Source organism: Vulpes vulpes, chromosome 11 (genome assembly GCF_048418805.1).
Source record: "Vulpes vulpes isolate BD-2025 chromosome 11, VulVul3, whole genome shotgun sequence".
NCBI lineage: Eukaryota > Metazoa > Chordata > Mammalia > Carnivora > Canidae > Vulpes > Vulpes vulpes.
This window is the reverse complement of record NC_132790.1, coordinates 96,011,936-96,074,582: the sequence shown is the minus strand read 5'-3', so window position 1 is coordinate 96,074,582 and position 62,647 is coordinate 96,011,936. Positions and strand designations below refer to the sequence as shown.

The 62,647-nt window shown below is 45.8% G+C and overlaps 1 protein-coding gene across 1 annotated transcript; it reads left to right on the top strand.

Moving 5' to 3' along the window:
- Positions 1–2,157: 2,157 nt before the first annotated feature.
- Positions 2,158–41,085, top strand: MINDY4B (MINDY family member 4B). Its single transcript, XM_072725354.1, has 15 exons — positions 2,158–2,265; positions 3,230–3,289; positions 4,592–4,702; positions 5,813–5,925; positions 6,156–6,183; positions 7,896–8,063; positions 15,794–15,913; positions 16,660–16,751; positions 19,753–19,918; positions 20,485–20,550; positions 24,774–24,844; positions 26,483–26,555; positions 27,353–27,514; positions 38,340–38,520; positions 40,627–41,085. The coding sequence occupies exons 1-15, from the start codon at positions 2,158–2,160 to the stop codon at positions 40,767–40,769; spliced, it is 1,662 nt and encodes a 553-aa protein (XP_072581455.1). The 3' UTR covers positions 40,770–41,085.
- Positions 41,086–62,647: the final 21,562 nt, after the last annotated feature.

Genomic DNA, 62,647 nt, shown 5'->3' with positions numbered 1-62,647 from the left:
AAGTAAGGAGAAGAAAATAAATAATAAAGGATTAGAGCAATTGAAAACAGGAAATCAATAGGAAAAACGATCAATGAAACCAAAAGCTGGTGCTTTGAAAAGATCAATAAAAGCATCTGGGTGGCGCAGTCAGTGAAGCTGGTTGGACTTTTGGTTTTGGCTCAGGTCATGACCTCAGGGTCCTGAGATTGAGCTCCACCTCACCTGGCGCTCTGCGCTCAGCGTAGTCTGCTTAAGACTCTCCTCCATTCTCCCTCTGCCCCTACCCATCCCTTCTCTAAAATAAATAAATATAAATCTTTAAAAAACGAAAACAAAAACAAAAGCAAACCTAAACACCAAAAAAAAAAAAAAAAAAAAAAAAACAATAAGCCTCCAGCCAGGCTAAGAAAGAGAGAGGATTCAATGGCTAATATCCAAAATACAGGAGAGGACATTATCACAGATTCCACAGACATTAAAAGGATAAGAACACTACAAACAACTCTACACTCACAAATTTAATAACCTAGATGACATGGACCAATTCCTTGAAAGATACAACCTGCTAAAACTCACAACGAAAAAGAGACAATCTGACTTAGCCAACAGAATATGGCAAAGGACTATGGGATGTCGCTCCCACCATTATGTTACCTGATCCAGCAAAGGTGAAGCGCTTTTGCAGATGTGATTAATGCTTCTAATTAGTCTGGCCTTTGAGCTAATCAAAAGGGAGATTATTCTGGGTGGGTCTAGCCTAATTTAGTGAATTCTTTACTGGGATGCTAGGGTTTTCCTCCCTGGTCAGAGAGACTTAAAGCAGCAGAGACTCCTTTTGTCTACTGGTCCACTAGTTCTATAATCCCAAGGAGATGGATTCAGCCAACAATGACATGAGCTTAGAAGAGGACCCTCTACGTTGATGGGAACTGAAGACCTGGCTAACGCCTTGATTGCAGTTTTGTGAGACCCTGAGCAGAGCACCCACTTAAGTCACGGCGGGGCTCCTGATGCATAGAAACTATGAAATAATAAATGGGTGTTGTTTGAAGCGCCTAAATCTGTGCTAGGCTGTTAGTAATAGATAACTAACTAATACGGTAAAGGTGCGAGAGTGCCCACCCAAGCAGCCTGACTCCAGGATGTGTGCTTTAAATGCTAGTTGCCGAGTTGTTTTCTGACACAAGTGAGAAGTCCCCCATCCCCCCACCCCCGCCCCACCGACCCATTCTCCAGTTCTCTGAGTAGGTGAACTAGGTGTCCTACAATTAATTCAATGTCGGCACTAACTATCTAGAGTTAGAATCCATGGGCTTAAGAGCTCAGTTTCGCAAGAATGTTTTCACTTCAGACTCTGGTCGCAAGTATCAGATCATTCTGACCAATTGGTTAGAATAGGGGTTTCTCACAACTCCCTCATGAGGCCCAGTGATTTGCTAGAGGGGCTCACAGGAAGCACTTCACTTACAAGTTTATATACTAATTTATATGCTTTAACATCCAAGTGAAGAGGTACATGGCTGGGGGGGCCAGATGGGTCTCAATTGCAGGAATCTCTGCCCACAGTGGAGATGGAGTATGTCACCCTCCTGACACGTGGATGTTTAGGGGTTTTATGGAGGTCTCATTACACAGGCATGATTGATCATACATTGGCCGTTGGTGATCAACTCGGTCTGTGGCCCATATCCCCTTCCTAGAGGCTGGGGGCTAGGGCTGGAAGTCCCAGGCAGTCCTATGACCCTTTGTCACTCAGGAAATCCCAAGGATTTCTTAAGAGCTCTGTGCCAGTAACCAGGAACAATGACCAAATATATATTTCCCATTATACCACACTGGTCTTTAAGGTCTTTCGGATGAGGACTGGGACCCACACCAGTGACTGAGTGACCAACCAAATGCCACATGGAATGAGGGACTGGTTGGGACCAATGTCTGCATCTTCTCACTGTAGGACTTTGACTTCTAGCTCCATGATGCGACTCTCAAAATACGTAAAGCGGTGAAAAAAAAAATGTTTAAAGGAGAGTTTTTAACATACAGGAGGCAAGAAAACATTGGTTAAAGATTAGGAATTTTCACATAAGTCCTATTCTTTACGATTCTATGACTTAAGTCAGATGAGCCACAGCAAACGAAGCTCAGAGAGACTGACTTTTCCAAGGTTATGAAGTCATGGGGGAGGCCCTGGGGTTTGACACCCTCCTCATCACATCACCAAAGAACAAAAAGAGAAGATATCAGCCATCTTCTGGTTTCCATGGATTGGCAGAGTTCTTTTCGGTAAGGAATGTAATCAGGAAATTTCCATCTCCACAGAAAGGAGAACTAAAGAAAATGAATGATAATCAAAGCATAAAGGATTTAACTTAATCCTAAGGAAGAGCTTTCCAGGGGTAAGGTTAATTAAACACTAATGAGATTCTGTTTTAAAAAAAAAAAATTCAAAAGTTTCTAAATTTTACTTCCGGATTTCTGTTTATGAAGCATCATAAGAAAACAGCAAGAAGAAAGGTTGGGGATGATTTTGCAAGCTAGTCAAAATGCTTGCAAGCCCAACGTTTTTAAATTTGACTCTAAGGCAGATTGAGTAAATGATTGTAAAGATCAGTCATAGCTTTCTGGGAAACGATAGCAAATGTTAATAACGTTAAATTTTTACACAGTAATTTCCAAGTCTGGAATAGATACTAGCTTTTCTCATGAAATCACTGGTCTTACTTCAAAGTCATCCACAAGGAAAGCAAATGGATTCAGACACAGGTTTTTGCACTCATGTAGTGTACTTCCTTCACAGGTGAACGATTTCGGACCCTCTACCGTCACCCACTGCCCCGAAAACATGGCTGCAAAATCCTCCCCCTCCCCCACTATCCCTGCTTGTTCTTGTTCTTTCCTTTTGCTGCTGTGGGCCTACTGCTGCCCTAGACTCCACATGCAAAACCAATTCTTTGCCACAGCAGGGACGGTCTTGGAACAGGAGCTTTAGGTGACTTCACATGCCATGGGGTAGAAGCAAGGGTAGAAAAATGCAGAAATGGACAATCCCAGATTTCACATATTTCTGCACCCCTCCCTTCTTGCCCTGTCGTTCCAACCTGGCCCAGGATCTTCAATCCCATCTTTTCAGTCTACCCCATTTCTTACACCCAGGCCTCCTGCTCTAAGTCTTGATAAAACACTCAAGAGATGGGTGGTTTTCTCTGGATGTGGCTGAATGACATTCTTGACTCTTGGTGTCTTCCAGAGACCAGCCCTTTCCAGCAGTGGAGCCCTTATCAACATCCCATGGAAAAGTGAGCGAATGGTGAGGAAGTAAAGGCAGTAACTTCTTTATTGCAAAGAGCAGAACCATGAATTCCACCCTGAGAATGAAAGGAATTAGAGGGGCTGGGCAAGGGATGCTCACAAACAGTGATGAAAGTCGGACTATGCATCAAAAGTCTTTAAAATGACCATATACCATTTAATTCAGGCATTCCACTTCTGGGGTCAAACAATGGGAAGGTAAATACGGCCTAAATAAGTGAGTGACATACCATTTGGATAGATTAGGAGGCTTCATATGGTGAAGATATGAAAGCATCCCCACTTCACAGATGAATAAACTGAGGCATGGAGAGATTAAATAACTTGTCTGAAGCCATACAAGTAGCAAGAGGTGAAGCCATGATTCAAAACTAAGCAGTCTGGGCCCAGAGACCACGTCCTTACCCACTCTGCTCTCCTGCCTGCCTCCTGCGTACCTACTCACAGCCTGCGGAGCCTGGGTTCTCACAGTGTTTCCCTCTCTTGGTGTCTGTTTCCACCACTAGAGAGAGCAGGAACTTCATCTTATTCACCTTGACATTTCCAAGTGCCTGGCACATAGGAAATACTCAAAACATGTTTATGAAACCCAACAGGAAAGTTTATTTGTGAGTTGTCTATTCGCTGGGATTTATGCTTCTACCTTTACAGAATCTTCTGTAAAATAGGACAGAGACACAAACAAAAATATGCAGATTTAAGAATGACTCTTAAGAAAAAGGCTTTCTTAGCGACTCTCCTTTCTTGGGCTGGGATTGTTAAACAATTGAAATGGCAGACGCGGAATTTATTTTTTCTCATGACTTTCTAAATAGGGAAACCCAAGACAAGACATTTCTCATCATTATATTGTTCAAGAACAAGAATCACATAATTTCTCATTTTTTTTCTATACTGAGAGTGCCCAATAAATATTAAATACTAATGCCACTATTAGAAAGATAAAATTATGAAGAGTGGGACAGTAAGGGTTTTAAAAAAAGGATTTATGGTTTGAGAAGAAAAAAAAAAGAAAGGAATCATTTATGCCTCTTACGTTGACACTAAAAATGTGAAATCTGATGGAAGTTGATGGGACTTGTGAATACGAATTGGTTCTACGACCACCAAAAGTTCATCTCAGAAACTGGTGGTAGAGAAGTTCAAAGCAAAACCGTGGACGCCTAAATCCACCTGTGGTCTACTTAGTGACTTGCTGTGTCTCAAGGTCTCTGCCATGTTGCATATAACCAATCTCCTTAGCCCCGGCCATGCGAGTCATGATAGATCCAAAAAGCCTCTTTGCCTCTTCCCCTCTTAGGATTTTACCAAACTCGTCATCAGAAATGTTCAAAGAGAAAATGACCTCCTGAGGCTCAAATCTGATACTCCACCAAATCAGAAGAGACAAGAAAACTTCTATGGGTCGCCGGTATTTGTTTTTGATAAACACTTTTATATTACTCAGGGTCCTCCCGAAAGAGAGGGAGAGAGAGAGAGACCTTGACTGTAAGGAATTGGCTCACGTGACTGTGAAGGTTGACTAGTCTGGAACGTTCAGGGCACTTCTCTGGCTGGAGACTCAGGGAAGAGTTGATGCTTCACTCTTGAGTCTGAAGCCTATTGACAGGCAGATTCCTTCTTCCTCGGGAGATCTTCGTCTTTCTTAAGGCCTTCACCTGATTGGTTGAGATCCAACCACATTTTGGAGTATATCTATCTTACTCAAAACCTACCATTTAAATGTTAATCACATCTAAAAAAAAAATAACAAAAACAAAACAAAAAGAAAAACACCTCCACAGCAACATCTAGATGGGCATTTGACCCAAAACTGGGCTCTCTATGTAGCCTAACAAGATGACATAAAATTACCCATCACAACAGGAATATTCTTTATTATGCCAGTTATCGCAGCTACATTTCATTCAGCCAATAGGGCATGACATCATTTTAGACCTCTCCCTGAAACAAATCAAACCAGTCCTTCTTCAAAGTGTCCGCAAGATTTCTGTGTACTAAACTCGATGCCAAACATCTGTTGGCCAATTTCTTCCATGGCCTACATATAATCCAACAGTAGTCGATGCAGGTTTTAGATATCAACAGGATGGCTCTTAACCCCCTTTGCCTCTGTACCACAAACACTTCCTCAGAAGCATGATGGCATCAACTACTCTCACATTCCACCAGGATGGTATCCTTGGTCAATTAAATTATCCCAATTGTTTTGATGCTGAGAAGTAATTGCAATCCTTTTGTTTATAAATCTGGGTCTTGGATTAAACATTCATGGCGTCTATACAGGGAACAGCAATACACAAAGTATTCCACCTCCAATGAAAGTTTAATTGACATCCGAGAGCAGGGCCTTTCAGAGAGCCCAGAGCAGCTAGTGTGTTGGTGTGATCTCCTCGCTGGTCAAAAGTAGGGGCCGCACTCCAGCTGGCCCAGTCCAGAGAGCCAGCACCTGGCTTCCCCACTGCCCGACCTTCTTCTCCCAACCTAACAACTCCCTTCTTCAGTTCGCCACATCACCCAGAGGACTATGCAAGTCTCGGACAAGGAACAATGCTCCCAGGAGCTGGATTTGGAGGAGATAACGAGGAAAATTTCATTTCTGGACAAATGGCGGCAAATCTTTAGTTATCATCGGTAAGAATGTCCTTGTGTTCTCATTTCTCTAGAACCAGAGGGATTTCAGGTGTTCAGGCAATCAGCTTTTATGCTCGCTACGTGAGAAGTCTCCATTATAGGTTTACATTTAAGATGCTCCAGGTATGACCATGTGTGGAGAGAGACTTTGCTAGCAAGGTTGGGTTGGAGGAGGTTTGAGGGTTGAATAGAGGGAGTCATTTACTTGATGTTCCCTCTTTCATTTACAGGTTGGGAGCCAATAACACAACTCTTCAGGTAATTACTTTTCTCAAAACCAATGTGTTTTCCTCTGGTTGCTTCTTCAAACAATCACATTAACGGCACAATCGGCATTTATTCTATGCACATAATGTCACTCAGGCACCCGGCATTTAGCGTGCGAACACAGAAAACTAGAAAGCCCGTTGAAATCTTTTCTTTTGCTTTCCTTTTATTTTTTTCTCCATAAAAATCTCTTGCCACTTTTAAGTACTTTTCGTCATTAAGAACACCATATGGTTATTATTTTAGAAAAAAGTAATATTAGAATCTAGAGTTCTTACACGTGCAAAGCAACACTAGATTCTGACATCCAAATGCTTCAGCGTTCCTGAAGAAAAGTAATTTTGAAAGTAGCTATCATCTTTATTCAGCTTCTGAAAAACTGTTTTCCTTCATCATTTTCAAAAATGGGAAAGATGACTGAATTCAGGGGTTACAAGGCATTTTAAAATCTGTTATACGATATAAGACGAACGATGTTTTTTTAAATCTCTGTAACCCGAGGTTACGAAGTAGTGAACTTGGTATTTCAGATATTAATTCAATCTCTGAACAAACACAGCACAAAACATGAGGGCGATTTTCTTGGCACTAATATATGATATGATCAAACAGCTGAATTATTAATATTTTAACTGTTAACGCTAAGGCATCTTCCTCCAAGTAACCTGTCATCAAAAGCCTTATTTGTGCTAAAACTTTCGTAACCACAGTCTAAATTAGAATCAGAGAGATAATGGTTCCATTTTAGTCCTGGAAGTATTCAGTGGAAATAGCTACCATTTGGGAGAACAGAATATTCAAAAGATAAAACAATCTTTGAAAGGAAAAAAATAAATAAATGTCAAATTACGCTTCATACAAGGTGAGGGAAACCCATCGCCACAAATGTAAAGATTTTCCATTTGATTTACGGAATGCAGTAGTCTGCAACTTGGAGGCTGTGTTTCTGAGATAAGAAAACATCTTGGCCTCTAGGAATCCAGAAAACTAAGGAGACAGTTTCCTTCATGTTTCGGCTACCAACGGGGCAGATTTGTTTCAGGGCATCGGTATAGAAGTCAAAGAAATTGGAGGGAGACTTGACACTAACATATTTAAATGCCATAAGAATCGGTCAAAAAGAGTAAAAATAAGTTTCTTTCTTAAAGATAGGGGGTGGTTTTCTTAAAGACGAAAAGTATTATAACTCACTTATTAGGGAGCAGGAATCGGAGAAAATTAAAAGAAGGTAACCCGACTTCATTTATGGGCCAGTTAACCACACAGTGAGAAATCCCTCGTAGACACTGGAAGGTTCATTTACTGTTTATAAAATGTTGTCTTCTCAAAACAAGAGACAGCGACATTTACATTCTTCTCTAAACATAATTTCAAGTCAAGGTCTTGATAGCATTAATTATGTTTCCATAGTTACATTTAACCTCTCCCAGTCATGTAAAACTTAGGAGAAACCCTTTGACACAGACACTGGGATTTTTCTGACTCTTTTATTGCTATTTATCACAATTTTCAGAGGTCTCTAAAAGGGAGACAGTATTTTCTGAACACTGATATTTCCGAGAGAAAGAGAGCAAAAGGGGGGGGGGGAACAAGTCATCACCAGCTCTGTTTGCTTTGGGTTTTTTTGTTTGGTTGGTTTTTTTTTTCTTTTTTTTTTCTTTTTCTTTCTTTTTTTTTTTTTTTGGCGGTGGCATTTTACACAGAATCATGAAGGCAACCATATATCTGGGAATGAAACTGAAGATGGACTGGGAATGCCTCAGCCCACAGGACAAGGACATTTGCCATCAAGCAGCCTTTGTTCTATCCCCAAACCCTCTATCATCTCTTCAAAATCAGGCGGCTTCCCTATCTCCCTGGCAATGGCCATGGTAAGTATAGCTTGTCAATTAAATATGAAAGGAAATGTAATCTTCCCCAAACAACAAGGCTGGGGAATCTTATCTGCTGTCATGTGAGAGTATTACGGAAGATAAGACCACAGACGGTTGTTATTGGTAAAAGGAGAATATAATTAAAATGACTTATTTATGGTATTTTTCAAGGACGTTGGTGGTGTTAACAATCTTTTCCTCCCAAACTCGGAGAGTCTCTCCATTCACTTCCTTGGTCTGTTGATTAACTTTGAGGGAGTGAGGGAGTTAAGTTCAAATAATCACTACATAAGGTAAGATAGGGCAGGTGACAAGTGCCACAAACAAGCATCCAGAAAGCCAGGTCCCAGCCCTGTCCCAGCACAGGCAGGAGGGAGGGAGGGCGGTGGGACACCTGGGCCAGGCCTGGTCCTGGGGCAAGGGGCTCATCTCAGGAAATGTTTTCTGGGGCTGCCAATGAACATGCAGAGTTGAAAAGAAGCTGACATTGAGGATTCAAGTGGATTTGGAATCTCCTGGTCCCAGGGACAATTCGCTCAATTCCAAACTTGCTGGGGGGAGTTGGGCAAAGGGCTGAGGCCGAGACCCAGCTAGGGGGCAAACCAGCAGCATCTCATGGGGTCAAACAGGCCAGGGCTGGAGCCAAATGCCTTGGCAATGGTCCGAAGGCCCAGCTGTCAAGGGCAAAGAGGCATGGTGGGGCACTGGGGCACTAAGCCATGGGTCCAGCCAGGGGGGGAAGGGAAAGGACCAGCTAGGGTGAGAGATCCCTTCCGTCAAATTGCCTACAAGATAGTTCTCTCAATCAGAGTGGGACTCGGGGCTTCTTAGGGCAATTTCTTCCTCAGGACTTTCCTCCTGTCTCTTCAGCCTCCATACTGTATTCTGGAGCCTCAGGCAGAGACTTTTCCTGGGGGGCCCTAAGAACAAGAATTGGAGGAAGCACTTCCTTCCTGAGGACATGCTGCCCTACGCCTGGGCAAGCTTGCAGAAACCACCCAGGACCAGCCTGGTCACCTGGCCGAAGGCCACTAACACTTGCCCTGTAGTCAGGCCTGCCGCAGGCCGTGCGCTGCACACAGGGTCAGGCAGGAGTGGGGACTGGAGCCCCTTCTGGGGAAACCACACGGTCTCCATCTGCTTGTTGGGTTGGCCCCGACTGCAGCATTTGCAACCCCGAATACAGGCTTCCCTTAAGGTCCTCAGAGGGGACATCCTCACTTGTAGGGACCAAGCCCCACATTCCTTTTTACCCTGCGCATCTTCGCGGGCCTTACAGAGCAGCAGTTTCCTGTCATCCTTGCAGTACAGATGTACCACGAGGCCCGCCGTTCTTTCTTATTATCACAAATCTTTGCCTCGATCCACCTTAGCTCCCTTGCTCAAATGCCAGATGTCACAGGAAGACAGGTCAGCAGGCTCCCAGGAGACGCCGCATTTGCTCACTGGCCTCACAGCCCCTGGCTGGTACCTTGACCCGTGTCTTGCGTGTGCAGTTAATGGCTAGCCTCTCAGGGAACGAAGACAGGCCATGCACGGGTGACCCCGTGAGAGTCTCCAGCCTCAGTGATTGGTCTGTCTACACTGTGCCGTAGAACCGGAAGCGAGGGCAACTGTGTGCATTTTCCAAGATAATGTTTTTAATGAGCAATCTCTAATAGGAATGTATTCCTGGCTCTGTGATGCATTTCTATGAAGACCCTCATTGTAGGATTTACACATATCAGGAAATTAGACTACCTTTTCTATGAGAAAAAAAAAAAAAAGAGAAAAGCATGAGTCTCTATCGGTATTTGCCTGTCCGGGCTCCCAGAAATTCCAGAAGCCTTCGTATGATGTAACGGTGGAGGGAAAGAGTGGGGTAGGAAGGAGACAGAGGTTGGAGGGAGTCTCCTCTCAGTGTACCTTTTTGTACTCTCTGGATTTTGAACCATGTGAACATGCGATGTATTTTTAAAAACACATGTAGAAACTTTAAAAACAGGAGAAAGACAGTCGCAGATGTTTCCAAAGCCTTCCAGTCTCTCCGTATATTGTTGGAAGCCAGAGAGCCTGGGTCTGAATTCCCCCACTTATCCACCAACACAAACGTGATGTGACTGCAGACCTCCCCCGTGACTTTTCCAAGGTAATTCTCTCCCTTTGGAAAAGCCTGGGGGACAAAAGAATCAGACGGCTAGAGCCTGATCCGGAGTCGATGGAGTGGTAAGGAAGTCCCAGAAGTGGAGATAATTGATTTTTTTTCCTTAAAAAAAAATGAATTTGGACTTATTCCCATTGTGTGGGCCAGATGATAGTGTGTCCTTTAAATAGCAGTAGCATTAATTAAACACACCCTGGGATTTCGAGCTGCTGAGCCTTGGATCCTGAGTACGCGTGTTCCAGGGAGCTGGTTTGGAAGCTTGACCAAGTCTAATGGACGGGTGGGCGGTGCAGCCGCCTGGCAAATTATCAGAGCTATTGAATCCTAATATTCACTTGAGGATGCCTTTTGTTGTCATTGGGCCCTTCTCTCTTCCCTCCTCTGTTTGGGGTAGGGATGTGTGGGATTTCCTGACTTGGGACCACACACTCTTTGCTGGAAATCTGCTGAGAAAGGAGGTGTGGGGGTAGGGGGGGGAGTGCGCATGCCAGCCCTCCTGTTTCTCCCCTTTTGTGACCCGTTTCCAAGACTACAGCCCTCTTCCTTTCCCCAACGGAACATCTTAGGGTGCATGAGGTGTGAGGAATGATGGCCAAGGCGGCTGGCCTGGGAGAGACTAGAGAAGGTGAGCGGCCTCCTCTGTGCTCTTGCATCTGCACCTCTCCGCCCCTCACCCCAAAACTGCCTGCCTTCCCTCCAGGGCACTCTCCCGTCCTCCCCGCAACCAGGCCCTTCTCCAGAACCCAGCCCTGAACACATTCCTGTAGCCTCTTTCATCAGCAGCCAATAAGCAGGCCCCTGGTGTTTGCAACACCACCCAGCAGGAGCATATTATATTCTGGTGGAGACCCAGGTGAGTGGAGCTTCCCTGGAGCCTAAGAGGCAACGGGTGAGGCTTTTTGGAAGTGGGAAGCACAGCCTGGTGCCCCCGCAGAAGGTCTGGCCAGGAGATGGACCTCAGTGGATGTTTGCTTGGTTCATTCACTGTTCTGGACAATCTCCCAGGGAAGCAGCCCAGTGTGGGGCAGTAGGTATCATCCCGGTGCCCCTCTTGTACTCTCCACCCTTCTCCACCCGGCCCTCTGCCAAAACTGACCTGGAGGGACTCCATCAACAGGACTCCCTCCTCTCCTGGAGCCCTCCTGAGTTTGACCCATGGGAGCTCTGGAGGGAGCCTGGAGGGAGCTCTGGAGGGAGCCTGGAGGGAACCTGGAGGGAACCTGGAGGGAGCTCTGGAGGGAGCTCTGGAGGGAGCCTGGAGGGAGCTCTGGAGGGAGCCTGGAGGGAGCTCTGGAGGGAGCCTGGAGGGAGCCTGGAGGGAGCTCTGGAGGGAGCCTGGAGGGAACCTGGAGGGAGCTCTGGAGGGAGCTCTGGAGGGAGCCTGGAGGGAGCCTGGAGGGAGCTCTGGAGGGAGCCTGGAGGGAGCTCTGGAGGGAGCCTGGAGGGAGTCTGGAGGGGGCCTGGAGGGAGCCTGGAGGGGGCCTGGAGGGGGCCTGGAGGGAGCCTGGAGGGGGCCTGGAGGGGGCCTGGAGGGAGCCTGGAGGGAGCTCTAGAGGGAGACTGGAGGGAGCTCTGGAGGGAGCCTGGAGGGAACCTGGAAGGAACCTGGAGGGAGCTTGGAGGGAGGATTTGGAAAGGAGTCAGGGTCTGTGCAGCTAGGGGAAAGCCAGTCCTCTCTCCCCAGAGTGGTTCCCCCTCCACTCCCCCTTCAGGTCTAGGGGAGATGCTCTTGCTGGCTGTGGGAGCCCCATTAGCCTCTGGGTTCCCCCCCCCCCTCTATGCAGCCCACGTCTTTGTAAGTAGTCCCTGTCTTCAACTTTCCTCAGGTTGATCATCCTGACCTAGGGCGCCATCTGGTCCCTGTGGTCCCTCTACTGGTACAAGCTGAAGGGCTTGCATTTGGGGCCTGGAGCTGCCATTTACAAGGGAGCTGACCTTGGGCCTACACGCAGCTGCTCCGCACCCCAGATGTTTTTGTTGTACACTGAAAGGGCCAAATTCAATTTTTAGAAAATTCGGCCGATGCTTACTGGGAGCCTGTCACATACCAGCCAGGGCCCTGGATGCTGAGGAATCCATGGTGAACGTGACCAGGCCAAGCGTCTACCACTCCACCTGACGGGCGAGGAGAGTAATGTTTCCTTGGACCCACTAATTCTAAACTCTGATCCCGTGATGAGCTGGTAATTCCTAAGGCAAGAAAAGGTTTAGAGAAGAAGCTTCAAAAAGTCATGCTACTTAATGTGTGAACGTGGGCATGTGAGCGTGTGTGAGTGTGAGTGCATGAGTGTGCGTGAGCGTGTCAGACAACGATCCTCACCACTGTCATCATCCTGGCAATCAGGAAAGAGAGGCATTCATTACAAATTCTAGAAAACCAATCAGGGGAGAAGAGAAAAACTCAGAACCGTGCTTGAGGGTGCCAAGTAAGAACGATCGTCCTGGTCATTCATTAGGTCACCATTTGCGTCCCGTTAGCCGGCAGCACGATGACCCACACCTCTCCTGAGTCTAGCAGGCCGGGCTTGGTCCAAGCAATATTCCTTATGAAGGTCAATGTCAACGTAGGTAAGATGAGTCACCTTTACTAAGTCACGCTGGCTGGGAGGGCTGGCCCCAGAGGGCCACCCCAGTCGGGCTGGCTGGTGACACTCCCTAAGTTGGAAGTGGTACCTGGCAACAGAAGGAAGACTTTGTTTAGACTTCCAGAGGTTTGTTTTTTTTAAGTGAATTTGAATTCTAAGCCTTCTTAGTCTCAGGCTCTCACATTTACATACTTCCCCTCCCCTCCGCCTGTCAGGATAAGCAATAAAATCTTAGGAGGGGCAAACTGTCCAAGGGCACGCGGTCAGCGTGGAGTGGAACCCGTCGTCTTCTCAACCCTGGAGTGGGGGGTGCTCGGTCTGTCTTCTGGGCTGTGTCGCCTTGATGGCAGGGAAACACTCGATTTCATCGTCAGCCCTCTTCCTGGGGATGTCCTGTGGTTGGTGGCCCGTTGGCCATGGGACACACCTGGTCTGTGTCTCCCAAGAGCAGTCTCTACGCCCTTCTCTTCTCTCTCCTTGACTTGCTGTTACCCTGAGACACCAAATTCTTTCTTTCTTTCTTTCTTTCTTTCTTTCTTTCTTTCTTTCTTTCTTTCTTTCTTTTTTTTCTTTCTAAGATTTTATTTTTATTTTATTCATGGGAGAGATTGAGACAGAAACAGAGAGGCAGAGGCAGAGGGGAAGCAAGCTCCTCGAGGAGCAGGGAGCTCAATTCAGGGCTCCATCCTAAGGACCCTGAGATCATGACCTGAGCAGAAGGCAGATGCTTAACCGACTGAGCCACCCAGGTGCCCCCAGGCAAATTATTTTTCTTCAAGTGCACTTCTGGGCCCTTGCTCATGCTGAAATGCACCTGCCTCTATTTCTTTGTAGAGGCAATCTTTTCTTTTGACAGTGGGAGCAGAGATGGCCAGGAAATAAACTCCAGCCACAGAAGCAGACCCTGGTCCCACAAGGGGAAGAGCATTCCAGATGCAGGCTTCTCCTGCATCTCTTTCTTAGAAACCATTTAGCTCTGGACCAATTGGGCTGCATGTTCCTTTTTGTCCACATCCTCCAGTTGGCTTTGAATGCCTGAATGTGATATTAAGGTTTCCAGGATCAGCCCCCCGGAACTCTCCAGTCTCAACTTCCACAGACTTCCTGTACCACGGTTCTGGAACACACACAGACATGCATACGCATGCACATACCACAGAGTCTCCTAGTTGCACTGAACCACTCCCTATCCCAGGATGCTCTGAGTACTCTGTGTGTGTGTGTGTGTGTGTGTGTGTATGTGTTTGCAGATCTTCTCTGCCTCCTCTCCCCTCTGTTATAGGCAATAGGCCAATGTGTGGTCTGTCCCAAAGTGTGAGACATGTGCCTCTGCTGGAGCATGAGTGCTTTTAGGGATACGTCATTAAGTGCCATATTACATAGACTGGGGCACCTTGTGGGAAAGTTAGCTCCTTCCTCACCCAGGCAGACCCCGGAGAAAGGCTCTGTAAGGGATGACACCTCATTCACACTTCCTGCTTCCTTAATTACTTAAAAAGAATGCCAGCTTAGGTGGAGCTTTCACAGGCAACGGTTCCTAGCATAAGTCAATCGAACATTGTTTTATTTCCATTATTTTTTTTTAAGACGTGACGAGTGATTTTGATTCCTACTTAAAGATGTGATATGAAGTGTCCTTACTAAACAGATGTTTTTGAAGTTATCGAAGAGTAGCTCCAGCTAGTGAAAAAATATTAATTAAATAAAGACCGGCACGCAAAAACGATAGCGATCATAGGATGGCGCGTACTTAAAGCTAGGGAAGCAGAGCAACGGATGCAAATCCCAGCTGTCCCTACCAGCTGGGTAACTTACTCGAATACTTCTCTGTGAAAAGGGGATAAGAAGAGTACCTACCTCAAAGAATTAAATCAACATAATGAATATAAAGCACTTAGGCCAATGCCTGGTGCATAGAAAATGCTCAATAAACGCTAGATGCCATTTGCCAGCCTGGTTCAAATGCCGCCCCTTCCCTGAAGCCTTCTGGAGTGCTTCAGTCAGAAGTTCTCCTTCCTCTGTTCTCTCAAGCTACCTTGTGCTCACGGAACTTCACACTTTCTATCTTATACATAGTTGTGGGGTATCAGACTTTTTATTTCTCTATATCCCAAATAGGGCCAAGCACATGCTAAACAATTTATATGTCCCTGATCATGAATGGATTCTCTCTCTCTCTCTCTTTTTTTTTTTTCATGTGTTTGGTTTGTAAAGGATTATTTTTTTTTTTCTGGGAAGCTCTAAAAGACCCTCTCTAATCTCAACACGCTATAGAGTAGCCAGGAAAACCTTAAAGATTCTGGGGCAAGAGAACGGAGAATGCTTTGTTTAGTGTCATTGGAACCAATGTTGTACTCAAGCTAGAAATGCAGAGTCCTGTTTCTTTTTCCTAGAGCAAGAGAGAAAGACTCAAAGGTGGGAGAGGTAGGGGCTGCAGAGTCATGGATATAGATAGGGACAAGAGGCAGAGGACCAGCGCAGCAGCCCGCGGTGGGCAGCAAGGCGTAAGGGAGACATGGCTGGCAATGGAAGGTGAGACAGACACAAGGGACAAAAATTGGTTGGGGACCACAGGGTGCAAAGTCGACACACTGAGCCTTCAGGATAAAATAGTCAAAGGGCACCTGGTTGGCTCAGTCAATTAAGCATCCGACTTCAGCCTAGGTCATGATCCCAAGGTCCTGGGACTAAGCCCCATGTTGGGCTCCTTACTCAGCAGGGAGTCTGCGTCTCCCTCTCCCTCTGACCCCCGCCCCTTGTGCTTTCTCAAATAAATAAACAAAATCTTTAAAAAAAAAAATAGTCTAAGGGAACCTGGTGTAATTCTTTTGCACACGACTCTACACTTAAGATAGGGGAATAAGGTAACATGTAAACCAGAATGAAGGAAGGGGACGGGCCTCCCTCCATAACTTCACCACCATACTTAAGGCTGTTTATGAGGAATGTGTCCAAGAAGAATTATCTTTGTTTGAATCATTTATTTCCCCTCTTCTCAGAAGTTACGGCAGAGCCTCTTTGGCAATACCATCCATGTCTTCAGCCATGACTGGAAAAAGGCCTATTTCAGGTTCCACGATCCTTTTTCTGACCTGGCTTTCGCTTTGGAAGTAGGAAAGGTAATAATAGGCAAAATTTTTTAGATATTCTAATCCCATACTCCCTATCCATGTTTCCCTCCATCCTCACCCATCAGGAATGCATGTTTTCATTACAATCATTTCTAGAAGCGTATTTAATATACTTTAAAATTTAACCTTAAATGACAAGAGACTGTTTGCAACTATAAACTTACTGCCAGGGTTGTAGCAAAGTCTCAACTTCACCCCCATCCCCCCCCATACACCCCGCCCTCCCCAATTCTAGTTTTCCTGCTCTTCTCTCCAAGTTCGAAGTATCCCTGAGGATTTAGAAGGCAGCAGGAGACCCAGGAGCTTCTTTCTGTCTTGCTTGAAACCTCAGGAATTCATGTCATCAGTTACCAGTCGCACAGAATTTCAAGGACTAGCCAACAAGTTCCTTGCATCCTACAAATCTACAAGTTTGATATGAAGCAGGAGCATGGTGGAGGAAGGGTGGAGGGGGACACGCATCCCCAGGTGCCAGTCTACAGGGCTCCACGAAGGAGCTGGTCATTGCAGATTCTGGCCCAGCCATGGCATCTGACCATGGCCCCATGTCTATATAACACAGTGTCCCTTTGCCACGCTCAGGGATGCTGTACCCCAGGAAGCAGAGGGCTGCTGAGAATAGACAGCATCCATCTCCAAGGGTTCTCCTTTGTCATGTTGGCCCCGAAGGAATTCCATTAGAGCCCCGCTCCCAGCCTTCACATGCCTCACTGTATTCACCTTCCCCATTTCAGGGAGGTGCCCGGAGTATTCAGATGGCTGTACAAGGATCTATCATCAAATACTTGTTGTTTACAAGGAAGGGAAAAGACTGCAACTTTCAAAGGTAAGAGGCCTAGAACTACTTGAAAGAGTTACGCATTTCAGGAGAACCTTTATGTGCCAAATAGTCAATATGGAAGATCCCCTGGGCGGGGGGGGGGGGGGGGGGGGGGGGGGGGGGGCTCTGGAAGGGGACTTGCCTCAAGAGACCAAAGTGGCTCTGGTTCTCCCGGAGGGACTGGATTTTGTGACTGGGGAGGACTCTTCTGAAGCCACTCTCAATGGCTGCAGGAATAATGTTGACAGTTTTTATGCTCCACTGCAAACCATCCTGTCAGGTAAAATGATGCACCTGGTCTCAGGTGGGCTTACTTGACAATATTTGATGGGAAGCCCCAGACTAACAATTTCAAGGAAGAACAAAAGGGCTGCTTTTTAGAAACCCTGGTAAATGAAGGATTAATTCTCCTATTTAACCAGGCTGACCAAGTATAGTGTTTGGTAGTTGCCAATTTAAGAAAATCAGTTCATATGACTTGACGTAGAAGTCAATAAACCCCTATCGTGTGCAAAGCTCTATGCTCAACATTAGAAGAAATAAAAATAAGTAAAATGTATGTATCTGCCTTCAGCAGGGTGAGTTATCCCTCAAAGCAGGAGCTAAATGTATAATTTATTCTAAGATCATGAATTGCCAGTTTCCTGAGAAGCGGAGCCAGAGATGGGAGTTCTTTATACAAGTGATTTATGAAGGGAATGCCTTGTTGGAGAGAGAAAAAAAAAATCTTTTATCCTTCTAGCTTCTTTGGCTGGTCTAATAATTAACCTGACAGAGGACAGATTAATAGGAGAAAAACGAACATAAGTTTCATGACATGTATACATCCTGTATACATGGGAGAGACCCAGGAAAATAGAGTAACTCCCCAGAATAGCCAAAGGCATCACCTGAAATACCATCTTTGGCTAAAGACCAAGGAAGATGCTGAGGGAGGGGAGTCCGTCATGGGAGATTACCAGGAAAAGCAGAGCAAACGAGGGGTAAGGTTGTTGTGCAGATTTACATCCGTGCGTTCTTGACCAATAGAAGTTTCTGGAGATTTAGAGCCACCCCCCTCTTCCAGTGAGAGAGATACCCTTACAAATGGCGATTTCCCTTATAATGTCTTTTGCAAAAGGGTAACTTCTACTGAGCTTTCAGACCTTCTCTGAAGTCTGTAGTTAAAAAAGGAAAAATAAAGCAGCTTAAAATAATCAATATGCCAAAGAGGTTGGGGTGGCAAGACTCGCTCCCCTTCAGCCCGCAGGAGGAACCTGCAAGAGCGAGGGATGCAGGGTAGGGAAGGAGAAGCTGGGGATGCGGTGTCCAGTGATGCCCAGCCTTGGTCTGATCCCATGGGAGCTCCGCAGCCTCAGCTGCCCCATTTTCAAAGAAGTAAGTGGGGCCTTTGGGCTTCCCACCCAGTTGGCCTTTGGCTTTCAGCCATCCCTCAAAAGGCAGGCATAGCTCCTAATCACTCCCAGGCCAGGTGGTCCCAGATCTTCAGAGAGAGTTGAAAAGTAGGAGTCACAGGTAGCCATCCCCCAGAGCAGCTGGGAGACGTGTCCACCAAGTAAGTAAAAGGGGCCTCGGGGAATCCAGATGAAGTACGCACACATTTGCTCCACACATAAAGCATCTCGCACAGCACCTGGTATGCAAATTTAATTTAAATATTAAATATGTGGTGATGAGGAACCGCTATCCGAGACCTGCTCCATGAAGACTTCCTGAACCTTCTGAGTCAAAAGCTGTCTCCCTCTTCTGGGCTGTCTTAGCCCTTTGGTTTATTCTCATCCGCCTCCTCAGACTAGGTTTTGGAGTATGGAACTCCCTGCTGCCCAGTTCTGTACCACCGCAGGGCTAGAAGGATGATATACATAAATCATTACTGAGTTCCTTAATGAACCCCAATCATGTGTTTCTCCAACAGTTGTCAGTGTTAAATATTTAGAAAACCGGCACAGTAGAGGTCTACAATGTAAAGACTGGCCCCCATGTCTTGGGAAATCCTATCAGACTGGGATTGCTCCATAGACTCTAATGGTTAAGAGCAGGGAGTCAGGAGCCAGCCTGCCTGATTTCAGATCACTGCTCTACCATTTCCCGGGTGAATGACCCCCCCGGGGCAGGGTGGGGGGGACAATTACTCAACATCTCTTTCTTTCTTCGCCTCTAAAATGTGAGTAACAGGGACGCCTGGGTGGCTCAGTGGTTGAGTATCTGCCTTCTGCTCAGGTCAGGATCCTGGGATCCTGGGATCCTGGGATCGAGTCCCTCATTGGGCTCCTTGCAGGGAGCCTGCTTCTCCCTCTGCTTCTCTCTCTGCCTGTGTGTGTGTGTGTGTGTGTGTGTGTCTCATGAATAAATAAAATCTTTCAAATAAAATAAGATGCAAAGTAGCTGTAGTATCTACTTCACGAGGTTCTTGGGAGGATGCAATGAGGTGACGTGTATGAAGCACTTAGAGCAACGCTGGGGACAGTGATGCCAGGCAAGTGTGAGCTACAAGTCAGTAAGGACAACACGAGGTGGGCCTCCAGTGAGGCATAGGACAGACATGAGCAGGCGGGACAGACAATGAAAGGTACACCTTGGCATGAGCAAAGCTGTGGAGGGGCAACGTAGGATGTATGTTCAGGTCACTGGTCCATGGAGGCCAGTGGGCTTGCACAATAACACAGGGAGATAATGCTGGGAGGATTGTTTGGGGTCACACTTGCAAAGGGCCTGTCATTGGGTTAAAAAGGTTGGCTCAGTCTCTGCTGGAGTTCGGGAGAGAGGACAGTTGGTGGGGTCACAAGAGGTGGGATGACTCACAGGGTGGCACTGGCTAAGATCACCCACAGAAATAATATGCTGCTGTGAGGATGCCAGTTCCCGTGACGTTCTCACGGCGTAGTTGATGAAGGAACCAAAGAGACCCACCGGGTGTTCAGAAAGGGACCTAAAGGTAGAGGCACCTCGCGTTCAGCTAGGTGACTGTTGATGCCAGTGTTTCCCCACCCAACCTTCTGCATTGTAGTTTATGTGCCATAAGCAAGCAGGAGCAAGAGCAAGCCCTGGCTGCGGCGCTGGCCAGCATCGTGTGGGCTGCAGGAGCAGCTGAGAAGGCCACCGTCTGCCTTGTCACTGAGGACACCTACGTCACCTCCACCCCTGACTATCCTGGAGATGATTTCACTGAGCGAGTGAGTGCACCCCTGTCCGTCCTGCCACATAAAAGGCCAACGAAGCCAAAGAGCGTACTAGGCTCACCATGGAAATGAAGGTGGAGCCCCATCGATGCTCCTGGAAGTGTCGATGTGACCAAAGGCATCTTCCAAGGAGGTAACGACCAGGGTTGTAAGTGATCCAGGCGGCCTAAGGGGAGAGGAGACTCCTGCTGTGAATTTTTCCTTCCAGAATTCATCATGATCCGGATTATCCCATACCTGAGATCATTACAGGCTGCATTTCCACATCCACTGTCTTAAACATTGCCGAGTCCTACCTATCAGGAGGAAAACATGTTTATGGTTTTGCTGCTCAAGATATCATATTGGCTTAAAACTAAGGAATGTAGAAGTGAGGCCAGGTCATTCACTTCCACTATGTATGTTTTGCACGGCCTTGTGTAAGACGAAACGTCAGGCTTTAGCAATGTGATTTTGCAATGAAACAAAAAGCTTCCTTGAGGAAATAGCCGTAAGTTGACATCTCATAGATGTAGCTTTCATCTTCCTTTTCATTTTTATCTTCTGTTCCTGATTTATAGCTCCAGCTGTTTGAACTTGTAGAGAAAGAAGCCACTGAGAAATTCATCTATGATCATTTACAATGCGTAAGTGTTTAAGTGTTGAGATAATTCCTTTATGTTGAACTGATCTTACAGGAATCTTCTTTCTTTTACAAAGTGTATTTCTAATGATGCTTATTAAGAAAACCAGGTCATTTTGAAAGCTCAGGAAAGGCCAAATGAGAGAAAGAGAAGCCCGCCTCTCCCTCCCCACAACCTAAAAAGAGGCCAGCTCACACACAGGCCACTCACAATTGCCTCTTTGTCCCTGGCTAATCAAACCCAGAGAATAATGCTATAGAGGGCATATGCCAAGATTTCTTTTGTGGGAAGAGAATACGTCAAAGCAGCCTTGTCTCATCTGATGGATAAAACACAAAAATGCCTTACAACGAAAGCCCTGGTCTAAATTGCCAAAATGACTCCAAGGAAATGACTTCTGTTCTGAAAAAGGTGGCCTCGTTTCACCTTGTTTTACCAGCACCTTCCATGCAATGTCCTCCTGGCAGTGGAACTTCCCCACCTCCCAGGTGGGGACAGTGTTGGTGGAAAATCTAAGGTGCCTTTTAAAGATTCCTTTGCAGTGGAAAGGGATGAGTACTGATTTTCTAAAGAATCAGAACCCTAAGAGGTAAAAGAGGATGATTAGTAGGGTAACCACGAAGCCACACAACTGTGGATTATACAGAAGGGGGAGATGTGTTCTACGAAACTCACTGCTCCGTTCCTTCCAAAGTCTACAGAGGCAGAAAACTTGTGGCCATACATTGGCCACGCGATCTTGATTAAACCAGTTACCCCAGGCCAACCTCCCCCACCGTCTCATAGGTCTGTATGGCAGGTAGAAGAAAGACCCCCCGGCCAATGCCACCCCACACACAAAGGTGTCCATACCTTACCCCCTGGAACCTATGAATTTTATTCTTCCGTAGAAAAGGGGAATTAAGGTTGCTAATCAGCTGACTTGATTTTTTTTTTCATTTTTAAAACTTGTATTATTTAAGTATAGGTGACACACAACGTTATACTGGCCTCAGGTGCACAACGTAGTGATTTGGCAATTCTGTGCATTGCACAATGCTTCAACATAAGGAGAGTACCCTGCATCACCCAGGCGAGCCCAATTAATCACAAAGGCCCTTAGATGTGGAAGAGGAAGTCAGAGGGTATAACATGAGGAAAGTGGCACCTGCCACTGCTGGCTTTGAAGATGGAAGCAGGCGGACAGGACCACTAGAAGCTGTAAAAGGCAGGAAAACAGATTCCCTCCTAGAGCCTCCGGCTGACATTTCGATTTTGGCCCAGTTAGACCCACTTTGGGCTCCTGACCTCCAGAATTGTAAGATAATACATTTGTATCGTACTTCGTTTTATCAAGTTTTTCGTTGTAATTCCGGCAGAGTTAACATGCAGTGCTATGTTAGCTCCAAAATTTGTATTATTCAAGCTATGAAATTTATGGTTATTTGTTACAGCCTCATTATAAAACTGATAAAAGCTGTATGATAGACTTTAAAGACCTGACATGAAATATTAAGTGAGAAGTTTGCTTAGGGACTCTCTGTTGTGGGCAGGAGATGTCTAATGGGGTGACACAGAGAGAACCACGTGAGGCACAAGGCAAAAATAGGCAAATCGTTTCCTCTTAGTCCTCTATCTCCTCAACGCAGACCTGGGGTAGTCTGATGCAATAGGAAGGACTCGCACGTCTGTGGGCGATTCCTCAGTGTAGCCAGAGTCGAGAATCACAACTATCCTCATTGAAGACTAAGAGTAAAACCAGAATAAGTAAAACAGGCCCAAAGCAGAGGCAGACCATGTGGTGTGGGTGAGCGTGGCACAAGAGCTACCCTGGTCAAACAGACCCCTGCCAACTGTCACCAAAGCCACTCTGGGGAAGCGTGGGCAGCAGTTCCTCAGTGAGGGTGGCACTTGATGCTCCTCTCAAGGGCACCCCGACCAGGGACTTCACTCTAGAATGAGCCCCCATCCCAGACCTTTACCAAAGCCCATTCACTCTCAAGATGCACAGTGCTGTGTCCCATACCTGTGTCCCATCTCGAGATAGAAATCAAGCCAGAGGTCTGCGGGCTACATGTGAATGGTAGGACCTATTGTAATGGGTTGGATTTCATCCTCCAAGAAGATATGTTCAAGTCCTAACCTCCAGTGCCTGTGATCTTATGGGGAAAGGAGGTCTTTGCAAATGGAATCAAGTTAAGAAGAAGGCATGCTGGATTGGGGTCGGCTCTAATCCAGTGACTGGTATTGTCATAAGAGGAAGAAGGATATTTGGATGCAGACACGGGGAGAGCACCATGTGGTAATGCGGGCAGAGGCTGGAGTGGTGCATCCTATAAGCCGAGGCACCCCAGGGATTGTCAGCAGCCACCAGAAGCTAGAAGACACAAGGAAGGATCCTTCCCTACGGCCTTCAGCAAGAGCAGAGCCTTGCCCTGACAGCTTGGTTTCAGATGGCTGGCCTCCAGAATAAATTCCTATTGTTTTTAAGCCATTCAAATTTCTGGTGATTGGTGACAGCAATCCTAGGAAACTAATACACCCATCATACATGATCTGCAGCAGTAGCCCACACAGCGTTGTATTTTTAAAAATTTGACTCAGCAACTGTCAAAAACAATCAGGAGATGCCACACAAAACTCTGGATTTTGTAGCTCCCCCCCCCCAAATCAGGAAATCTGGCTGCCCTAGGCCTATCTCCCGGCATGTCCTCAAATTAGCTGACATGGGGCGGTGACTCCCATTGGGCAAGCTCAGAGAGGCTGGATGATGCCACCCACCTGGCAAAAGGACTTTGCAGATGTGATTAAGTTAAAGATCTTGAAATAGGGAGTTGATCCAAATTTTCCTGGTGGTCCCAGTTAATAAGAGGAGTCTTATAAAAGAAAGTGGATGCCGGGGTGGGGGGGAAGAAAGAGGTGTGGCGAGGGAAGCAGAGGGAGAAGAGGGGTCTCGGTGTAGGGTCACACTTTAGGATCATGAGCCAAGGATAAGGACGGCTTCTAGAAGCTGGAAAAGGAAGTGAACAGCATTGCCCATCAAGCCTCCAGAAGAAACACGGGCTTGCCAGCAGCTTGAATCAAACTCATGAAGCGACACCCCTGTTGGACTTCATGTCCCAAACTATATGAATTTGTGTTGTTTCTACACCGCCAACTTTGTGGGGTTTGTTATGGTCGTAACAGGAAACGAACACACCAGTGCCCCCAGTCTGCCTCAGGCCCCACCTCTGCTTATTTCTCCGACACCCTGCAGCACACCCATTCGGGTTCCTGTCTGGCTCCTGTGGTGCTGGAATGTTTTCTCCTGCCTGAGGGTCCTGCCCCTGCCAGGGCACAGAGCGTGAAGGGCACAAATTAATCCAGGAAAGGGAAAGCACCTGCATTTTAGTAGAGGCCCTCCTGTGCCTCTGGTGGAGCGGCTTTCACCCTGGGAACCTTGAAAGCCAGCCAAGGAGCTACTTTTCAGCAGCCGGAGCACTGACAGGAAGCTAAGGCCTACTACCTGAACGTTGGTTGGGCAATTTGGATCTGATCCTGGAGCCCACAGGGAACCTTTGGAAACTTGTAAGCAGAAATAGAACCTGGCCAAGAAAAGACACAGGGGAGACATGCCTGAAAGAGGGACGGATACTAATTTTGCTGTCGTTCCAGCGCGTTCCAAGAACTAAGGTTGGTACTGTGCCTGATTTCATTGGACTTTTGCAACAAACCTGCCATGTATCTGCAGTTGCAGATCAGGAGATTGAAACTCAGGCAAGTCAGTAAATGGGAATAAGAGTAGAGCTGGTTTTGAACCTAGACCTGTCTAGCGCCAAGGCTATTTCTGTAGAGGATCTCTGCTCCCCCTGGGGGCAACGAGGAGGGAAGGGTACCCCGACCGAGGAGAGGCTGGGAGAGGGGCCAGCCGAGAACACACAGCAGGCCTGGGCTAGGATGGAGGCCAGAAAAATGGAGAGGAAAGATCTACTACATGGTAGCCCTGATTCACGTGATACAAGTGGAAGGAAGAAAAACAGGTCAAAAAGCAAGAGAATGACGTGCCTTGGACAGATCTGAAACAGGGAAGAATGCATTTGAGAGTGAAGATGACCCAGGGCAGCATCCTATTAGCAGCTCAGGAAAAAAAAAAAATCTTCTTGGGCTATAAATCCTTGAATTCATGCCTAGAGATAAACATAGCTGCATTGCTTTAAGGCAAACAGGTTTTTTTATTTTTATTTTTATTTTTCTGTCCTCCCAAACAGTTCAAAGGGGAAGGAAGCCATGGTGTCATCTTGTTTCTTTACAGCCTGATCTTCTCCAGAACATTTGAAAGGTAAATCCAACAAATATTTGCACAGGCATTTCCTATAGCTCTGAGATCACAAAGGTGATATACTCCGGGGTCGGAAAATACTTTCATGCCCTGTTGGAAACATGAGTACAGTGTGGCTTCTCCTGGATGCTCTTCGGTGGATTTACCCTTTTCTGTAGTCGGTTTGGCCATATTAATGGGTGAGTGGACGTCACCAGGAAGGTTTGGATTTGCTTTTCTAGGACACTGGTGGCTTCCTGCTTCTGGTGGTTATAACTGCGGACAGAGAACGCCTAAGCTTCTTCGCATAATTTTCATAATAGGAATATTTTATTATTTATATGCACAAAAAGATATATCCACAGATTATTTTTTTTTTTGCCTCTATGATATGCAAAGCCCTATTCTTGGCACCATGGAAAATATAAATGAAAGAAGAGGTGGCCTGACCTGCAGGGTCTGGTCTGGGAAAGACAGGAGGTGTACACAGGGGTACTGGGCAAGGTGCAGGTGGTACTTCATGTACCAAATGAGGTGTAAAGACAAGGGGTCTTAGGGGATTCCAGGGGAGGAAGGATCCGCAGCAGATAGACTAGTCAAAGAAGACTCCTTAGAAGATGTGGGCTCTGAAAAGAAGGTAACCTTTTAAGAGTTAGAGAGAGATGGAAAGGAAGATTTCCAGGCCCCAAAGTGTTCCCAACACCTGGCTTTTGCATAACATCGTCACATTTTTGTGGTCTCTATTATTATTTGCTTAACAGTTTTCTTTAAATCAATACATATTTGACTATTAACTTCCCCCCCAAACCTTCATATCCTTTAAATCATGTATTTGCTGTACTAAAGAAAAATGTATTAAGCTCATCACTATAACGCTTTTTTTTTTTTTTAAATCACGCTGCACTTTGGGCAATGCTGCCCTGAAGCATACCTGAGGCCACCAAGGCACTCATGATGCTTGACCCAAGTTTGCAGTTCCTATTCATAGAAGGGCGGTGGGGTAAGGATGCCTCCTGCGAATAGGTTCCTTCATCACAGGTCACACGCCTGTACTCAGCACTTCTCCCTGGGTGAGAGCAGGAGCCACATTCCACCTTGACCTCACATAGTCCAGGCGAGGACCCCAAGTCCTGATCCCTGGTGAAACAGCAGAGGCCGCCCCTTCTGCTGCCAGGAAATGGGCTTAACCCCCAAACTGGTATTTTCTGCCTTGAACAATCTGTTCAACTCTGCCTTGGGCCAGCACTCTCTGCAGTGCTCATGTGTCACTACCCTAAGCCAAGCATCCCTTGTTACCCAGAGCAAACAGTTTCTCCCCGTGCCCCCCACCCCCAGCACCCACTGGGATTCTAACACAAACACACACACACACACACACACACACACACACACACACACACGTGAGCCTGACACTTGAGCCTTCTCCCTCACCGCCTATCAGCAGCTTCCCCCAACTGCATCCCTAGCTCTTCCCATCACCTCCGCAGCCTCAGAGGCTTTTCCAGGGAGATACGCAGGTGTGAGGCACGCGGGAAGGACGGTGGCTAGGTGACCCACTGGACCGCTGCTTTGTGTTGGGAGGTGGAGAAAGAGAGGTTGCAGGTCCCTGGTGCAGTCATCATCTCTGACCAAAGGCTGATGGTGTCTCACATTCTGCAGGCTTCAGAAGGACCTAGATGCCTCCACCACTCATCTGTTACAGCCAAGTGCGGGGGGCTTCCTGTGCAGGCAGGTAGGTTGGGAGACTTTGCCTTTCTATTGTAGAATCTGAATAAGGCTTTTTCCCCCCCGATTAAGTATATTCTCTCCTGAAGTGAAGAATGATCGAGCTACCTCTGAAGGACTGAGAAGATGCTGCCCTGAGTTTGTTATCAGACTCTACCTTCCCACTTAACCTCTGAGGGCCCCATATCCCTGAGAGTCTTCTGTCCCCCCAAGATTTTATTTACTTGTTTGAGAGTGAGAATGAGAGAAAGAGAGCACGAGGAGGAAGTTGGGGCAGAGGGAGGGGGAAAAGCAGACTCTCCGCTGAGTGGGGAGCCCGAAGCAGGGCTCCATCCCAAGACCCCAAGACTATGACCTGAGCCGAAGGCAGTCGCAAAACCAACTGAGCCGCCCAGGTGCCCTCTCCCTGAGACTCCATAGACCTATTAGAAAATACCTTGACGAGACCCACCAGGAATCCCTAATAATGGAAAGGAAAGTACTAGAAAAACAGTTTAGCTGATTGCTTCTTAAATTGCAACTATGAGAAAGCAGAGTTTAAAAGGAATGTAAAGGGAGGAAGGGCAATAAGATCTGAGTGCGGCCATATGGGGTATGGCTCAAGAAACAAGTCAATAGACTCCTGTTTTAACCCTACCAGAGGTTGCTTACATGTTTTTCCCAAAGTGGGTATTAAGGGATCCAAAAGTGGATATTTTTGAAGCAAAACTGGTCATCCTTCAGTGATCATTAAAAGGAAAAAGAAATTAAGTCCTTTTGTCATTGCTACAGAGAATGTAAATATTTGTAAAATATGTCCTCTAGGCAATTTTGAACATGATTTTAACTGGAAGAGCAAGTCCAAATGTCTTTAATGGCTATCAGGAGGGCAAGTCTCAAGAAATATTACATGGAGTCCTGACCCGCAGTGACGTTGGGTATTTGCAGTGGGGTAAGGATGCCTCTGAGGATGACAGGCTGGCGCAGGTGAGTGTGCTTTGATTCTCAGCCACACAACCTAAGTGTAAACATTTTGCTTTTTTTTTTTTCAGTCTCTATATTCAGGCAATGAAAATCTGAGCTAACTTTGTCCTTTACTATATTCCCGCACGCTTCCCACCCACCACATACACATATACAAACAGAGACTTTCAGAGTCTAAATGTAAATATCCGAGTCTCCTGTACTTGTTTCATATTTATTTTATGCATTTTTGTGTACAGAGAGTACAGGTAGTATAAGTAAAATGCAAATAACTTTTTGAAAAACAATACTTGAAATATTCAGACGAAAAGAAAGCTCCCTTCATCCCCATCCAGGGACAGGCCTCCTTCTCAGAGATCAGTACTGGCAGCAGCCCATGGGTATGGTCCCAATTTATTTATGCAAATGAATCCATATTTCCTATCTATTGCTTAAAGCTTGAAGAAAAAAATCACTGGGGAAAAAAACTTTTATGAAACTCCCCCTTTATGGAACTCCTCCCCTAAAGATTTCCAGCTCAGGGGATTCACAGCCTCCGACAACCAGAAAGGAGAATGTGCTGTTGAAAAACATTGCGAGAGAACTAAGTCAGATGTGATTCTGCAGAAATAAACAGGAGAGAGGGTGAGGAGGCAAATACACCCAACCCCAAACCAGACATCAAAGACGCTTCTGTGATAGTTTCACGAAGATCATCACCCTAGAACCCAGGGAGGGCAAGGCGGGTCCTGTGAAAAGCAGCGCTTCCCTGGAGTGGCCATGAGATGAGCAGGGCTGTGATTCAACAGGATGAGGACACGGCCCCCCAGCCCTTCCCCCCTCACCAGCACCAAATGAGGGCCTGGCTCCTCGGGCCTGTCCTGTCCTTCACTCTCCTCGTTCAGCTCAGAATCCCTTTCATGGACATGAGACTTCACGCTTTAGAAGATCCTCTTCCATCCAGAGCTTCGCACCTTCCCTCCTGCCGTTGGCTCCGGCCACAATGTCTCATTCATGAAATCCGCATCTCGTGCCTCCTACAAATCCTGTATCGGATGGCACCAGAGGAGTAGAGTTTGACCATAGCAGAATTAAGTACGTGTTGCCTTACGAGCATGTTTAAAAGTTTGTTTGCTATTCCTTGGGTTTGAAATCCAGGTCCATCGTAGAAAAATGAGAAGTGACTGATAAGCTAAAAGCAAAAGAAATGAACCCATTCCCAGCACCCAGGGATCAATCCTTTCAGAAATGCTTCCTTGTCTTTTTCCTTCTTATATGAATATGTCCTATTCTACTCTTCAGAAACATGATTTTTATCATTTGACACAGATATCTGTAAAGTGTCAATGGATGTATGCCCTTCGTCATATGTAATGGATGCAAAGAATTCCACTGCGTGGATATGAAAGACGGTGTTTTGAATATATCCTGAACACAGAAGGGATTTGTTATTGTTATAAGATTCCTAACCATTCGGTCCTAGATCATCTGAGGACTCATCTTAGAATTTGATATATCGATAATAAACAGGAAAGCTAAGCCATAAGGAAGGGATCTATAGATTTCATTTTACGTATTTTTCTCTCTTTTTTTTTTTTTTCAACCACACATGGTCATTTGATGTCCATATGGGGTCAAGCACTCCGTACCTCTCCCAGCCCAGTAAGAGGCCAAGACTCAGTTTGGAAAAAAAAAAAAAAAAAAGGGAGGATACACCAGGGGCAAGTTTCAAAGAGTGGGGCACAGAAACCATAATAGTAATTGTACTGCTTTGTCTGTGATTACAAAGCTCTTTCACACGGTTTCACTATATTCTCATTATAAACTACAAAGATTTTTAAAAGCGTTTCTCGTATTTCAGTCGTTTGCGTAGGTAATTCACAGCTTTGTCGTGTCTCCACACCTGCTCCACACTTTGCTATTATTTGATTAATATTTTTCTTTAAATCAAATCCTTGTAAAAATTTGAATGTAACCTCTTCTGCAGCAGTAATACAAGCCATGGATTTGACACACTGTTTGTTTTTTTTTTTCCTAATACATGTTCACATAGGTAAATAAACAGGTTTTGTTTGAAAGCTCACCCCAGGGCCACTGGCTTTCCTGCCACATGCCACCAATCGGCATTTGTGCCACACTTTGGAAACCTGATTTAAAAGTGAGGGAGGTTCTATAATGCGTAGGAAGTGGCCCTGACCTGAAAACCAGGAGACTCCGTTAGAGGCTTTGCCCTGCCACTCACAGGATCTCACTTGGGCTGGTCACTTACCTTCTCTAGGCCTGTTTCCTCACTCAGACTAGTGTCCTAACATCTGCTCTGCAACCACAGGACTGAGGTGAAGAGCAAACAAGATAATAAATGCCAAAGCCCACTGAAAAGCCAAAAATGGCCCATATGATGGATGATAAAGAACGACAGTACAGTCATTCTTGTGACTGTACTGCTCACCCAGGTAGTAAACCACCACCTGGGTGGTTCAGTCGACTAAGGGTCTTGCCTTCAGCTCAGGTCATGATCCAGAGGTCCTGGATTCACCCTCTGCTTCTCCCTCTGCCCTGCTTGTGCTCTCTCTTGTACCCTCTCTTTCTCTCTCTCAAATAAATAAAATCTAAAAAAAAAAAAAAAGGACAGTAGAGTGCATTCATTGATCATCTCCTGATTGTGAGGCTCTGTATCCAGATACAAAGATGAGTCACACATGGGCCAGTACATATACATACACCGATTGTTTGAGGAAGGATATAGGCACTAAATGATGGAGAACAGTGGTCTTGACACTGGCTGTACACTGAAATCACCTGGAGAGGTTGGTTCTTTAATTGAATTTATTTATTTTTTTTAGTTTTCTTCCTCAACAAAATTATGTGGAAGGCAGAGACTTTCCATATATTCCCTGCCCTCAAACACGCATAGCCTTCCCCATTGTCAACATCTCCCACCAGAATGGCGTATTTGTTAAAATTGATGAGCCTACACCGACACATCAAAATTACTCAAAGTCCATAGTTTACAGTACAATCTTGATGTTGTATACTGTATGGATTTGCAGCAAATGTATAATGACACGTGTCCACCATTATAACATGATACAGAGTAGTTTCACTGCCCTAAATATCCTCCACACTCTAACTAGTCACCCTTCCCTCCCCCGCCCCCAGGGACAACTGATCTTTTTTTTTTTTTTTTTAATTTTATTTATTTATTCCTGAGAGACACACAGAGAGAGGCAGAGACATAGACAGAGGGAGAAGCAGGCTCCATGCAGGGAGCCCGACGTGGGTCTGGATCCTGGGACCCCAGGATCACAACCTGAGCCAAAGGCAGACGCTCAACCACTGAGCCACCCAAGCGCCCCAATAACTGGTCTTTTTACTGCCTCCCTGGTTCTACCTTTTCCAGAATGTCGTATGGTTGGAAGGATAAAGCCTGTAGCCTTTTCAGATTGGCTTCTTTCACGTAGTAATATGTAAGTTCAAGGTTCTTCTATGTCTTTTCACAGCTCAATTGCTCATTTCTTCATAATGCTGAATTATATTCCCTTGACTAAATAATATTCCGTTGCTGTACCACAGTTTATTTGTCCATTCACCTGCAAAGGACCTCTTGGATACTTCCCAGTTTTGGCAAAAGCTGCTATAAACACCCATGTGCAGATTTTTGGGGGACATGAGTTTTGAACATCTTTAGATAGATACCAGGGAGCATGATTGCTGGGTATACGGTAAGAGTGTGTAGTTTTGTAAGAAACTGCCAAACTGTCTCGCCAAGTGGCTGTGCATTCTTGCGTCCCCACCAGCAGTGAGTGAGAGTTCCTATTACTCCCCATCCTCACAAGCACTTGGTGTTGTCAGTGTTCTGGATTTTGGCCATTCTCATAGGTGTGTAGCGGTATCTCATTGCTGTTTCCATTTTCATTTCCAGGATAATATGTGGTGAGGAACATCTTTGCATATGCTCATTTGCATCTGTATATTTTGTTTGGCGAGGCGTCTGTTAAAGCCTTTGGCCTACTTCAAGAGCTTTTAAAACTACCAGTGCCGGCTCATCCCCCAGAACACTGTCAGATTCATGGATATAGGACCTGTGTAGGCGCACAGGGACCCATGCTCAGAAGGCCCTGCCCTTGCTGTCACCGCCTACAAAATTCTTAATAATTTTTCAGTAAGGATCCCTGTATTTTCATTTCACCCTGGGCCCCAATGGCAAGGCCAGTCCTAGCCAGTAGGGCCAATGCCCCTATTCTATTTGATCTAGAGAACATTTAAGCATCAGAATTTGAAAGCCCACAAGTGATTCTAATGGGCAAACCTCTGTTCTAGAGCAGGGCTGCTCCACCTTAGTCCTACTGACATGTTAGACTGGATAATCTCCTTGTGGTGGGGCCTGTCCTGTGCACCATGGGATGTTTAGCAACCCCCTGGCCTCTACCCACTAGATGCCAGTAGCTCTGCCCTTCAATGTGACAACCAAAACTGTCTCCAGACATTGCCAAATATTCTCCGGGGGACAAAATTGCCCGGGTTGAACTGATGCTTTAAAGGAAGGGAAACTCTCGTTAGATCTAACTGATTAAATCCATGTGTGTAGAATTGAAAAACCCACTATTGCAACTAAAATTACAAGAAAGCATATCTTCTTTCAAGTGGTATCAGCATGGTTGACAGCTTTCTGCTCCTGTAAACATCTGCAAGGCTTTAGGGACAAGTCTAAGAACTTATCTTCAATTAAAATTAAGGAGGTGTTTGCTAAATAGCTACTAAGTGGCTCTGAGAAAAGGGACGATGTCAAAGACTGTGCCACATGGAAGGGAGGGAGGTGACACTGAGCACGTGCCTCAGAGTCAAGAATTCAGAGATCCAGTGCTACCGTTTTCTCTGGAACACATTTCTACGCGAGTCAGCTCAGACCCATAGAGCTGCTAAGTCATGCTTTACAGAAAATTACCTGCAGAGCCTAAAATATCCTCCAATAATAAAGTGGATATTTGTCGGGACCTTAAAGTAAGCCAAAAGGCCAGGGCATAAGGTAAAAAAATAAGGAGCTTTCCTATGAGAAGAGGGCAAAATGTACCAGACGACAGGACCACCGTCCAAATGCTTGCTCATAAATTGGAAGTAGGGCAAAGCACGGAAGCTGCCCACATTAGCTTTAAAATCTACGTAGAAGTCAAATCTGCAATGCTTCTATCTTTTCGAAAAGTGACTCATGTGACTCTTCATCCTTCCTTCTTGGACTCAGTGTTCTCTCTCCAGGGAGACTCCTATGAATCCTGCCCTCAGTGAAAATTGCCTGCAATTGTACACTAATGGCTTGAAGCCCCAAGGATGTTTATTATGCTGTCTCTGTCATGCACCTGGAGTTTGGCTTCAGAACAAATGTATTAAAGAGCAAATACTGGCTGGTGGTTAGTTTGCTTGCTTGAACCGCCGAGATCTATGAATGTGTTAGACATATACACATATACATAGAAAGTTTTTTAGTGGAAGGTGCTTTTTTATTCTTTCTCGAGCAGCTCATTATTGGGGATAGAAGCCATTCAGAACTCATTTGTATTATTAAAATAATTATATATAATTATGCTTTATATATAAATATACGATATTATATATATATATAATTTTAAATGTATTTTTCACATCCCTGAGTGTGGAAATTAAAGAAAGTATACACGAAGCGTATTTATTCGTTGTAGCGCTAACGGCCTCTTGTATAGAGCACGCACTATGTGCTAGGTTCTCTCTGAGCCATTCGCGATGCCTCATTTCGTCCAGTCCTCCCTTCCCCTCAAAGTTGTAAGTATTAGTTTTAGTCCAGGGTCTGTCGTTTGGCCATTAATTTTGCATATGAGAAAATCCAGCCAGAGACAAGTGCAGGAACTTGCCCACGGCCACCAGCTGGGTGTCCGAGCCGGTGTTAGGATGCCAGATTCCACGTGTATCAAAGCCCATCTTCTGCTACTGGGCCATGCTGTCCTTAGCATCTTTTCTTGTCTTCGGATAAAGTGCTCAATGCAAAATGCCAGTTCTTAGAATGTTAGTCCTTCACAAGTGCTTTTATAATCTATCATATCTTATCTATTTACATACAGATGTGGATGTGTATTATATCATCTGTAGTGTCTATTATAGATGCACTGATGTTAGACTCGAACATTTATTTATTTTAAAAGATTTCGTTTATTCATTTGAGAGAGAGAGAGCATGAGAGAGCGAGCAAGCATGAGCAGGGGGAAAGGGCAGAGAGAGAGGGAGACACAGGCTCCCCGCCAAACACAGAGCCCAACTCAGGTCTTGACTCCAGGGCCCTGGGATCATGACCTGAGCTGAAGGCAGATGCTTAATGGACTGAGCCACAGGCGCCCCTCGAACATTTATTTGTTTTTAGAGATTTATTGATTGATTTTGGAGAGAGACAAGGAGGAAGGGCAGAGGGAGAGGGAGAGAGGGTCCTCAAGCAGACTCATTGAGCACAGAGGCCGAATTGGGGGGCTCGATCCCAGGACCCTGAGATCATGACCCAAGCCAGAATCAAGAATTGGGTGCTCAATCAACTGAGCCACCCAGATGCCCTAGATGCTAACATTTAGATGGTGGCAACACCAGGGCTAGGTTTTAGAAGGCATGACTCAACAAGCGAGACCTTTATACATTGACTTCTAGGTTAAAGCAGATGCGAATTTGAGCTGATAGTGAACTACACATACGTGGGGCACATACTCTGAAAAGTATCTGCCCCCCTTCACCTGCGGCCAATTATATGGCCCTGAGACTCGTGCCAACGAGAAGACTCATACGACTGCAATGTATCCGGAAGCCGAATAGTTCACAGTATTTTATCATAGAACTGAAATACTTTGCAGAGCAAAAGTCTGCTCAGAAAGAACTAGATGTGGTTCCAGAACAGTGCTCCCTGTATCACTGGATTGAAGATCCCCGATGGATTGAAGAATCCCTTCCTTTCTGCTCCGAGCAGGGTAACTCCTCCACACAGGACTCACGAATGTGCCACCTGGGTCCTTAAGCGCTTTATGGGCATTTAGGGGCTCCTGCCTCCGGTGAGTGCTGCAGGTCAGAAGACTATATGTATCCACGGATAATAAAGATCTGATATAGGAAAGGTTCCCGAGTTCAAAAGAAAACCAACGTGCTAACAGATTCTGGTGGCCAGGTGAATCCCATCCTGTAATGCTGCATCTGTCTTCCTAAAGTAAATCTCTTCTTAGTCTGGGGTAAAATTGCAGAGACTGCAAAAACACACTGCCTTTCAGTCCCAATGTCACAACCCAGTGGGTAAGATTTAAAAAAACAAAACAAAACAAAACAAAAAAAACCTTGGAGTTCTCATTAGATGACACGGCGAGCCCCCCAGAGCCCACCAGACTGACAGCTCCTGCGGAACACAGCCAGCTACCCGCAAGATGAGGCGCTGTTTTGAAGCCTCCCGTCACTTTTCTATTTGGAGGTACAGGTTTCAGTGTGAGGTTCCAATACCTAAGTGAGAACATAAAGCAGTTTGAGTCTAACGCCATCTGGAAAGCCTTAGGAGGTTCGCATTATCTTCGCACCTGCCACCGAGAAGAAAAATCAACTCTGATTTTTTAGGAGGGACCGAAGCCATTTAGGCCTTGCTGGAATCACTCCCCGGGCAGGCCTGGCAAAGCACACCAGCATCCCAGCCATACCCTCTTCCCTCTTTAAAGTCCCTTTAAAGAGACCAGGAGGGAGGAATCCAACCATAAAAGGACCACATACCTGCAAACTCGCTGAGGGGAGTTCCCTCGACTCCGTGTTGCAGCTGCAGAGATGAAAGCCAGGCCTCTCATGGTTATGCACGCGAACCGTCACCAGGCATGAGGGAAGAAAGCACAAATGTCCACCTTTCTCCCACTCCGATTTCCACCCTGGGCCCTTCGGACTTGCCATAGCAAAGCTCGTTAATGCAAGGGCACATTCCAAGCGCCATCGTTCTAGATGCCCCCCCCCCAAAAAAAATTGCTGGACTCCATCCTTGCCTTGGCATGTGTGCAATTTGTCCACCCTTCGACCTGTCCCTATAGTGTCACGCTGACTTAAGGGATACAGGTTATGAAAGCCTTGATTACTGCACGAAACGCCGGGCTTATTACACAATGAGTGAACTTAAGGAGAAAGGTATTTTATTTATAGCACTACTGTATCACAAGCTAATTTCCTTGTTCACCATGGCAACGTGAGGCAACACGCACAAATTCTGCATTGGGGGAATCTCACCAATAAAACATATTTAGAACGCTGCTTTTGGGGGCTGGAGGTTAGCAGATCCACCGTCTACCCAACAGCGATACACATCCTTCACCGAAGGTTCCAGTCAAACACATTCTGTGGCGTACTAAGAAGAGAAGGGGGTATAATATACGGCTGGATTCCATCGGGAGGTGCTTTGTTTTTGTTTTTGTTTTTGTTTTTGTTTTTGTTTTTTTGCAGGACTCACTTTACACCAGGTGTATTCTCAGCTGTGATCTTAAGGCTTGCCTCTCAGGGTTAATGCCCCCAGACTGCCTTGACAGTCACACATGACATTTTCCTTTCCACTAGGATCTCTCAAGGCAAGCGAGGCCCTGCCCACTCAGTTGTGCAGTCTCTATATGGTGACTTTGGGGGTTGGAGATGGTTGTATTTATAACTACTTCATCTTCCTCCTACTCTAATAAAATCTTGAGTAGCTTTGAGCTCAGAAGAGAAAACCGTTGCCTTGTTGCAGGAAGTACCAAGAGTGTGGTGTCAGCACCTTGCAGGGTGTTCAATCTGAGCGCCAGCTGAATTTTGCCTACGTTACAAAAACTCTGTGCAACAATATCATGCGTGCCTATACGCTATGACATCCCCCCCTCCACCCCAGTCACAATTTATAGGAACTTTCATTGGTTGGAAACCAGCCAAAATTCAGGTTTTTTTTTTTTTTTCTCCATTTCAACAGAAGTAACACTTTATTCCACACGGCCCTCGATTTCCTAGTTTGCCCAAGTTTTCCAACCTTACCGATTCCACGTCCCGCAGATCGTATTTTGGTTACATATGACCTTAGTGCACTAGGTGCCCCGGCAAGCAGGCCTAAGAAAGAAAATGCTTCTCTTATAACTAATGAATGGTTACAAGGTTATTTGGAACTTGTGGGTGGATTCTTGGAACGTAAACACATTGGGCTGCTTCCATGGCACATCCTCTGTGTTTTATTTCCGATGGAGCCAGTGGGCGACTTGCCCGTTTGATATGTGAGATGCTCATATTATATTCAGCCCAGAGGGGGCTAATTCTAGTGTGAGTAGATAAGCAAATCCTGCACCCCCCATGAGCATGTCCAAACCGAGGTGCTAGGCTGGCACCCCCTTTTCAAAACTGCTCGCTAACCCTGACTTTGTGTCTTTCAAACGCAGTAATAAAATTTTCCTCTGGCAGCTAAAAGCCAAAAACTTAAAGACAAAAGCATTTCTGATTCACCCACTCACCCACAACTGAAGAATTTAAAGCAAAACGAAGGGACTTGAATAGAACTATTGAAAAATCAAAATGTCAAGTTATTAGCCCTTAATACTTGGGTTTATGCAACGTGGTAATTTCTCAAAGCGGGATCTTCCCTAACACAGAACCTGTTCTTGAACACGCCGTGAGACTCTAAGGACTGACGAAGAAAAGAAACAGAATTGGGTGGTTATGGGAAGACACACTAAGGCTGAGGGTCCAGGAGGTTTCCCTGGCATCACATGAAGATGATGGGGTTTTTTTTCCCTAAGTAGTTCATGCTCATGTCTCTAACTAGAAAAAGAAAAGTTTTTAATATTAATGAGTCTTGCTGGCAATATGTGCTTTCTTGCCTCTTTAAACAAAGTGGTAGATATCATAAATAGAAATGCACTGTCATACCGAGATACCCTCGGGGGCTGTGGGGTGTGCCTCTCGGAGTGGTACTTGGCCAATCTAACTCACTAGCTATGAGAGCTCCAGGCCGGATTGAAAGTTGCCTGGAAAAACGAGATGAACTAGTTAAAAGAGTGAACTGCATATTATTACTGTAATGCTAAACTAGTGTACTCAGCCCTCAGCCCCTCTCCCATCCCATGTGCATGTTGATATGCAGATACGGGTATATATGTATGAGCATTTGAATGTGTATGTGACAGTGCATCCCCCTCATTTCCTGGGAGCCCTGTCCTCCATTCAAAATATTCCCTATTTCTCTATTCTAAATATATTTTTTTAAGATTTTATTTATTTGAAAGAATGAGTAGGAGAGAGCATGAGCAGGGGCGAGGTGGCGGGGAGGGGGGGTTGCAGAGGGAGCCTGCTGCCGGCCTGGAGCCCAGGACCCTGGGATGATGACTTGAGCCGAAGGCAGACACTTACCCAATGGAACCCCCCAAGTGCCCCTCTCTTTTTTCCTATATTCTAAATAGTTAGTGCTCCCAGAAGTCTGAGCACCTGCTGAAGGAAATATTGCCCTGTCTTGGGCTTAGGAGTAAATACACCAGTCGGTGATGAAGACAAACTGAAGTTCTGGTATTCCACTCCCACACTTGTGTTTCAGCTTATCTATTTGTTCTCTCCTTAACATCAAAGCCAAATTGAGGTGTTTCCACGTCCTCGGTGAGGCCATCCCCAAACTGCAGTAGCCCCCCTGGGCCACACCATTTGTACATGGAAATTCACTCATGACACAGCCTCCACTTGAAAGCACATGCACGCGGGGTGCCCTGCACACCTGCAAGTGCAACAAGAAGCCTCCGAACTGCTTTTTGCCCACGATGATGTGTCAGCATCTGCCTTGATGTGACCAAATTTCTATATTCATCCGCATTTGCGTCTCCCCTTCCAGGTGGGCAGCATGCTGAGGACTCCCAAATTACCTATTTGGCTGTGCAACATCAATGGAAATCCCAGTGTCCTTTTTAGCACCAACAGGCAGCTCTTGTCAGACTGGCAAGCGGAGCGTCGCTTCGATCTGTACCTTTACAGGGGCCGCCCCCCCCAGCAGAAGCCTGTGCATCTTACAGTAGGTGAGCATTTCTGGCTCCGAGGGCCCCCCTCGTGGGCGCTGCAGTGCGCTCGGAAAGATGCACCTGCCGATGTTTCACAGCCCTGTGCACATTCACACTAGCTCTGCAGGAAGATGCTTCGGCTTGAGCTCTGAAATGAAACCCGTGCACGAGTCCCACGGGCCTGAACCCAAGCTTTGCAGCCTGGGCCATCCAAAGCTGCTCTCAATGAGAGCAGGGGCCTTGAGAAGCAGCACAGAAGCTTTGGGTGGTGAGAAAAAATAAAAGGGGGAGAGTCAAACTTCCAAGAAGCCCCCTCCAGGGTCTTTGATCTGTGAGCAGGAGGCATTTAATGCCTGAAGGAAGAACTGGAAAAAGGGAGGGATTGGGGCAGGGGTGTTGGACTTGGTCAGTTCTATCCTACAACTGATGGGCTGATCATCCAGTGACCTAAGCAAGCAAACCCAGAGGGCATTTCTGTTCAGGTATTTGAGGGCCTACTAAGTGCCTGACACTCGGAAAGCAACAATAACTAAGACAGAGTCCCAGCAAAACTTAAGAGGTTCCAGTCCAATGGGAGAAGCAGACGACCACGCAGGCCATTTTATTTCAGTTACAACCATACTTGTTTAAACTCGTAAGGGAAAAAGACTAAACTTTAAGTGTGTTTACACACTGGCCCTTCGGACAGAGGAATAAACACGATGAGACCGGGAGTCTGTACTGGGTACCTCGGCTCTACTGGTGGAGCCTTGCTGGTTTGATGTTTCACTCTTGGCATTTAGCATCATGGGCCTGGTGTTAAGCAACTTTTTGGTCTAAAGACCAAATCTGGAAAAGTATCTTAGTGACTCTTATCTGTGTGGCTCCTAATTCTTCTTTAATTATGAGAAATATATATTTGCTCATTTAATTTAGGGGGACGTTGACAAGACGTTCCTTCAAGTATGTTATCGTTTCTACTTTATTCTCTTCTTTGAGGAAAGTATCGTTTTTTTGAAAGATTTTATTTCTTTATTGGAGACAGAGACAGAGAGCCCATGTGTGCTCGCAAGGATGGGGGAGGGACAGAGAGAGAGGGAGAGAGAGAATCCCAAGCAGACTGCGCTCAGTCCAGAGCCCAACATGGGGCTTGATCCCAGGACTCTGAGATCATGACCAGAGCCAAAACCAAGGGTCTTGCTTAACCAACTGAGCGACCCAAGCACCCCAGAAAACAATACGTGTGTGTGTGTGTGTGTGTGTGTGTGTGTGTGTGTATATATATATATATATATATATATATATTTTTTTTTTTTTGTATTAACTCACATGCATTGCGAGCATTCTCTTCTGGGCACTGTCTTGGAAGCTATACATGTAATCCCATTAAGTTCTCCCAGAAGTCATATGAGGTAGTACTATGAAGTCTATTTTCACAAAGGAGAAACTGAGGTATACAATAAGCAGTTATTAACTGACTAAATGAGGCTGAGAGATGTTAATACCCTCTCAAATGTCACATGAGACAAAGCTGGCTCTTGATCCTAGTCCTTGACTACCTCACTCAACTCCTTCGCCCTTCACGCAAACATGTGACTGTATTCTTAGAAGCGATGAGCTCTCCTTTCTCTTGGTTTTCCTGACAACATCCTGTGACCTACACTTGGCTCTATGTGTCACATCATGGTGTTGAAATATGCATCACATGACACAAATATTCATGGTCTAAAATATACAACCCGTGTAACCATAGACTTGTTTTGTATGGGGCATTTCTACATACCATCTCCTGGAATCCCCCTCTGTTTAACCAGTTCTAGGAACACAGCTTGCTGGGCCCAGCTCCTGCCTACCTGTGGTGTTTTCCTTCCCTCCTGGCTTCCTCTAGAATCGTGTGTGGAGGCTAGGGCCTAAATGCTGGCCATTCGGGGCACCTGCGTAGCTCAGTCAGTTGGGTGTCTGACTTTGGCTCAGGTCCTGATCTTGGGGTCCTGGGATCTGGCCCCACAGTAGGCTCAGTGGGGAGCCTGCTTCTCCCTCTCCCTCTGTCCCTCCCCTTGCTCATGCTCTCTCTCTCTCTCTCTCTCTCTCTCAAATCAATAAAATCTTTAAAAAAAAAAAACACTCTGGCTCTTCCCCACTCAGATACTCACTCCCATCACTGGGAAAGGAACCAACATGAAGATGAACATGGACCAGGAAGACGGTTTTCTCCAGTGGAGATGGCAATCAGAACCAAGTGGAGAGAAGCCACTGTCAACTGGAATGGAACCATTCCCTTTCTCTAAAGAGAAAACCAGGATGTGCAACGACATCTGAAGTGTGAAAGCTGCTGGGGTATGAAGCTAATGTGTGTGTGTGTTGGGGGGAGACCACTTCATACATTCCTCATTCATGAACCCCAGTGAGAAAACACGTTAGCCATTCTCATTCTCTCTCTCTCTCTCTCTCTCTCTCTCTCTCTCATCTCTGTGAAGCCCTCTGCAGTTGCTCTAAGTGCTATGGAAGAAACACAGGCCCTTCCAGCAGGGCCTTGCAAGGTGTATCCTCTATACTTGCATAAACTGGTTCCTTCATTTTATTCAATAAAGCAAATGAAGTGTCTTTCCTGTATGTTATTTTCGAATTAGTCTTTTCCTGGTGTGATTCTCCCTGAGGATTATGGACGCAGGCAGTTAGCTTTCATTTGGGGATGAAGTCATCAGTAATGCATCATCAGATTTTTAGTTATGGCAAGAACTCAAGCCTTCTCAAAGACTTCCTGGTAGAGAGAGCATTCCTTTCCAAGGTTACATTTCACATGCCCACATTAGCAAGATCTGGTCATTAAAATAGTAAATGGGCTTCTTTGGGCTTGAAGCAGGGACTATTCCTGGTTCTGGCAGCTATCGTAGTTGACTTCTGGGTCCAGGCAGTCAAGGCGAACACACGGAAGGAGACATCCTTTCTACCAATGCTATGTTTCTTGTCTTTACAAGCTAAATATAAATACATAGACAGACAAACAGATAAAATGAGAAAGAAGTCTTATTCCTAGATAAAACAAAATTACATGTAAAAATAGAATCTCTTCTTACGTCACTGTTAAAAGGGGAAACAGTCCTTTTTAGAATGTGATCTTTCCCTGTCCTGTTGAATGCTTACGCTTGTTTCTGAAGACATACACAGAGTAGGACACATAGCCTTTCTTTAAAAAGTACATGGAAGCCATCTAGACCTTTTTTCCTACCCACTCCACCCGTCTGCCAACGCACAGCCAGGGCTCTGTATTCGCAAGGCAAAGGTTAGATTGCTAAGAACACCTTTTCCGCACCCGTTGTCCGAATTAATCTGTGAAATGCACTTTCATTTGGCTCAAAGAATAATGTTTTAACTTAAGGAGCAGTAGAAAATGAAACTTCAAGGTGAATAATAAATTATGTCAAAAAAGAAAGCCAATTTGGCTTGGATTGCTGATTACAGTATCTTTATTACATTGGTGTTTTCATGAGGGATTTTAAATCCATTGGACAAATAAGTGGATCCTTTTCAACCCGTGTTTTCTTTGGTTTTAGTCTTAGCAATAATGGGCTTTTCCTGAGGTGCAGGTCTGGTTTTTTTGTTTTGTTTTGTTTTATGGGTACTGGGTTACTTCTAACCAAACGTCCCTGTTGGAGTGGACTGCTGGAAAGCTTGGGGACACGGAGAAACAACCACACAGGCCTCAGGGAGGAAGCTTCCAGCATGAGTAAGAGATTTCACTCCAAGTGTCTCAAACAATAAGGACCTGCTTTTCCAACAAGAATGGTCCAGCAAGGGATCTGTGGCTCTCTTAGGTCAATCATGATTCATCTTCTAAGGCTGAGAACAGGACACTTGTTACCAGGACAAAATCGGGGCTCTACCGAAGGAAATAGTCTACAACAGGATGACTGTTGTGTAGACAACCGGCCGCACCGCCTGGCAGTGTATCTGTCCTTGCAAAAGGCATTTTTTAATTGGCCTCATTTTCTGAGTCTATTTTTGGTCCCTACCCTATTTTTCCTTGGAATTTCTAATTTATTTATAATTTGTGGCATTTTGTCATATTTTATGTGTTGTAATCTGTCTTAAATTATTCCTGGAACAAATCTATAAATAAGTAAAATAATAGAGGAAAGATTAAGAACCTATGTCTTATATATAAAGGTATAATAATTTTAAGATATATATATATATATATATACACACACTTTGACATAAAAAATAAAGGTGTTAATCACTTTTCATGTCAACATTGGTAAATGAGTTTTTATTTTGTCTTATTAACAGGGCACCCAGTATTTTTTTTTTTTTTAAGGTGGAAACATGCTATTTTAAAGTAGCTAGAAATGCTCTGGGACAATTAGATCACCTTTGAACTTTCCATGTTTTACGAAAAATGACTTTATCCTATCAGCTTCTTGTTTGTATTTTTTTAAATTTTAGATTTATTTATTTGAGAGAGAGAGAGCATGAGTGTGTGTGTGGGGGGAGGCACAGAGAGAGAGGGAGAGAGAGAGAATCTCAAGCAGACTCCTTGCTGAGACTGGAGCCCTATGTGCGGCTCCATCTCATGATCCTGAGATCATGGCCTGAGCCAAAACCAGGAGTCACTTAACCGACTGAGCCACCCAGGTGCCTCCTGTCCTATCAGCTTCATTAATCAGGAAAAAGCTGATTGCTTGAAGACAGAGACTAACAATTTTTCTGAATAAGTTACCTAAACTGACTGTATCCATAGTGAGACCAGGCCTCTGAGGAGATGGCAAATACTTTTTGTTTCCTCAATATTGATTTGGAATGGTCTGTCCCTTAAAAATTATTGTTTGTTCTTAGAGAAGATACATGTGTGATTTTTTCAAGTACATGTTCACCGATGTGGCAAGACCAGGTGGGAGCTGGCCCCGGGGGTGGGCAGCCCAAGAGTCCCTTCCCCCATACTGGCTGGGTTTGGCCTTGTGCTTGCCACGTCTGTGCAACCTGCAGTCACCCCTGGGCCTGACTCTGTTTACAGGTAAGTAACCCAAACTGTGGATATATACTGTTGACTGTTGCAATGGCCTTTTCAGGGCCTTAGAGACACAACTGTTTGTTCATCCATTCGGAGAACTCTTCTAACAGCTCCTGGGTGCCAGGCAGTCTGTTGGGTGCTAGAGGAATATGGTGAGCACCTCGACCATGGGCTCTCTTCTCTCATGGAGCTTAGGCCCTTCCAAGGAGATGGCATTAATCAGACACCACTTCAATGAGTATAGCTTGAAGACTGAGATAAGCATTAAGAATAAAGGCCTGGAAGTTAAGGAAAAGGCTTCTCTGAGAACAGATGGTTAAGCTGAGGTAGGAAGCTCAGTAGAAATAACCAGGAGAGTCATAGAGGGAATGGCAGGGGCAGATCCCAGTGGTGAAGGTGCTTTAGGAACAGAGAAACCAGTGGGGCCGAGGTGCAGAGAGCAAGGCAGAGAATGGCAGGGAAGCTGCTTGTGGTCAGGGGAGGGCAGGACCTGCTGTAGGGCAACCTTGAAAGGTTTTAAGGGGCCTGGCAAGATGTGCATTTTGAAGCAAGTGCCTCAGTGTGGAGAATGGGCTGGAGAGAGCCTGGAGGGGATGCAGAGACTAGTGAGGAGGCTATGGCTGTGGTACAAGGCTAGAGACAGTCAGAAAAGGCACTGGCAATAAACAGCAGACCAAAGCGGGTCACTCGGGAGATACCCACCCCTTGTCTTGGCAGACAAGGCCGAGAGATTGATTTCAGGGGTAGGCAGAGGAGGGAGGGCTCAAGAATGACTTCCAAGTTTCTGATTTGGAAACTGGTGGAAGGCTGTGCCTCCATTGAATTGGGAAACACTAAAAGCATGGCCGATTTGGAGAGGAAGAAACCCTAAGGTCAGGCTTGGGTGGAACATTTATGTGGAGAAGTAGAACAGTGGGTTAGAAATAGGGACCTGGCACTCAGAGGAGAGGCTTGGACCAAACACATCTGGGAGTCTTGATGGGAAGTAATGTGAGGGTCTGGAATAAATGTGCCTAAGGAGAGTAGGAAGCAAGAAGAGGGCTGGTCTAAAACTGAGCCCTGAGGACTTCCAGGGTCAGTAGTCGAGTAAGGTATGATGGGCCGGGGAAGGAGGTAAAGGAGGAGCAGATGGATATAAGAGGTGGCTGTCCAGTGATATCTAAATAAAAGGTATCTTCGGTCAATGATTCTTGATGTTAAGGTCAACAAGAGGGGGGATCAAGTCAAGTCTGAATAAATCCAGAGAGTTGTTTCCAGGATGGCAGTCTAACTTTAATTCTACAGAACATATTCATTTCTCATTTTCTTCTACGAAGTACTTGGAATGGCTGGTAACTGGCGAACCTCTTAGAGAACTGGGCGTTGAACCCAATAAGAAAACTTCTCACTACTCTCCACAAGGTGGTGCCATGAGAGTGACTTTTTTCAATATCATTATCAAATCTAATTATCAAATACATGCGAGTGACTCGGTCACACACACAAAAACCAGTAAATAATTATAAAATTAATGTAAAGGATATTTCATCTTTGTGGCACCTGGAACCGGTATCTCTAAGCATGGTGGGTAGAAGTGCTCTAACCTAGGAGTCTTCCTCTCTCCTCTGCTCCAAGAGGGAGAGCAAGAACTAGAAATGTTAACTTGGGAATCGCCCCACGTGCACCACTACCTCCCCGGTGCTGGCACCACTTGCTCTCCCTGGACTATTAGGAGAGCCATCCACGTGCTCCCCTCACTTCCCTCCCAACCCTTTCCAGTCCTTTTTCAACACAGCCATCAGTTCTCTTTTTAAAATTTGAATCTGATCATATTATAAGTAATTCACATCACTGTCATTTTTATGTAATTAGGACAAAATGCCAAAATCTCAACGTGATCTGTGAGAGCCTGTAGGATTTAGCTCCTGATCCATCCCCTGCCACTCTCCTGCTCATCACCATACTCCACCCAAGTCAAGTGCATCCCCATCTCAGGGGCTTTGCCTGCATGTTCCTTCTGCCCACAGTGATCTTCATGCTTGTTCTTCAGATCTCTGCTGAAAACCACTTCTCAAAGGCGCCTTCTCTGATGCCACCCCCACAGACACCTAATAGGTCTCCCTGGTTCTTTATATCACTTGCAATGATTTGCAATGACATACTTATTTGTAAGCTTCTGTGTTCCATGCCTAGCGACCCACTAGACCCGTGGTTTTCAAGCTTTTGGTTTCAGCCCCCCTTGATGCTATAAAAAATTATCAGTGACCCCAAAGAACTTTTGCTTACCTGAGTTATATCTATTAATTAATATTTGTCCTATTAGAAATTTAAACTAAAAATTATTTAAATATTAATTCATTTAAAATAGCAATAGTAAAACTTATTTTCTTTTTTAAGATTTTACTTATTTATTCATGAGAGACACAGAGAGAAAGAAAGATGCAGAGACACAGGCAGAGGGAGAAGCCGGCTCCCTACAGGGAGCCTGACACAGGACTCGATCCTGGGATTCTAGAATCACACCCTGGACCAAAGGCAGGCGCTATACCACTGAGCCACCCAGGGATCCAGCAATAGTAAAACCTATTACATATTAACCTAAGGCAGTATTCTATAAAAAAAAAAAACAACAACAACAACTGTATTTCTCAGAGGAAAAAAATAGTGAAAAGAGTGTCATTACTTTACATTTCTGTAAATCTGTTTGATGGCCAGCTTAACATAAGATAGCTATATTCTCACATCTGTCTCTGCATTTAATCTGCTGTGATATGCTTATAGGTTAAAATATATGAAGAAAATCTGTCCTCATATAGATATTTAGCTGGAAAAGAAGGAGAAATTGAATAGCTTGTGGCTATTCTTCTTTGATACTACACCAAAACTCTACAAGTGGTCATTTTTTAAAGGTTAGTTGCAGTATAGAAACTGGAATCATATCAATGAATTCTTCAAACACTGTTACATCAAAATCCGTTCATGTATATTGCACTGTAGGTGGATCTTTCCTATGCATTTGTCATTTGGAAAATACTGGTTTGTAGGGGTGCCTGGGTGGCATAGTCAGTTGTGTGTCTGACTTTTGATTTCAGCTCAGGTCATGATCTCAAGGTCATCAAGCTCCATGCTCGGCAGGGAGTCTGCTTGGGATTCTCTCTCTCCTTCTCCCTCTGCCCCTCCCCTCACACATTGATGTGCATGCGCGCTCTCTCTCTTTCTCAAATAAATAAATCTTTTTAAAAAAGAAAATACTGGTTTATTGAGTTATGAAGATCCTTAAATGACATATTTTATAATACAACATCAAAAAATCACAGTAGTTACTAATGAACTATTGCTACACGAAACAACACGGATGGAACTCACAAACATAATGTTGAAGGAAAAAAAACCAGATAGGAAATAGCTCGTGCTGTATGGTTCCATTGATATATAGTTCAAAAACAGACAAAACTAATCTGTGGTGATAAAGGTCAGGAGAGTAGGTACCCTTTGGGGCAGTGACTAGGAGGAGTAAGGGGGGTAGTGGGAGTAGTAATAATGTTATATTTCTAAGTCTGGGTGCTGGCTACACAGTTCTGTTCACTTGCAAATTTTTTTCAGAATCATATGCTTAAATGTAGGCTCTCTTCTATGTGTATGTTACAGCTAATAAAAAGATTTCTCTTAAGAGGACGTTTGGAGATAGACAAAAAGATCAATGGAATGGAATTATGAGCCCAGAAATGAATCCTAAATTTCATAGTCAATTGATTTTTGACAAATAGGCTGAGACAATTCAGTGGCGGGAAGAATGGTCTTTTCAGCAAATGCTGGGACAACTGGCTGTCCACATGCAATAAATGATTTTGGATCCCTAACTCACACCATATGCAAAGATTTAACTCAAAGTGGGTCAGAGATTCAAATGTAAAAGCTTAAAGTGTTATCCTTTTCTTCCTTTCTTAGAAGAAAGCTTAGGAATACATCTTTGTGATTTTGTTTTAGGCAGTGATATCTTAGATGCAAAAACCAAACACACAAACAATAAAAGACAAGATTAATAAGTTGGACTTTCTCAAAATTTAAAGCTTTTGTGCTTCAAAGGAAACCATCAGGGAAAGACAACCCACAGACTGGGAGAAAATATTTACAAATCATGCATCTGGTAAGAGACTTGTATCCGGAATATATAAAGAACTCATATACTTCAATAATAAGAAAACAATCCAATTTTAAATACGCAAGTGATTTGAATAGACATTTCTACAAAGAAGATCTACAAATGGCTCAATAAACATGCAAAGTGATTTCCAACATTATTAGCTATTAGGGTAATGAGATACCACTTCACACTCACTAGGACTGTTATAGTCAAAAAGACAAGTGTTGCTGAGTAGGCTAAGAAATTGGAACAGTCGCACATGGCTGGTGGAAGTATAAAATAGTGCGGCCACTTTGGAAAACAGTTTGGCAGCTCCTCAAAATGTTAAGTATAAAGCTACCATATTACCCAGCAATTCCACTCCTAGGTCTATACCCCAGAAAAACAAGAACATACGTCCACACAAAAAACATGCATACATATGTTTATATCAGCATGATTTACCATAGCCAGAAAAGCAGAAACCACTCAAAGTTCCATCACCTGATCAATGAAGAAACAAAAAAATCACACATCCCTACAATGGAATATTATTCGGCCGTAAAGAGGAATAGCACACGTAGGTAACTGCATCACGATTGGCTTTAACATAGGTGAATTTCAAAAAAGTATGCTACGTGAGAGAGGCTAGTCACAAAAGAGCACATATTGTGTGCTTCCATTTCTGTCAAGTGACCGGAATAGTCAGGTCTACAGAGGCACAAAGTAGGTTAGTGGTTGGCAGGGGGACAAGGGGGTGAGGGTAGGTGAGGAGGAGGAGGAGGAGGAATGGCTGCTAATGGGTCCAAGGTTCCTTTTGGGGAATGATGAAAAATTTGAAACCTAGATTATGGGCAGCCCGGGTGGCTCAGCGGTTTAGCAACACCTTCAGCCCAGGGTGTGATCCTGAAGACCCAGGATCGAGTCCCACCTCGGGCTCCCTGCACGGAGCCTGCTTCTCCCTCTGCCTGTGTCTCTGCCTGTGTCTCTGCCTGTCTCTTTCTCTTTGTGTCTCTCGTGAATAAATAAATAAGCTCTTAAAAAAAAAAAAAGAAAGAAAGAAGCCTAGATTACGGTGATGGTCACACGCTGGGCACATATAAAAAAGGTCGTGCACATAGGTGAACTTTATGGAATGTACGTTATAAGTCAGTAAGGTTGTTTATTAAAAATAGCTGTTTATAAGGGGTACCAAAACCATTCCTGTGAAAGGGACCATCGTGAAATAATAAAGATCTGATCGATTTGCAGAGGCCAAACATCTCTGCCCCTAACCAGGGCATTTTGAGAGGCGTGACTGTTCCTCGGGGTGGGGGGTGGTGAAAGTTTCATCACCATCTGCCATCCCCAACACAACCAACTCAGTTCCCTGCAGAGAAACTGGCATTTGGCTGGTTTCAGACCTTGAACTCAGACTCTTCCCGGACCTAATCAAGTCCCTTCCCCTCTCGTCAGCTTTGTATTTTGCATGAGGTTATAACCCCCGGGGAGGGATGCGGCCGGTCCTTCCTCTCCCTTGGATGCTCCAGTGACACCCACGTTCACGGCCCTCTTCCTTCCTCCTCTTAGTGCTTAAATGACTGAGCACCAGACGCACGAGATGGGCTGCAGGGAACACCCAGGTTGCCCCTCGGCAGCAGCCCAAGAAGCCACGTTGTGCAAGAGCTAATCAGACTTGACCAGGCAGAAAGACAGGGTGGGGGGGGAGCCCTGATGGGCAAAACAAAAGTGGCAGGTGAGCAACCTGCTTGGCTGCTACTTAAAAGTAAGACAGATTCACTAACTAAGCAATTTAAAACCACAGGGGAGGAAGGAGGCGTGCAAATGAGCTGGCTAAGCCACCTTAACCGTTGCTGTCGCCAAACACGACTGCCACTGGGCGGTTCACAGGACGCTCAGAGAGCGCGAGCAGCGCCAGGCCACGGGGGAGGCGTGTGCACATGTGCACACTGAGTCATCTGCTAACCAAATCCGGTTTCGAATAGCATCATCGATGCGATACTCCAGAGCCCGGATTGCATAAATGTAATAAAAATGCACAAAGTTGTTACCCGCACAAGGTTGCAAGCGCGGCTTGAAGTTAGCTAAGGCCGCCCAAAGCTGGCGGCACGTGGGATGAAAAGCTAATCTGGTATTTCTTCCATCGAATGGGATTCCCTATTTTGAAAAAGCAATGACACAGCCCAGAAAACACTTTGCTCTTTATTGTGTCTGGGTCCCTTCGGCCCACACGCTCAGGTCGAGGCCGTGGGCATCAGGAGAAGGGTGAAGCTACTGTCCAAGAATTTAATAGCTCTGCGCACGTAAGGTTTGCTGGATGTCCTCGTCCTGCCCTCAGCCGGGGACCCCTTCCCAGGCACCCCCAAGGAAATTTATGTCCCAGACAACAGGCCACATCTGGGTTGGTTCCCGCCCCCCGCCCCCCCGGCTTCTTCTCCCCCAGAAATCGTCGGAGAGCTCTTGGACAGTTGTGTCTACACGGAGCCTGCGGCTAAGTAAGTGACCAACCCTTAAGCATCACGACACCCTGTCCCTTCCATCTTTCTCTGCTCCTTCTTTTCACAGACTCCCTCGTGAGTCATCTTTGACCTGGGAAATAGATTTCATCAGTCCTTTGGTGTTGATGGAAAGGTATCTTTCGGTGATCTCACCAGACAGTTCCCTCTTTTGATGAAAATAGGCAACAAAGCAGGAGTGATGCTGGTGGGAGCAGGTTGGAGGGGGAGGAGGGAGAAGGGGGTGAGGAGGGAGAAAAGGGGGGGAGGAGGGAGAAGAGGAAGAGGAGCTGAGAGGGAGGACAGACCGACCCTCCAGGGTATGTCAAGACAGGTGGCTAAGGGTCCAGCTTCCCCAAGAAAACAGAAAACAGCACAGCCCCGTAGCTGAGCCCATTTTAGAGAAAGCTGTACCAGACACCTGTGTAGTCAGGATAGCTGAGTCCTTCTAGAAAGCCTGGCTCGTCATTTTGTTTCAGAAGGTAACAGTAGTCCCGCGCGGAAGCTCCAGTTATTTTGAATTAACACAACCCACAGTCTATTTCCCAAACTATTAGGAAGACAGGAATTCCGTTGCCTGCCTCAGGCTCCTCCCCACAGTCGTGAAACAAGGACAGAAAAGAGGATGACTCCAACCTCAGCGAACCTCCATAGTTGAGAACTTGGCATAAATGTTTAATGAAACACAACGTGTCGACCACACTTTGAGGCCACAGGACTAAAGGAGAGAGATGCTGTTTCCTTAATCCTCGAATTGTATCGCTGCTTGTTCAAAATAGTAGATGCTGATCTAGCTGTATTCGAAGGAGGGGCCAAGTTCAGGGTCGCCCCACTACCCTGCCCTCCTCCCTCTCCCCCCATAATGTTTCCTAAAAAGTTTTAGGTCTGTACGTTGCTCATTTTCGTCTCTCTCCTCCACCCTCCCTCCTGTCTCTCCAGCTGTAAAGATTTCTTAAGTACCCAATTTTATTTTATTTTTTAAGAGATTTTACTTATTTACTCATGAGAGACAGGAGAGAGAGAGAGAGAGAGAGAGAGGCGGAGACACAGGCAGAGGGAGAAGCAGGCCCCATGCAGGGAGCCCAACGTGGGCCTCGATCCTGGGTCTCCAGGATCACGCCCTGGGCTGAAGGCGGACGCTTAACTGCTGAGCCCCCCAGGTGCCCCTTAAGTGCCAAATTTTAAAAGCGCCCTTGACATAACCTGGATGGTTTTAGAGCATCACTAAACGTTGAGTGTGGCCAAAAGAGGCTGCCTACGAAATGATAGTACTATTGTGGTGTCACACAAATAATGACCAGAAAATAAGTGTGTTATTTAGTTACAACCAGGGGCACCTCACATGTGCAATTCACAGCTGTAGGAAATAGTTTTCCCCTTAAACTCCATAGAACAGGGGCACCCGGGTGGCTCAGTCGGTGAAGCGTCCGCCTTGGGCTCAGGTCATGATCACAAGGTCCTGGGATCCAGCCCCGCATCTGGCTCCCTGCTCAGCGGGGAGTCTGCATCTCCCTCCCACTACCTCTCCACCCCATTTGTGCACTCTCTCTCTCTCTCTCTCTCTCTGACTCTCTCAAATAAATAAGCAAAATCTTTTTTTAAAAAATTCCATAGGACAGAATTTCTCTTGAGATTTCATTTTTTAAAGAAATCTCACAGCAAGCTTGGGCTCAAACTCACAACCCCAAGATCAAGAGTCACATGCTCTACCGACTGAGCCCACCAGGTACCTCTCCACCCCCCCCCCCCCCCCGTCGTCCCCTCCGCCCCCCGCAAAGAACAGAATTTAATGCAAGGTGCAAGGTGGCAGAGAGGGTTGGACTTATGAAAGGCCACTACCCACATTGACTAAGGCGGTTCTCCCCTAGCGCGCCTACACCTGAACATCCTGCCCCCTGCCCACCCTACCTCCACCTGAGCCCCACAGCAGCTCCTGGGTACCAGGAAGCCCCCGCTGTGACCTTTCTATTAGGTCAAGTCCCAAGAGCCCTCTGCCACGGTAGAAGGGGTTCACACTCAAGCAGAAGTCCCCCACTGCCACCACCGCTACATCACATGCCTCTTTACTATTTGATTTAAATCCCCACTTGAAAATCGCTCCAGTAGCCAATATCGTACCGGAAATGCTGTTTATGTCACAAGAGAGAGAAAGAGACATACGGCGGATCTCCAGACTGACTCACCTCAGTCACTATATCAAAATCTTAAAAAGTGCATTTAGGTAGTGTTGTATCGGCCACGGGAAGCTTCCCGGTGATGCTGAGGTTGGATCCAGTAGCTGTTTGCCTCGGTGCAGAGGTCAGCAAAGCTGCTCCAAGTCTTAGATTTAGTAAATGGCAAGGCCAGGGTTGGACACTGGGGCTCCCTCCCCTCCTTGGCCCGCCCACATCTGTGAATGCTACCTTAGTGCCAGCCACACGGCTCAGAGGTGACAGCAAGGCAGGCCAGCCGCCCTTTCGAAGGGACCTTGGACCGGGGAGCCTGGCCAGGCCTTGCACCTTGGAATTTGAATCTTGAGGGGTGTCAGCAAAGCTGTCTGGGAAGCCAAAGAGCGCCCTTCCGGAGTCTATGGCAGGATATCTGCGTCTTGGAGCCTTTCTAGAAGACTCCAGGCCTGCTCTGCTTCCTCTAGTACAGAGTGAATGGTGCCCCTGGAGGCCATTGGTCCTTGTTCACGTAGCACTCATTCACTCACTCACTCATTCACTCCCTCACTCATTCATTCATTCACTCACTCACTCATTCACTCACTCACTCACTCACTCACTCACTCACTCATTGCCCCTCCTCCTGGGGCATGAGCTCCATATGCACTGGAATCCTGCGTACTGGGCTCACTGATAAATCTCAGCACCTACTACAGCGCCTGGCACATTGTGAGCTCAGAATAAAACTATGTTGAATAAAAACACAGATCCTATAAGCTTCCCCTACTTTGACCGAGTTACATCTCACCAGCACATACGTGGAAGGCCGTGGGCCGAATTCTGGAAGGCAAGGAAACCTGGTGGGGGGGAAGCTGCCCCAGAAGGGGGCCCTCTCTGTGCTGCGGGGCTGGGGCCCAGGCCACAGCTTAGCACTACCAGCCGCCCTTCAAGATAACCACTGAAGAGAGGGGAGCGGCTGATTATAGTGTAACTTGGCATTTCTTTGTGTTTTTTAAAATCCCTAGATACTCTTTTGAGGCAAAACTCAATTTCGATGTTATAGCAAATGTATACCGTGATTTCCAAACCGAGATCCCAAAGGCAGCTGGTGCCACCAGATCCTGGCTACAGCCTCTGGCCCAAAAGCTCAGCTAGAGGCTCCTCATTGAAATGTCGCACAGCTTTCAATAACATATGAAACCTGAGCCTTCGGGGCCTGGGGATGGGGTCCCGGGCTGCCTGCACAGTGGACTTGGCTTCTCAGTGTCTCCGCAGTTGCAAAGGAAGGCAGGAAGGAGGGAGAGAAGGGCAAAGGGAAGGAGAAAGGACAGAGGTAGCGGAGTCGGTTAGCAGGAGATGCTTTAAGTGGTGGGTATACTTTGTTTTATTTTTATTATTTTTTAAAGATTTTATTTATTTATTCATGAGAGACACAGAGAGAGAGAGAGGCAGAGACACAGGCAGAGGGAGAAGCAGGCTTCTCACAGGGAGCCCAGATGGGGACTCCATCCCAGGACCCCAGGATCACACCCTGAGCCGAGGACAGATGCTCAACCGCTGAGCCACCCAGGTGTCCCCATAATTTGTTTTAACCTAATAATTAAACACACACAAAAAAAATAAACCAGGTTCTCTAAGGTGTTTGATAAGTACAGAAAAACTGGGTGTCAGGAGCTTTATTTTGATAAAGTTTAGAGACTCTATTATTTGGTATAATCCCAGTTTTTAAGCGTATCATGGAGTGTATTTTATTTATTTACTTACTTAGAAAATGCTTCCAGCAGTTCTCTGGTAGCAACAACAAGAGGTGCCCTCAGAGCGGACCTCTGTTTTGCTGGTCCCTCGAGGCAGTGGTGTCCTGGAGCTGGCTGGACTCCCACGAGCAGAGAGTGCTGACGGCATGAATCGATTCCCAGCTCCAAGTCCAGGGGCATCCCCTTAGTAGGTTGAAATTGGCCACGGTAAGGGTATTTGCATCACACAAATTGGCAAACAAAAAATCAGGGCTTTTTATTTTTTCAGAGGGCTGGTGGCTAAACATTTTCTCAACCCGTTACAGCTTGACAGGTCTTAGGAATAATAGAAATATAGGATGGTGACCATCCATGGTCCTGGAGAAAGGGTGTAACTGCTCTCTCTACCTTTTGTGGAGCTCTGTGAAGGCTCCCTGGCCCCCTGCCAAACTGGAGGATTGTGGGGACACACAGATCAATAATCATAAAGTGTCCAAACTCCTCTGGGTGAGAAGGTACTGGGATGCCCCACCCTTGCTTCCTGAATTCAAGTTAGGAACACTTGTTAAGAGAATCATGGTGTGACCCCAAGCGAGACCCGGTATTAGCAAAATCCAACAAGGTCATGAGAAAGAAATTACCCTGAGGAAAGGGGCTAGTTGAGATCGGATCCAGACTCAACACGAAGGCCTTGGGGGTTTGGTGGGGACTATATGGTTTCCCCAACTGTGTCATTCCTCCGCCGTGTCATGCTTTGAAAATCCATGACGATGAACATGAAGCTAACATATGAGTCACCTCCGTAATGCTTTCAAGAGCACGTGAGTCACCTGTCCAGTAGCACAGAGCTGTCGGTCTTCCAGAACAAGGCTGTTCACGCATCGAGTGGCAGAGGAATGATCACAGCTTTTGGTGCTACTCACGCCTAGACCAGACCACTCTCTCCAAGGAAGCTCTTGAAGCTTTTCTGCAAAAAGCGGTGGTGGGAGGGGAGCATCCTGTAGAACAGGATTCCAGAGGAAGACACTGGGCCTCACACTAAGGGGGCTCTATGGGTGCTGAAGCAATCACACGGAAAGCCGAGAACCTTTTATATGTATGTACAGAGGGAAATATATTCAAGGAGTAAGAATGAATATCACGAGATGCTGGATGGCGGATGATTTCCTTCTTTACACTTGATTTTCTACAGTTATTGACAACAAGGAGAGCCTGAGCTCATGTGTTCTGCTATTGTAGCAAACACACTTGCGTTCCCCCGAATGGCAGGAAGTTGCTCCCAGACCCAGAGGGTTGTCTTTGAGGGCTGATGGGGGAGCCAGCTGGACGGCACCCTCCAGTTCACATCATGCCAGGATCCACTCCACTCAAAACACAGGGGAGAATGGCAGTGCTGGGACTCAGCTGGGGGCTGACAGTAGGGCTTGGGAAGGTAATGGGCTGTCACCAGCCTCAGCAGGATGGGAAGAGAAGTACAATCACAGCCAAGAACCAGACTCCTAGACACACGCAACACCATGAAGGTCACCTACCCCAGCTGCTCCCAGCAAGTGCCTGGCACTGTATTAAGGGAAGGGAGACCGTGGCTGATCTTTTATCTTTTTCTGAGATTTCTTTCATGTCTGTTCTTGTAATTAAACAACACAAGGCAAACGCAAGACTGGTCAACAGGTAATAGATAAGATTTCCTCCGAGTATCATTCACAGTAGCGACTCTACAGTCAAGATGAGACGTCTGTGCTGTTTTTTCCTTACTGCGTCTCTGCGGGGAAACTTTTTTGTGGGTCTGAATGGGGAAGGGGGACTGTTCTCCTAACATTAACTTGACTTGAGAGCTGGGTCTGCAACTCCGGAAAGGCGTCCGGAATGCCTGATGTCTGCAGCTCCACCTCCCTGCCTGGCTCCCCCATGCCAATGACAAGCTCCTCCGTGACAGGCAGAGGCAAGGGCAGGAACCAGTCAAGCACAGACTCTAATAACTTTCTCTCTACATGCTAACATGGGATCAATGAGATCTAAATTGAAATGTGTGGTTGAATGGCTTTCTGAAAATGTCCTGCACCTCTGAGTCTTTGCAAGGGTTCAAATCTCCTTCAGGGAAAGGAGGAAAGAGTGCTCGTGTGAATGGCTATTGTGCACCTTACCCTTTGCAGAGATAACAAAGAGGGGAATGGATTTATCCCGCTGATGGAATGGGGAATGGGGCTCAAGGAGACAAAGTGTTCTGCAGAAAGCAGAGTCTGAGAAGCAAAGGCTTCTGTATTCCTCCTTTATTAAGGGTGGCAAGTCCGTAGAGCAAGAGCAAGGGACAAGGAGGGGGCGTAAAGCAAGGAAAGAGGGAGTGTCAGGTGAGGGTGCAACACATGGAGAGCACCTGACTGCTTGACCTCATGCCACCCTTCTGGGAAGCCACTTAAAAATGCACCTCAGGACCATTCACCTGGGAGAGAGAGAGAGAGAAAAATTACCCATGGGTTCTCATCTCAGGTCGAAGGTCCATTTCATGGGGTATCATCCGCCCTACACTTGCAGGTGTGTAAGTGTGGGTGCCCCATGGGGCTCCCCAAGCTCCCATGCCTCTGTGTGAGCAGGGAAGCCCCAAAACAGAAGGCAAGAGGCCTGAGGTGCAGGCATGAGGCCGAGTGCTGTCACATGGGTGCTGCATGAAGTTGATAGGAGTCCACGCATAGCTAGCGGGTCACCCCTGCAGCCCCTGGACCCGGAGACGTGGGCTTGTCTCTACCCGGCTAACTCCTACACGTGTTCTAAGGATCAGATCAGATCCTCCTCCTCCAGGAAACCTTCTCTGACAGGCCTCTCTCTCCTCCATCACTCCACTAAATTGATTCACTTAATAATACATACGCTGACAAATTATTCCAGCCAGGAAACGCTTCATTTAAAGGCTTTGGAGTCTATAAAATAAATGACTATTCAGTAAACTAAAAATTCAACAATCCACATGCTGACTTCACTCAACACAGCATATATATATATATATACATGATACAGTGATTCCACAATCCTTGTTCACTGCGGCAGAAATTGGTAGCTATTCCCAAGTAGTCATTCCTTCTCTTCTATCGTGATATGGCAATACTAAGGGTTTCTTTGTGGCCTCCCGGCATACATTTTCCTGGGCTCCCTCACAGCAAGGTGCAACCATGGCTCTGGGTTCTGACCAATGGGATGTGAGAAGTGAGTAGGTCTCATGCCACATGGGGTCCTCAAAGGGAAAGAGGGAGTGATCTCCTTCTCTTTCTTCACACTGGTTTGAAAGAGGGTGGGCGTTGTGGTGATGGTTCATCTAGGCCCTCATGGATGCGAGCAGCAGCTTTGGGATGGGAGAGCAAGAAGATAGAAGGAGCCTGGGGCCCTTCACCCTGGTGCTGCTCTCCCCACCCCGAATGCTTACACCCAGACAGTTAGGTGAGAAAAAGGTCTATATCATTCATTCGTTGCCTAAAAGAAAAAAGCAGTGTTGACTGTCATACTGTGTACTTAGGAGTTCCTAAATTCTAGGGACTCAGAGTGGGGATATGGAAATAAGACATGTAGATCCAATCTAAAAGAAGCTGTTAGTCTAGTGAGGAGGAGACTATTAAAAAAAAAAAATCATACACCCCCCCACACACACAAACACACACACACACACACACACAAGTGTGGCAAGTTCTAGGAGGGAATTAACTGAAGGTGCTATGGGAGTGCATGGGTAGGGCTTCCTGAAGGAGGTAGTGTCCATAAGGGCTTCTAAACAACACAACGGAGTTAGCAAGGCCTGAGAACTGAAGGGAACAGCAGAAACAGAGACAGCAAGGCCAGAGAGAGCATGGTGCCATCAGGTAGCAAGGCAATGCTAAGCACTTAGGGGTGTGGGGTCTGTGGTCAGACTACATGGGTTCAAACCCTAGTCTAACACTTATTAGATACATGACCTTAGGTGAATTACTTAAACTCTGTGTATCTCCCTCCTAGAGTTGTCATCAGGATTAAATGAGATGACCCATGTAAAAATCCTTAGCATGGTATTTGACTCGTGGTACAGAACAGGCTCAGTAAATATTAGTTTAAAAAAGGAAAAGTGGGGGGGAAAATAAAAGAAAAGTGGGGACACCTGGGTGGCTCAGTGGCTGAACACCTGCCTTCAGCTCAGGGCGTGATCCTGGGGTCCCAGGATCGAGTCCCACATCAGGTTCCCTGCATGGAGCCTCCTTCTCCCTCTGCCTGTGTCTCTGCCCCTCTCTCTTTCTCTGTATCTCTCATGAATAAATAAATAAAATCTTTTTAAAAAAAGAAAAGAAAAGAAAAAGATGCACTTTGTTATGACTGGAACCCAGAAGACAAAATAAAGAGTGATCAGAGAGGAGGCTAGAGGGATAGTCCGCGACCAGATCATCCGAGAGTTTGGGTTTCGTGGTGAAGCCTAAGGGATTTTAAGCAGGCAGCTGACCCGGTCAGATCAACTTCTGCCTTTGAGGGCTCAGTTTGACAGCAGAGTGACACATGGGTCAGAAGGGGTCAGGCCTTCTAAGTGAGTCTCAACTTTGCACAAAGGAAAGCATTGTTCCGCACATTGCACCCCAGACAAACATTTTCGTGAATTGTAGATGGTGAAATGGGTGGCCTGGTTGTATCCACAGATTACCTACCCGGTAATGACAATTCACAACTCCGTGTGATGGAGGCTCACTGCCTCGTCTCTGCTTTAAAGGAAGACTTATTATTGCCTTTGCTATTATTATTCTATGATAGCCTAATTTCTCACTTCCTGTCTTGCTAGGGAAAATGCCCATGGTCAGATGACCAAGAATATCATTTTCCACCTGAGTGGGGTTAAACCATTGCGAAAGGCTCCCTCATATGCAGAGGTAAATTCACGGAAACTCTTCTTAGGATGAAACTTGACTTACTGGGTAGTCTGATTTTTCCAGGCCAGCATATGAGAAAAATACTCAGGACTTTGCCCTCTTGTTTACATCATCTAGAAGACCCAAGTGCATTGACCAGGCTCCCGGGAGCAGTGCCCTCCTGTTGGGGGGATTCTCTGAAAGATTTCTACCTGGTATTGGATCACCCAGGCCCCATAATGTAGTGATTTTCATCCCTTCAGAAATGACAAGTACCAATAAAATTGTGATTCTTCCTTAAAGAATAATAAAGAATGCCGAATAAGGATCTACACACTTTCCCGTAAAGTATCTGCAATCTGCACTAAGGGAGCATAAATAACTATGCAAATCCTTGCTGGAGGGTAGGAAGTAGTTTCTTCCCCCAAATAAAATCACCATGAATCAAGATTTAATGGGATTTCCTCATGGGTAGTAAGTACAAGCAAATTCACCAAAATCCTAAAAGCTTCCCAGGAAAGACAATAAAAAGCACTAAAATACCACCTCCATTTTCTGGAAGGGGAACCAGTGCAGAGCCTTAGCTCCAAAGGCAACCCTTTGGTCTTTGGATTATACGTTTTATAGATCATGGTGAGCAGTCACTAAAGATGGTGTGAAATACACCAGGTGGCGTGTACAACCCGGGAACTCGCTGCCTCTGGAAGGGGACACTCATCCTTAAAGTGTTGGCTTTTGATCTCCCAGCCCCCTCCTATCTGAAATTCTAACTTTTTCTACGGGAATTCAGTCTCTGAATTGCCAGAGACTGGGTCTTGTCTCCTCATTAGCAGGGGCAATCTCCTGTTGTGTCACATGCATGGCTAACGTCCCATTATGGCTGCTCCATTACTTAGCTTTAATTATTCTAAATTAGTGTTTTCCCCCGGCACACCAAGAAGGGGGGAGCAAAACCTCGTCTCACTCTTTGAATGTCTCATCTATTCCTCACCTTCAAAACATTCCAGACACAGGTGGCATAGCTACCCAGGACTCTAATTGCCTTTGACAAAACAAAGCATTGGCAGCGTGACCTTTCGGAGGTGGTGAACAATGAAAATGACACAAATCTGGTTGATTCCAACATCCCTTTGTCTTGAGCTTACCAAACCTTTCAATGATTTCTGCATTTGAAGGCAGAAATTGCTCATTCACAGACTGGGGGAAGCTTCAAGATTATTGTTATAGTTCTTCAATGTCAGCTACTAGAAGAGGAAAATGCCCAGAATATGCATATGTAGATTCATCCCACCTCCAAGTTATCTCTGAGGAATTCATGATTTATTATACGCTGCCACCGTATTGAAGTTAATTACGTACATGTATTATTTCTTCTACTAGACTGGAAAGGCTGGGAGGGCAGAGATAACATCTATTGCTTCTTTACTTTTGGGAACAGGCCAAAAAATATAATCACGCGTACACAAATTCACACACACACACACACACACACACAAATGCACAAACACACACACACACACTACATACCTCACAGCCCAGCACAGTGCCTTCCCTCTGACACTCTTCAATTATTAAAAACAAAACAAAACAAAAAATGAGCTCAAAGACGTAATGAGAAAAACGAGGTATAAAATTGTCCATCTGGGTTGTTCCTAATACAATCAAATACAGCCATATGGAGATCTCTGCATAAAAAGGAGATAGATAGGGGATCCCTGGGTGGCTCAGCGGTTTAGCACCTGCCCCTGGCCCAGGGCATGATCCTGGAGTCCTGGGATCAAGTCTCACATCAGGCTCTCTGCATGGAGCCTGTTTCTGTCCCTGTCTCTATCTCTGTGTCTCTCATAAATAAATAAATAAAATCTTGAAAGAAAAGAAAAGAAAAGAAAGAAAGAAAGAAAGAAAGAAAGAAAGAAAGAAAGAAAGAAAAGAAGGAAGGAAGGAAGGGAGATAGAAAACACCGAAGTGGTAACAACACTTATTCCGAGTGGTAGAATTTTATTTGTCTTTATTCACAGCGTGTCCGAGGGGTTGTGTGGCATTTTGGGGGGGGGGGGGGGGTTCTTGTGTGTGTGTGTGAAGAATATGTATGATTTTCGTAATCAGAAAAATTTCGTTCTAAAAATATTTCTGTAACAAGCATTGTATATCAAAAATGTTAAAGGGGTCAGTGTGTAATTTTCAAGATGCTCAAAGTATCTAAGTTTGCCACACGGGCATGTGATTGGAAGGAGAAAGGAGAATAAGAAGATCCAAATTGTGCTGCCTTCTTAACACGACTGGATAGACCATGTGAGGAAGACCTCCCGCCACCAGCCCCTCAACACAAAGCTCCAGAAGCTCCAAAGTGCCTATGAGTCTCGGTAACTACCGACAGAGGCCTAAAGTCCTGATACTGGCCAGGTGATGAGACTGGATGAAGAATATAAAGTAAGGACCCCCCCACTAGCACTTGTGGATTCCTGCAAATCCCAGAAAACTCCCCAGCAGCTCAGTTCACGAAGGCACCCTTCCTTGCCAGGCTACAAGCTTTGGCGAGCCTGGGGCTGGACTCAATGCCCTCGGTTGCACTCTGGCACCTTCCTATGGGGCACAAACTGGCCCCCTACACAGAGACCTGGCCGGAGAGCCCCCTGGAGGTGGCCAAAGAAGCAAGACATCTAGAAATGCTGAGAACCTACGCAGAACTGTAGATTGGCCATCTTCACATGAGTGTGTGAGCCTTTGCAGGTAGACAGAGACCTTCCCAGAAGCACCAGGGCGGGCACGGATCGTTTTAAGGCACCAGATTTCCAGACCCTGTGCTGGCTTATGTCCTCTGCAAAAACCTATCCTCCTAGGACAGGAGGGCTGCGCTCACAGTAGCTGTCTTCCACGCTATCCCTCACCCATCCCAAACCTAATGGTTGTGTGGCCCCACGGTATAAAAACCATCCAAGCTGTAAAAGGGATGTCTTCTTAATGAACCAGCGAGGAATCTATAACCCGTCCCCTCTTTCTCCATGCGGTACCTCATTCTGTTAAAGGCGATGCTGGGCCTTGTAACAGGCGGGCCGGTGTTGGGGGCTCTAAATTCAGAACAGAGAAAGCCAATGGCTCACGAATTCTGTTAAATATAACTGTCATTTTTAAATGCAACTGGGCATTTTGGCTTGTGTTGAGATGTTTATAAATTAAAATACAGGCACCACCACCCCGCCCCCACTTTTCAAAAGTTTGAATCATACTACTTCACTTTTATGAAAGGCTCACATCTGTACTTGTGTTTGCTAATGAAAAGAAATCCGAAGAGGATTTTCACTTTTATGAAAAGAGGCAATAAGCAATAAAATAAATAAATAAATAAATAAATAAATAAATAAATAAATAAATAAATAGAAATCTCTTTGAATGTTTGCTCTGGAGAAGCTGTCCTAGAGGCAGTGTGCACCCCAAGCAGCGAGAGTGGCCTCATCAAACTCCTTCTCTGGACCCTACACTCAGCATCTCAGCATCAGGCCGTCAGAGCTTTGAACTGTCTGTGAACATCTGTGTTTTATGTCATTGATTTTGTGCATCCATTAGCAAGATGTGTCGTAAGGTATCAGAAAAGCCCAAGAGAGGTTATTTTGGGGATTTAGAAATGCTTTAAAAAATTTCCACATAAATTAATGGTAATCAGTCTTCAACTCATGCCATTTTAGCTTAGGAAAGATTTCACAGGAACGCTCTACTTTCAGATGGGGGTAGGGGGTCTATATATGGTAGAGTGAAAGGGGAAATAATTTTTACTTCACAAGTCTCCATCTCTTTTGTTTTAAGGGTTCTTTTACTTTTATTTTGAGAGAG

Excerpts from the sequence above, each read along its gene's own strand:
- MINDY4B (XM_072725354.1), top strand. The coding sequence starts at position 2,158 with ATGGGGGAGGCCCTGGGGTTTGACACCCTCCTCATCACATCACCAAAG. Across the intron at positions 4,703-5,812 it reads AAAACTTCTATGGGTCGCCG|AGGACTATGCAAGTCTCGGA; the intron begins GTATTTGTTTTT and ends CACATCACCCAG. Across the intron at positions 24,845-26,482 it reads TTCTCCAGAACATTTGAAAG|GCTTCAGAAGGACCTAGATG; the intron begins GTAAATCCAACA and ends CACATTCTGCAG.